At 45.8% G+C, this 70894-nt stretch overlaps 2 protein-coding genes and 2 long non-coding RNA genes across 6 annotated transcripts in view; 3 read left to right on the top strand and 1 right to left on the bottom strand.

Moving 5' to 3' along the window:
• Positions 1-7624: 7624 nt before the first annotated feature.
• On the top strand, positions 7625-9349 carry LOC129631120 (uncharacterized). Its single transcript, XR_008703905.1, has 2 exons — positions 7625-8134; positions 8755-9349. It is a non-coding gene; the product is annotated as an uncharacterized LOC129631120 (long non-coding RNA).
• An 11103-nt stretch (positions 9350-20452) lies between these two features.
• On the top strand, positions 20453-21952 carry LOC129631637 (uncharacterized). Its single transcript, XR_008704142.1, has 3 exons — positions 20453-20519; positions 20721-20867; positions 21728-21952. It is a non-coding gene; the product is annotated as an uncharacterized LOC129631637 (long non-coding RNA).
• A 139-nt stretch (positions 21953-22091) lies between these two features.
• NLRP12 (NLR family pyrin domain containing 12) lies at positions 22092-43313 on the bottom strand. The gene is made up of 10 exons (XM_055552779.1): positions 43025-43313; positions 42085-42165; positions 39042-40725; positions 35220-35390; positions 33802-33972; positions 31145-31315; positions 29467-29637; positions 28143-28310; positions 25001-25171; positions 22092-24519 (listed from the first exon to the last, which is right to left on the bottom strand). Exons 1-10 carry the CDS (start codon positions 43311-43313, stop codon positions 24432-24434), a joined length of 3165 nt encoding a protein of 1054 aa, XP_055408754.1. The 3' UTR covers positions 22092-24431.
• Positions 43314-60691: 17378 nt separating this feature from the next.
• Positions 60692-70894, top strand: part of LOC129631774 (cationic amino acid transporter 3-like) — an 11912-nt gene continuing 1709 nt past the window's right edge. The window contains exons 1-9 of one of the 3 annotated variants that reach the window (XM_055553025.1): positions 60718-60854; positions 67127-67523; positions 68111-68269; positions 69116-69299; positions 69501-69613; positions 69767-69989; positions 70144-70283; positions 70377-70479; positions 70669-70868. In XM_055553025.1, the coding sequence (XP_055409000.1) occupies positions 67145-67523; positions 68111-68269; positions 69116-69299; positions 69501-69613; positions 69767-69989; positions 70144-70283; positions 70377-70479; positions 70669-70868 (1501 nt within the window). In that variant the 5' untranslated portion in view covers positions 60718-60854; positions 67127-67144. Of the gene's footprint in view, positions 60855-67123; positions 67524-68110; positions 68270-69115; positions 69300-69500; positions 69614-69766; positions 69990-70143; positions 70284-70376; positions 70480-70668; positions 70869-70894 lie in introns of all 3 variants that reach the window. The other 2 variants (XM_055553026.1, XM_055553028.1) reach the window with 2 other exon arrangements.

Genomic DNA, 70894 nt, shown 5'->3' on the forward strand with positions numbered 1-70894 from the left:
AATGAGCCACCAGCGAAGCCCCTGAAACATCTCAGATTCTTCTATGGATAATCTCACCTGGACTACAAATGATACACTGAAGCTGAGTAATCACTTACCTCTACGTCTATCTCCATAGAGATTGTTAAATCTAGCCTAATTGTTGGGTACAAACCATGCATGTCTAAATCATTGCATTTTTTTCTGAGCCAAAAAAAAAAAAAAGCAGAATTGCCCTTCAGTTAACAACATTATTGGAATCTGGAGTTATATTCCAAGAACTGCTCATCCTGGGAACCAAGGGAGGTAAAATATTCCCTTTAGGGATTTCCTGGTGGCCCAGTGGCTAAGACTCCATGTTCCCAATGTGGACGGCCTGGGTTCAGTCTCTGGTTGGGGAACGAGATGCCACATGTCACAAGTGCAGGTCCTGCATGTCACAGCTAGGACCTGGCTCAGCCAAATAAATAAATTTTTTTAAACTCCTCTATATGGGTCATACTTATTCCATGAAAATTTCCATTTACACTAACACCTTGTTAGTAAAATTGTGTTCCGCTTGAAGATTCATTGATTCCCTTTTCCTTTTAGCTTGTGTTCTAGACCATATCTTAAAAGAGATATCTTCTTCTGCAGCACAGCTATAATCAAGTCTTTTCAAACCCTTATGCTATGAATCGGCAACCCTAAAAAAGTTGGGTTCATTTTTGTTTTACTCATTTACAGCATTAAATGAAAGAGCTCCCAGTTCCGGTGTAGCTTATTAGCATGTGTGTGCATGCTCAGTTGTGTCTGACTCTTTGTGACTCCCATGGACTGTAGCCCACCAGGCTCCTCCGTCCATGGGATTCTCCAGGCAAGAATAATGGAGTGGGTTGCCATTTCCTCCTCCAGGGGATCTTCCCATCCCAGGGGTCGAACCCAAGTCTCTTACATCTCCTGCGTTGGCAGGTAGGTTCTTTATCACCAGTACCACCTGGGTAGCTCCCATCAGCATGTAGTCAGGTATACATGGTTTGTCTGGTGATGAGTACCATGAAAATTCACCCAGGCACAGAGGAAACTGGGATGGGTGTGGGAGCAGCTGTCCTGGCTGGGTTGGTCCGGATGTCCTGTCAGCGTTGGAGCTGAGCCCTTGATAAAGTAAGACGTGTAACCATGGTAAGGAAATACCTGAAGATTCATTGGAAGGACTGATGTTGAAGCCAAAGCTCCAATAATTCGGCCACCTGATGCTAAGAGCCAACTCATTGGAAAAGACCCTGAAGCTGAGAAAGATTGAGAGCAGGAAGAGAAGGGTGGCGGCAGAGAATGAGATGGTTGGATAACATCACCAGCTCGGTGGACACGAGTTTGAGCAAGCTCCAGGAGTTGGTGATGGCAGGGAAGCCTGGCGTTCTGCAGTCCATGAGGTCGATAACAACAATGATGGTAAGGAGGCTGGGGATGAAAGAGACTGATATGGAGTGGGGTGGGGGGAGGTGGATGAAGACGTTTGGTACAGGAGGTCAGAAGCCCAGCAGGAGGCACACTCTGGACAGACTACCTGCCCAAACCCAGCCAGTTCCTCCAGTCCAACCATCCTTCCTGCCCATATTTTAGACCTTGTGGAGAATTCATGGATCTGGCAGGGTTTCTGAAAGTGATGAAGAGCCATGACGATACAATCCCTTCGGTGAGATTTCCACATTCCAAGTTCTTGCTGAAAATACAAACCTTCTGGAGAGATGCCTCACTGAATTCCCCAGACGAGCTTACCCTGATAGCATGCCGGATTGAACAAGTGAACTATAGGATATCCAGTACAATTTGAAATTCAGATAAACAATGGACGATGTTTTAATATAAGTGTCCCATATATTGAATATTTGGGACATGTGAAAATGTTTGAAAGTGTTAGCTCAGTCGTGTCCAACTCTTTGCGGCCCTATGGACTGTATAGCCTGCCAGCCAGGCTCCTCTGTCCGTGAGATTTCCCAGACAAGAATACTGGAGTGGGTTACCATTCCCTTCTCCAGGGGATCTTCCTGACCCAGGGTTTCCTGCATTGCAGGAGGATTCTTTACCATCTGAGCCACCAGGGACGCCCTCATTTGGGACATTCTTATAGGGAAAAAAAATGAGTTGCTATTGAAGTGAGGAAATTATCTGTTATTTAAGCCTGTAATATATGAGAATACTTCTTTGAATAGCAGACAATTCATTGTTTACTTGAAATCCAAATGTCACTGAGCATCCTGTATTTATTTATTTATTTTTTTTGCTATTTATTTTTATTTATGTGGCTGCACCAGGTCTTAGTGGAAGCATGTGGGATCTAGTTCCCTGACCAGGAATCGAAACCGGGCCCCTCGCATTGGGAGAGCAGAGTCTGAACCACCCGACCACCAGGGAAGTCTTGAGCATCCTGTATTTTTTTTTTTTTTAACATCCTGTATTTTATGTGGTCACCTCTTCTGCCACCCAGAGGTCTGTGAGTGCACTTGCCTCACAGAACCATCTCTGCACCTTTGTTGATGTGGCCAGACGGCTCTAAGTCCCACAGGGGAAGACATCATTTCTGGTTGAGAAACATGTTTAGGGGCAAGAAGCTATATCAAACACTACTACTGTTGGGATGGGTGAACTCAAGAATGGCAACTGTTCTCAAGGAACTTATGGTCCTAGCAGAGCAGAGAAAATCACATCATGAAATAAAATAGAGCTCGATGAACAATCTTCCCTTTTCTGCTGCTTCCCCATCACCCAGACCCTTCCCCATAAATTATATTCCCTTTGTTCTAGTCTATATTGTAGAACTTGAGCGATTTGACCTGTAAGGGTGTCCCATGGTCTGGATTTTTCTGGCCAAATCTTCCTGGTGCAATGACAGTTGGTCTTTATTTCCTGCCAGTTGACAGTAAGATCTGGAATTGGTTCAGATGCTTATACCTGGTATGCTTCCTGTTCATTTTGTAACATTTTATTTCATTTTAAAAAAAAGTTCCCATCTTCAAAAAAAAAATCATTACAATAGAAGCTTCTGAGTATGACCCACCACACCCTGCAAAAAAATGAAAAAATAAAAAATAAATGTGGTCTGTTTTGCAGAGAAAAAGAGAGGGTACTTTGGTCTTGCCAGGAACATATTTTCTGAGGAAATGGCATTTACCTTTAAAAGGATACACAGGGTGGTGATTAGCTAGCTAAAAGCATTCCAGGCAGAGTGGATCAGGCTGACAGCCCTCTTCAGAAAAGCAACAATGCACAGTGAGCGGGGTTGACATCTAATGAGACAGAGAGGGGTAATGATGATTCAGAGCTTGCAGGGATAGTTATTTAAGTCCCTGTAAGGGCTGGTAAGAATTTGCCTTTACAAGGACTTTGGTTCCATTAACGTTTTTTTTTTGAGCTGGGTTTAGGTCAGGATAATTATGTGCGTTTTGAAAAGAACATTGTGGTCTAGCTCCAGAGCAAATCCTGGAGAGGCCAGAGTGGATGCAGGGCAAGTGCAAAAAGGGATACTCACAGAGCATCCTCCTCCGGGTGAGATGCTGCCGCCCAGTGAGACGCAGCAGGAGGAAGGGGCTTGTTTGCAGGCTGGATCCTTCAGCAGCTGGAATCAAGGCCTTTAAGTCTGAGGAATGGGAGTGTGTATGAAAGGAACGGGACTGTATACAATAGGTAATGGATGAAGATTAACAAGCCAAGTTTGACCTCTATCCAAAGTGACCTGTACACGTCTCTGTGTGTGCTCAGTCGCCAAGTTGTGTTCGACTTTTTGCAACCCCGTAGACTGCAGCACGCCAGGCTTCCCTGTCCATCACCATCTCCCGGAGTTTGCTCAAATTCATGTCCATTGAGTCGGTGATGCCATCCAACCATCTCGCCCTCTGTTGTCCCCTTCCCCTCCCACTTTCCATCTTTCCCAGCATCAGGGTCTTTTCCAATAAGTCAGTTCTTTGCATCAGGTGGCCAAAGTATTAGAGCTTCAGCTTCAGCATCAGTGCTTCCAATGAATCTTCAGGGTTGCTTTCCTTTAGGATTGACTGGCTTGATCTGCTTGCAGTCCAAGTGGCTTTCAAGAGTCTTCTCCAGCACCACAGTTCAGAGCCATCAGGGAAGCCAGCAAATGCTTTTTGGATTTAATTGTTGCCATAGGATTTTTCACTTTGAAGTACAGCCTCAATGTTTCAGCAGTTTGGTTTCTCACTGGTTTTTTTCAGCAGAACGAGTTTCACTTCCATGGACTATTTGTTCATATCTTTTGCCCACTTGGGGACACAGATTTCCAAAGATATTTGATCATTTGTTTTGGGATGTACCCCAGTCCTCTCTGTTCACAAGGGCTGATCTGAATGATCTAGCATCCCCTTATTTTATGCCACTCTCACTCACCCTGACTATAACACCATAACATTGGAATTTTTTTTTTTGGTTGTGCTGTGTGGAATGCTGGATCTGAGGTCTCCACCCAGGGATCTAACCCTGCCTTGATAGTGGAAGCAAAGTCTTAACCACAGGACCAGCAGAGAATTCCATTCCTTTCCCCATGCCCCCATCTCCATTTTTTTTTAAATTATTTTTTATTTGAGTATAGTTGATCTACAATGTTGTGTTAGTTTCAGGTGTACAGCAAACTGATTCAGTTATACATGTATCTATTCTTTTTCAGATTCTTTTCCCATATATGTTATGACAGAGTATTGAATAAAATTCCCTGTGCTATACAGTAGGTCTTTGTTGATTATTTAATATACAGTAGTGTGCATATGTTAATCCTAAACCCTAATTTATATACCTTACAGAAAGAAAATGCAATTTTCAATATCATCATTGAAAAAAATGAGATTGGTCATAGTGGGAAATCTATGTAAAGTGACTGACATCTAGGCTTACTTGTGATAATCTTATCACATTAACCTTATCTCATTAATTGTGAGGCAATACTTCAGCCACCTGATGCAAAGAGTGGACTCTTTGGAAAAGACCCTGATGCTGGGAAAGATTGAAGGCAAAAGAGAAGAAGGTAGCACAAGATGAGATGGTTAGATAGCATCACGGACTCAATGGACATGAGTTTGAGCAAACTTGAGATAGTGAAGAACAGAGAAGCTTGGCATGCTGCAGTCTATAGGGTTGCAAGGAGTCAGACAGGACTTAGTGACTGAACGACAATTAACAACCTGAGGCCAAAAAAAAAAAAATCCCAACAAAAACAAAAAAAAAATACCAGAAACTTCCAGTAGATGGGGCTAATAACACAAATTAGATCTGGAGTCTCAGCATGTAAATCCTGGCTTGTAGGAGCTTCTAGATTTTTAAGCAAGGGGCTTGACATCTCTCCATGTCCAGGATAAATAAATGTAAGCACATGCTCTTTACGCACTGGGAATGCAGATTTGCTAAATGGAGCCATAATCTGAGCTACTTGCTAGTGGCTCCTCCACCAGATCTTCTGAACCAGGGCTCAGTGAAATCACTCCCTGGTCCATTTCACCTACTCAGCAAGCTTACTGCAGACCAGGGCCCACGCTGAATCCAGAGACGTGTCTGCCTTGTTCTTGGCTTTGAGGTGCTCCCACTCTGATGAAGAAGACAGTCACAGCCCAGGTGGCACAAACAATGGATTGCTTGTGTTAAGTAGTGAGAGTTGGGAGCCAAGGACGTTTGTGTGTTTGTGATTGTCGCACAGTCATGTCTGACTCTTTGCAACCTCATGGACTGTAGCCGCCAGGCTCCTCTGTCCACAGGGATTCTCCAGGCAAGAATACTGGAGTAGATTGCCATGCCCTCCTCCAGGCGGTCTTCCCCACCCAGGGATCAAACCCAGGTCTCCCACATTGCAGGCAGATTCTTTACCCACTGAGCCACCAGGGAAGCCCCCAAGTAAGTTTATTTGGGGGCAAAATGAGGACCGCTGCTGGAGAGACAGCACCTCAGGCAGCTCTGAGAAACTGCTCGAAAGAGGCAGGGGGAAGGTCAGCTATGTGTGTGATTTTGGGGAAGAGAAGTATAAGCAATCAAGCACTTTCCCCCCCCCCCCCCTGCAGGTTTCTACTAGTCACGAGGAGCAGACATCACCATGTAGGATTTTAGTGCTTTCCTAGATATGGGGAGATACAAGACCTGGGCTCATAAAATCAGCTCCTGGAAATATCTTTCTGAAGACCTGTCCTGCCAGTTTTTCCTGGAGTACAGACTACCTCATTTTGTTACTGAGTCCAAGCTGCTCTGCTTGCCGCACAATAATAGGCCAGTGAATCCGAGAGGCGAGGTGTTGAAGCAAAGAAGAGAGTTTAATCAGGAGCCGGCAGACGGAGAAGAGGCAGGCTAGCACCTCAAAATCACCATCTTATTGGGGTCTGGATGCCAGGTTCTTTTCAAGATCAGAGAGAAAGCAATGAGGGACTAAAGTCAAAAGGCGCGAGAGAGATTCAGAGGCAGTGAGGAAGTAGTGGAAGGGTCTTCAGTCCTGCAAAACATCTCCAAGGGGATGTCCAGCCTTCAGAAAGGGTGTGTTAATCTGTTCTGTTCACAGGTGGGGAGGAGCACATTATCTCTTTGTGAGCTGAACAAAGGCACTTTAGTTTACAGACAAGCAGAAGGGCAGGGTCCTCCAGGCAAGCCATTAAGTATGATTATAATAATAAAGGCTAGCCAAAGAAACAGTTTCCAACATGGAGTCAGAGTTGGCCTCTCTGCAACAGTTTCTGCTCTCTACCCTGAGCTCCTTTCAGGGGGTGTTGAAGGTCAGCAGCTGCAGTAGCATCGGATTTAATCCTTGTAGAGGAGGATGGCAAGTGCCAATTTGTAGCTGAAGCATGTTGAGTCACAGATTTCACTCACTAAATAGAAGTTTTCACTCCAAAATAAAGTCCTGGGATAACTGCAGATATATGTCTTCCTGGGGAGTTACACCTCTTCCTCAAAATTTGTTTCTAGTCTACTCAGCCCCTCTTCTTTCTCCACGTTCACCCCAAATTTGCTTTCCTGTTCAGTTAGCTGATTTGTCAGCTGGGACCACACTTTGCCAGGGTCTCAGTGTGCCCATCTGTGAAATGGGTATCTGCTACATGCTAAGTCACTTCCAGTCATGTCTGACTCTTCGTGAACCCATGGATTGTAGCACTCTAGGCTTCCCTGTCCTTCACCATTTCCCAGAGTTTGCACAAACTTATGTCCATTGAATCAGTGATGCCATCCAATCATCTCATCCTCTGTCACCCCCTTCTTCAGCTCTCATGGGGCTTCTATTTCAGAAATCGGGTTCCTGACTATGAAGCTTCAGCTTTACTCACCAGCCCCACCATTCCAGCCTCATAAAATCTGGAAAAACATTCAAGAGGAAATTTCCTGGTGGTCCAGTAGTTAGGACTCTGGCTTTCACTGCCCAGGGTGTTAGAAGCCACAGGCCTTGGCTCCAAAACAAAGCTTTTCAGATTAAACTTTTTATCCTGTGAATGTGAGTTTTTATAACACCTTTACATACCCCCCCCACCCTACTATGCTTGCCTGTCTTACTTCCCTTTGAAATGGGTGCCCACATGGAATCCCAGAGTTCAGATAAAATAATCTTTAATCCCTAAATTATCCTTATTCCTGTGTGTGTTGTTTGTTTTGACTGTACAGTGAGACAAATGTGATCTGAGTTCCCCAACTAGGGATTTTAACCGCACCCCTGCAGTGGAAGCAGTCTTAATCGCTGGACCACCAGGGAAGTTCCTTTTGTCCCCAAATTATATGTATCCCCCCAAAAAACAATTCAGCTGCTGAAGATGCAGAAAGAAATCTTAGATAAGCTTCATCTGCCTCCCCCCAAAACAGCTGCCTTCAACCACTTCCTCCAAGGGAAGTTTCCTGTAAATTCAGTTGCCAAGGCAGAAGGCCCATAGCCCCAGCATCAAAAAGCCCCATAGAACTTTCCATACCCTCCCACTGAAGCCCTTATGCACCCCCCTTCAGTTAAAGTGTTAATTGCTCTTTGCAACCCGGTGGACTGTAGCCCGCCAGGTTTCTCTGTCCATGGGCTTCTCCAGGCAAGGATACTAGAGTGGATTAGCCATGCCCTCCTCCAGGGGATTTCCCAACCCAGGGGTCAAACCCAGGGGTCAAACCTAGGTCTCCTGCATTGCAGGCGGATTCTACACCATCTGAGCCACCGGGGAAGCCTTTTGTAAGTTTTTCTAGTTTCTCAATACTGGGAGGTCCCTCATGCACTTGTTAATAAGCTTCTTTTCTCCTGCTAATCTTGCTACTGTTAGTTTTCTGGCCTTCAGCTATTAGACCTGATTTGGAAGAGGAATAAGTTTTTCCTCCCAAAGCTTTCTTTGGAATGTCTTTCATAGGATCTCAGACCAGAGGAGTCACCCCTATAACGTCCGCTCCACCCAGTGGCCATAGCTCAGGTTCTGAGCCCTTGAGCATGGACCCCAAGTACTAAGGGATTATATCTCCCTTTCTTACCAGTGAATTAGGACTTGGGAAATAGATTTCAACTAATACCTAATGAACAAATAAATTGCTCAAAAGAAATCTTCGGGAATATTCAGTGAAATTGGATTTTGGAAACTAAAAAAGTGTCGTGCTGCTGCTGCTGCTATAATCCTAAACAGATGAAAAAGAAAATGAGATTAATCCCCACCCCCAAACCTCTTCAGGATTCTAGAGTCATCCAAGAGGAATTCCCTGCTAAGTGAGCTATCTTTGTTCTTTGTGTTAAAAATGTATTTTTGCACCTAGCTCATGAGACTCAGTTCTTTGAAATGAGCTGAACATCTGAAATCTCTTTTCCAGAAGCTGTAATGCCTTGGAATATTTTCTAGACCTCTTCACTGTCAATGAAAAATGAGTCAATCTAAGAAAAAAACGGAAAACTTTATTCCGGCTGAATTTGAGGATCAGCGGGGCTCAGAAAATAAAGAATGCCCCTGCAATGCAGGAGACCCAACTTCGATCCCTGGGTCAGGAAGATCCTCTGGAGAAGGAAATGAGAACCCACTCCAGTATTCTTGCCTGGGAGATCCCATGGACAGAGAAGCCTGGCAAAGAGTTGGACATGACAAAAGCAACTCATACACACGTACAAGACTAACCTTGGCTCCTGTGACCCCTTACAAGATCTCAAAGTAATCCTCTTTTTTTGTTGTTTTGTTTGCCTTGCTGCAAGACTTGCAGGATCTTAGTTCCCCACCAGGAATCAAATTCATGCCCCTCGCAGTGGACGTGTAATCATAGCCACTGGACCCCTGGGGAATTTCCTCAGCTTCAAATTTAACAGTTCATCCTGTATTTCGCCTGGCAACTCCAGACTGAGGAGCTGAATTTTTTTTCCCACCTGTTTCTTTTCTTTTTTTAATTGAAATAAAATTGATTTACAATGTTGTGCTAATTTCTGCTGTACAACAAAATGACTAAGTTATACATATATATAAATTTTTTAAGTATTCTTTTCCCTTATGGTTTATCTCAGGATACTGAATACAATTCCCTGTGCTATTCAGTAGGACCTTGTGAGGAGCTGAATTCTTAATTAATTAAATTTTAAAGAGCTACACATGGCTAATGGTTATTGTGTTGGAAACACAGAGTTGATGGTAAAAATGAGTCCAGAGAGCAGATAACAGGACCTAATTATTGAGATGATTTCCAGGGCTGAGTAGAGAGGTCCTTCATGGCCCATCCCTTCCCTCCCTTATCTCCAAATCTACATCACTGTAGCATGTTCTCTCTCTCTCTCTCTTTTTTTTTTCTTAAAGTACATCATCAGTAAAACCCATCTGAGTGTAGAATCCTAGAATAAATGGTATGGTTCTGAGTGTTTAACCGTGCAGGTTCTGGAACAAGTATTAAAAAAAAAAATCCATTGGACACTTGTTAAAAGTTGGTGAAGACTTGGGAATTCTCAGGTGGTCCAGTGATTAGGACTCCATGCTTTGGTCCTTGCCCCCCACACCGTATCTTCTGCCTGCCTTTTGCCCGTGGAAGACTTTAGTCAAAGAATAAGTGTGATCAGAGAAGGAGAAATGCTGAAACAAACGAAAACAATTAAAGCAGACTAAATAACAATGTAGTCATTCAACATAGTCAAGGACCTTTAGTTCCCTCTCAAGAGCTATGGACAATATTCTGAGCCGTATCTGTGAGCTGTGTATAGATACCAAAGCAGCAGGTGGAGAAGTTAACTACAGGGCGACCGGACTGCACCCTGGACATGAGCTGCCACAATTCAGAGAATTGACTGGAAAGAAATGGGAACAAATGGGCCCTGAAACTGAAGGTTAACTGTACCTAACACAATCAAGTTGATGCTGCTCAGACCACTGATGACCAATTTGAAGATGACTGTTGGAGAGGACTGTGCTGTTTCCACGTGTAGCCCCCCTCCCCCTGTCTATAAAAGCTCTCACCCCCTTCTTGGGGTGGGGTGGAGTCGGCTTTTGGGTCGATGTCCACCACCCTCCCCCAACCTAGTTGCCAGCATCTGAAATAAAGCAAACTTTCCTTTCCACCAACCTGGCCTGATTATTTGCTTTTGAGTGGCAGGCAGCCAGACCCCACACACGCTTTTGGTAACACTTTTTGCTGAGGGCTCAGGTTCAATTCCTGGTCAGGGAACTAAGATCCCACAAGTGGCACAGTGCAGCCAAAAAAGGGTACAGATGATCAACTGCAAGTTGGCACTTGACTCTACGAGGGTTAAATCGTGAGCTGTGGCAGCTGTTGCCCTTCAAAGGAGCTCACAGAAAGGAGGCATGTTGTGCTCAGTGGAAAAACTGGCAGGACAGGTCTTCAGAAATTTAGATATTTTCAAGAACTGATTTTATGAGCCCAATTCTTGTATCTCCTCATATCTAGGAAAGCACTAAAATCCTTTTTGGTGATATCTGCTCCTCCTCGTGATTAGCAGAAACCTTCTGCAGAAGAAAAAAAAAAAAAAGAAGTGCTTGATTGCATAACTTCTCTTCCCAAAAATCACATACAGACTGACCTTCCCCCTGCCTCTCTGGAGCTGTTTCTCAGAGCTATCTGAGGTCTGTCTCTAGACTGCAGTCCTCATTTTGTCCCAAAGAAAACTTAACTCGCAACTCTCACATAGTGCTTTCTTTCTTTCTTTTTTAAGTCGACAAGACTTAACAGAAACAGACTAACAGATTTAGAGAAGGAACTTATGATTTCGGAGTTTAGGATGGACACATACACACTGCTATTCTAAAACAGGTAACCAACAAGGACCTGCTGTATGGCACAAGGACCTCTACTCAAAATTCTATTATAATCTAAATTGGAAAAGAATATGTGCTGTGCCCAGTTGAGTCTGATATTTTGTGAGCCCAGACACTATAGCCCACCAAGCTCCTCTGTCCATGAGGAGAATCCTGGAGGGAGTTGGCATTTCCTCCTCCAAGGGTTTCTTCCCAACCCAGGAATTGAACCTGGGTCTCCTGTATTGCAGGCAGATTCTTTACCATCTGAGCCACCAGGGAAGCCCAGGGGGATTGAGATTGGGCTCAAATTCAGGGAGTCAGAGCCTGAACAGTGGAGAAAAGGTGAGTGAGTGGCTGGAAAATTACCAGGAGGAGATCTCATGGTGGGGGGATACTTACTAACTCGCTTAACAGGATTCTTGCTGAAAGCCAGCCAAGGGTTTAGACATCAGGGGTGTTGGATGAGGAACTTGATCAGAGATCAGAAGTTATCGGTTAACAAGGGTGGGGTGGAGACAGGCATATTTTTTTGCTAAGATTGGACTGGGAGGGCCACGGGCAGGTCAAGGTCAAGGTGTAGTTAAGAGGCTACAGGGGAGCCTGACTCAATCAGGCTTAAGTCAAAGATAGAGTCTTGGTCAGTATTGTCCAGAAGGAAGAAATGTGCCTCTCCTCTTCTAGGTTCTCTTGTTCTAAATTGACATGAGACCAAGAATTCCCTGGTGGACCAGTGACTGGGACCCGGCGCTACCACTGCAGGGGGAAGACTGGGATGCGACTGAGTGACTGAACAATACATGAGGGAGCCTGAGGAAAATGGAGTAAATAGCCAGAATGGCCAACAGCTTTGCCTTAAATGCCACCTTCAGCTAAGACAAAAGAAGATGCTGAGGCTGGTGGAATGGGACTTAGGAGAAGGGCAATTAACATGGAGATGAAAGCAAATGTTTGGGCCGGGCTGGGACCATGGAGCTCAGAGGGGAGTCTGATCTCCAGGCCTCCAGGTTCTCCCCCTTCTTGACACACATACTTGCCACATATTCTTTGTAGACATCGCTGCTGCTGCTGCTGCTAAGTCACTTCAGTCATGTCTGACTCTGTGCGACCCCATGGACGGGAGCCCACCAGGCTCCCCCGTCCCTGGGATTCTCCAGGCAAGAACACTGGAGTGGGTTGCCATTTCCTTCTCCAACGCATGCATGCATGCTAAATCACTTCAGTTCTGTCTGGCTCTGTGAGACCCTATGGACAGCAGCCCACCAGGCTCCTCCGTCCCTGGGATTCTACAGGCAAGAATACTGGAGTGGGTTGCCATTTCCTTCTCCACTTAACCACTGGACTACCAGGAAAGTCCCCAGGCTCTCTATGTAAGCTCTTAAGGCAGTTCACTCATGTCCAACTTTTGCGACCCATGGACTGCAGCCCACCAGGTTCCTAATCTAATTATGAGAAAAACAGGAGACCAATCCCAACAGAGGAAGCTGGCAGACTAGGGTCCCTGGGGTCCCCAAGAGATAGACACGACTGGGCAACTGAGCACATAATCCCAGCTGAAGCACATTCTTTAAGACCTGAGCAGAAGGCCTCAAAACTGTCCCGAAATAAAAGCCTGAGAAACCCTCCCAGCCAAGTGTAACCCCCCCCCACAAAAAAAACTAAGGAAACTGAATTAACCATGGATTGCAGCTGATAATAATATTGGCTTATTAAATGTAACAAGTTTGTTGTACTAATGTTCTAATAGCAAAGCTAAGGAAATGTAAATTAACTATGGACTGCTTGAGAGTCCCTTGGACTGCAAGTAGATCCAACCAGTCCATTCTAAAGGAGATCAGCACTGGGTGTTCCTTGGAAGGAATGATGCTAAAGCTGAAACTCCAGTATTTTGGCCACCTCATGCAAAGAGTTGACTCATTGGAAAAGACTCTGATGCTGGGAGGGATTGGGGGCAGGAGGAGAAGGGGACGACAGAGGATGAGATGGCTGGATGGCATCACCGACTCGATGGACGTGGGTTTGAGTGAACTCCGGGATATGGTGATGGACAGGGAGGCCTTGTGTGCTGCGATTCATGGGGTCTCAAAGAGTCGGACACGACTGAGCTACTGAACTGAACTGAACTGAACTGATGGACTGCAGCTAATAACAGTAATGATATTGGTTTATTCACTGTAACACATGTGTTCTACCAATGTATTAATGATGTATTTTAAAATTTATTTTTATAGGTATCAATTATTTTTCAAATTCTTTTACCATTTAGGTTATTATAGAGTACCCAATTCTCTGTGCTCTGTTACATTTAAAAAGCCAATATATTGCAGGCAGACGCTTTACCGTCTGAGCTACCAGGGAATCCCATTATTAGCTGCAGTCCATGGTTAATTCAACTTTCCCTAGGTTTTGTTTTGTTTTTTTAACCTTAACCTAACGTCATTTTCTGTTCCCGAATTCCACTCAGGACATCGCATTACACACAGTTGTCCTGTTTTCTTAGGCTCCACTTCTGCCTTTGGCTGAGAGGGTTTCTCAGTCCTTGTTGGAGTTATAATGTATTCATGTATAGGGGAAACTGGGGGTAGGCATAGTGGAAACTCTACATGTTGCAGTTTCTCTGTAAATCTAAACTTGTTCCAAAAGGAAAAGTTTCATTATTTTATTTTCTTTAAGTTTCTTTTTTAAAAAAAGAAGAAAGAAAAAAAGCCGTAAATTAAAAAACTGTTCTGGCTCAGTCATTTCTTAGAAATCCAAAGAATGAGAGTAAGTCCCACCCAGTCAAGTCCCCACCCCTAGGGCTTTCATAGTAAATTTGCCTTTATTAAACAGATATTTGCCTACTCTTTGTGTGCTGGTGATATTCAAAATACTCTCTGAAACAGCTATCAAATCTCATTCTTTTTTTTTTTTTTTCTCTTTTTAGTTTTTTTTTTTTAAACTTTACATAATTGTATTAGTTTTGCCAAATAACAAAACAAATCTCATTCTTTGTGCTGAATGAGGGTCTGAACCTCTTTCCTGAGGAGAAGGAAGGAATTTCTGCCCTCAAGTCCCCTTTTCCCTTTCAGATTCCCACCCCCATCCATCGCCATTAGCTTTTGCATCAATTTCCGCAGCCTGGCTCCACGAAATCTGTCCTTCTGCCCCACAGGTAGAATTTGCAATTGAGGGAACAATGAGTTTGACCTTGACCCTGAGCCTGCCTTCCAGGTCTTAGCAAAGAATCCTGCTAAATCTTTTCCCTGACCCTTGAGAGCTAATCACCTCTCATGCCAGATCAAGTTCCTCTCCCTCCATTTAACTTCTGAGTCCTTGACCTGCCTTAATGAGAATCCTATTAGACTCACTTAGTAAGACCCCTCCTCACTTTGGTATCTCTTCTCAAGGATTTTGCATCCACTGACCCCCTCACTCAACACTCTGGCTGCAAATCCCCATTTCATCTTGAGAAAGACCCTGATTCTGGGAAAGACTGAAAGCCAAAGGAGAAAGGGACGGCTGAGGATGAGATGGTTAGATACCATCACCGACTTAATGGACATAAATTTGAGCAAACTCCAGAAGATAGTGAAGGACAGGGAAGCCTGGAGTGCTGCAGTCCACAGGGTCACAAAGACACGACTTAAAAACTGAACATGTAATCAGATAGTCTCTCAATCCATCTCCCCTATTGAGAAAATTTTTACCCTGAAAGAATTCAGAACAGGCCACCCCAAACTATGTAGCTGTGTGTCTACTGGATAAATTGATTAGTGAAGTGGTTTGCAAGATCTTACAAGATTCGCTTTCAGAATCCCCTGAATTAAAACTCCTGGAACTTCCCTGGTGGTGGTCCAGTGTTTAAGATTCCACACTTCCACTGCTCTGGGCATGGGTTCCATCCCTGGTTAGGAACTAAGATCCTGCATGCCACGTGGGTGGCCAAAAAAGAAAAAAACTTAAAACTCGTGACTTTGCTTCCATCTAAAGCTGAGGCAAACTCATGTCTTCTCGGTGTTAATCAACAACAGTATCAGACACATTCGAACACCTCTGACACTTGGAAGCTCATGACTCATACCTTCCTTTCTCTTATCAATTACATTCATTCCATCACCAATATTAGTTAGAATGGCCATCCTCACAGGCTTCCCTGGTGGCTCAAGATGGTAAAGAATCTGCCTGCAATGAGTCAGACCCAGGTTCAATCCCCAGGTCAGGAAGATCCCCTGGAGAAGGGCATGGCAACCCACTCCAGTACTCTTGCCTGGAGAATCCCAAGGACAGGAGCCTGGTGGGCTACAGTCCATGAGGTTGCAAAGACAGACGTGACTGAGAGACTAACACTTTCATCCTCACAAAGCTTGAATATAGATGGTTAAATTAGGCAAAAGTCATAAAAACATATACTCTTTAAATGAATTTCTTATCCACACAATGTAAAGAACCCTGAAGGAAATGCGAAATAAGGTGAAAACCAGGACATAACTCTTAAGATGTCTGACAAATATTCTCAATGAGGGCTATGTGACTCCAAGCACACCCCATCCTAAGTGACTGTGATCAACATTTGAAATGCCTCCCTAAGGTTTCCTCTCGGTTCTCTGCTACTACTGCTAAATCACTTCAGTCCGACTCTGTGCGACCCCAAAGATTGCAGCCTACGAGGTTCCCCTGTCCTTGGGATTCTCCAGGCAAGAACACTGGAGTGGGTTTGCCATTTCCTTCTCCAATGCATGAAAGTGAAAAGAGAAAGTGAAGATGCTCAGTCTTGTCCGACTCTTAACGACCCCATGGACTGCAGCCTACCAGGCTCCTCCATCCATGGGATTTTCCAGGCAAGAGTACTGGAGTGGGGTGCCATTGCCGTCTCCCTTAGTTCTCAGTGGGTGTTACTAAAAGTAGAGGTTTGCTTTTTGTTTTGCAAACAAAGACATGTAAAATGTAAAAAAAATGCTTTTTGTTTTTGCAAACAAAAAAATGTAAAATTATCATTACACAGATTCACATTCACAGGGATTCTCGCATTTTCTAAAGTGTTCTCCCAGACTGTTTTTTTTTTTTTTTTTTTTTCCAGTTGGCAGATTCACTTATTCAGTGAATATTTTCAAAAGTCTGTGATGGACCAAGCACTGGGGACACAGTTCTGAACAAAATAGAAAATGTCCTTCCTTCATCAAGCTTACATTTTCGTTTTGGAAACAGATGACAAGGAAATAAGCAAATGAGTTTTTAATATCAGCTAATTATGCATACCAAGTACTCCAGATACAGCATGGAGGTGAATGTCAAAAATTACAATTATTTTTTTAAATGTGCACTAACTTTGACACTTTCTGAAATATATTCATGTGTTCATGCTCATTTATTTATTTTTTGATTGGATGAAAATTATTTTACAACATTATATTGGTTTCTGCCATACAACAACGTGAATCAGTCATAACTGTACCATTTTATTTATTCCATGTATTTCTTTTGGCCTCATCACATGGCATGTGGGATCTTGGTTTCCTGACCAATAATAAAACCCATGCCCCCTGCATGGGAAGTGTGGAGTCTTAACCACTGGACCATCAGGGAAATTCCATGGAATTGCTATTTTAGAAAAGCTGGTTGGACAAAGTGTCCTTGAAGAGGCATGATTCAATGAAATTAGGACAGAAAGCAATTAAAAGAACTGGAAAATTCTGGACAAGTAGACCTACTATGTTTCGTGTCTGTATCATTACAACTCTCAAAAGTTTGCTCTATTTCTTTCCCATATCCTGTGATGTTCTAGGGCTTCCCTGGTGGCCCAACATGGGGCCTGGTGGCCTGCAACATGGGAGTGGCAGAAGACACAGGTTCGATCCCTGGGTCAGGAAGAGCCCTTTGAGGAGGGCATGGCATCCCACTCTAGTATCTTGTATGGAGAATCACATGGACAGAGGAGCCTGGTGGGCTACCTGTGTCCCAGGTGTCACAGAGCTGGACACGACTGAAGGGATTTAGCACTCACTTGATGTTCTAACATAACTGCTTACTTGATTGGTTTTGAAGGCCATACTGAGTATCGCCTTACTCAGTGGTGTCCAACTCTCTGTGTGACCCTTTGGACACAGTGTAGCCCACCAAGCTTCTCTGTCCATGGGATTCTCCAGGCAAGAATCCTGGAGTGGGTTGCCTTTTCTTTCTCTAGGGGATCTTCCTGACTCAGGAATCAAATCCAAGTCTCCTGCATTGGCAGGCAGATTCTTTATCCTTGAGCCACCAGGGAAGCCCTGATATATTCAGTTCAGTTCAGTTCAGTTCAGTAGCTCAGTTGTGTCTGACTCTTTGCGACCCCATCAATCACAGCACGCCAGGCCTCCCTATCCATCACCAAGTCCCGGAGTTCACTCAGACTCACGTCCATCGAGTCAGTGATGCCATCCAGCCATCTCATCCTCTGTCGTCCCCTTCTCCTGCCCCCAATCCCTCCCAGCATCAGAGTCTTTACCAGTGAGTGAACTCTTCGCATGAGGTGGCCAGATATATTAAGTGATGTCTAATAAATTTCAGCTGTCAGGTAAGGTCTTCTAAAGTGTTTCATCTAGTCTGGAAATAGTCCTCCCTTCCCCCCACTTTTTCTTCTCAACTTCAGCACAAAGCAGTAACTTTACATTAAATTGTAGGAATCCTTTTAAAAAACACGATTATCACCCATTCACCTCCAGGCTGTACCTCATTGTTGAGCAAAGACCTCTGTACACAAAAGGATTTAAAAAACTGTTGAGGATCTTTTTTTTTTTTTTTTTAAGCTATTCTTACTGGTATGCAGACCAGCCAGATAAAGGTACGAATTGGGCGGGGACGGTGGAGAGACCAGGTGATTGTAATGACAACAAGGTCTAGTGATTTGCAAATGAAGAGCTTTCAATTCTGCAGGAAGAATGTTTGATTTAGCAAACTTTTTCCATTTAGTCCTAGTCTCCCCCAGCCACCCCAGGCTATCAAATCTCATTTCTTAAATCTTTGGAATTTTTTAATCCAAAAAAAAAATAAATAAATAAGAAGAAGGAAAAAAAAAAAGTGGCTCAGTAAAAAGGAAAGGTAAAGAATGTTCCTGCAATGTAGGAGACCCAGGTTCAACCCCTGGTTTGGGAAGATCCCCTGGAGAAGGAAATGGGAATCCACTCCAGTATTCTTGCCTGGAGACTCCCCATGGTCAGCAAAGTCTAGCAGGCTACATTCCATGGGGTTGTAGTGTCGGACTGGAATGAGTGACTAATACCTTCAAAGAGGAAAGATATTAACTTGAGACTTAAGATTCATTAACAGTTAATAAATCAAGTATACATCAATAAAACTTGAATAGTTAACAAATCAATTGTACATCAATAAAGCTGGGGGAAAATTGGAAAAAAGCAGCTAATAAACATATTAACTTGAGATTTTAATGGGCACGTTGGTCGTTGTTTAGTTGCTAAGTCATGTCTGATTCTTGCAACCGGGTTTCTCTGTCCATGGCATTTCCCAGGCTAGAATACCAGAGCGGGTTGCCATTTCCTTCTCCACGGGATTTACTTAAAATCAACTTTGAATGGAAGTCTTTGTTTCACATTTCTTAAAGTCAATTGCATTAATAGTTTGTCACCCTTAAGAACAGATGCTTCTTGCATTTTTACTAAGTGCAGGCCCCAGGGCTGATTTGGGGGTGGGGGGATATAGGTGAGTAAGACAAACCACTGTCCCCTGGGAGCTGAGCTCAAAGGACAACTGTGACAAGTAATTGAACTGGTGGCTAGTGATTAGACAAAGAGAAATGCTAAGCCCTTGAAATGTGAGAGACACATAGGGGTCGGCCCTGAACGTGCTCCATGAGGGTGAAGGGCAGGAAGAAAAAGCTGTCAGTGGCTGAGAAAATAAGGTGATGAAAAGGACCTTGCTGGGTTTGGGGACAGAGCAGAGGGTCCAGGTGGAGAGGAGTGGCGAGGTTAGATCTGGGTGGAAACCAATGTCTCCATTTTTACCAAAGCTGCTCTCAAATATTCACATTTTAGGGAATTCCCTGATGTTCCAATGGTTAGGACTCAATGCTTTCACTGCCACGGGCCCAGGTTTGATGCCTGGTTGTGAAACTAAGATCCCACAAGCCTCTCAGGGTGGCCGAAAAAAAAAAAAAAAAAGCTCATTGTAAAAAAAAAAAAAATTATTTAAAGAAAAAACAGAAAAGGAAATATTTTAAAATAATCATTCTAACACAACATTGCCAATCAACTATTTGCCAATAAAATTTTTAAATAAAAATATTAATTAAAAATGCTCATTATAGCACTATTAATAAATTATCCTAAATTTGTAAAAATTGAAAATGTCTAACAGGGGCCTAATGAAATTAGGCTAAAGATATACTCTGTATTGCCATTAAGCATTAAGGCACATGTATTTATTGGTTTTACCATTTTATTTATATAGTTTCTGAAATTCATCCAACAATCTTTAGCAAATCCCATGGACTTGTTATCTTTGTCCAGAATTTCTTACAGGGAGAATACTCAGATCTCAATAATACGCATAAATTTAGTAAAACTGCACATTTTTAAAAGATACTGAAAATATTTTGAGAAATTGTAATATTCATAGTTGTTAAAAAGAAACATTTAAAATACCTTTTAATGGGGTGCTGGATTTAAAGAACTCAGAAGTGATCCCTACACCAATGCTTTGTATGAATACGCAGAGATTCAGAGATAATATGAACAGAATTAGATGTGTTCTTGATTGTTTTTTTCCATCACCCTTCCTCTAGGTTTCAGTCTCTCAGCTTCCACACTATTCACATTGTAAAGCGCTGTACAGTTTAGAATGTTTGCCAAGACCCCTGGCATTATCCACAAAAGGTTGAAGGTGCTCCATTGCCTTCCCCAGTTGTGACAACCAAATGTGTCTCCAAACTTTGCCAGATGTCCCCTGGGGAGGGAAAAAAAACACCCTCAGTCGAAAAACAGTATTCTAGACTATAAAATCCGTGGTTTTATTCACCCCAAACACCCCAGACACTAACAAGCATGCCTTGGCGTGTCTTCTGTGTTCAACAAATATTGCTAAATAATAGTTGAATGAATAACTGAGTCCCCAGAAGGTACAGTTATGTTCTTTGGGGGTACTTCTATGCATTTTCCTAATTTGTTTATAATTTGTTTGTTTTGATGGTATAAACAATGAAGGAGTGGACGGTTTTAAAAAAAATATTGGAGGATGGGTCTCACTCAGAATGGGGCAGGGTGGGTCTGGGTGGAGACCTGTGGAGGGGAGTGGTCTTCCCCGCAAAGGCTGGGTCTTTGGCTTATATAAGAGGTCGGCAGGTCTGAGACCTCACTTCCTGGCTAGAGAAGCGATGAAATCCTGCATCTTGTGAGTATCACCTGCACATTCTTCTCCTTAAATTGTTCACCATTTTCTCTTTCCAGCTGCTCTTCTAGTTTCAGTAAGTTTTATTGCTTTCAGGCTTCTGAAATTGCACTGGGTTGCTACCTCTTAGTTTGACTCGAAGCTACTTTTTCTCATTTAAACTGCACTTATCTATTCTAATAGTTTTTTCATTTTTTTTTTCAGCCAGGAGGCATGCAGGATATTCCCAACTTGGGATCGAACCCACATCTCCTGCATTGAAAGTACAGAGGCGTAACCACCGAGAATCCCACCGCGACTCGCCCAGCCCAGTGTATTCTCTTCTGGTGGTTGATCTTTTGTGTCCCCAAAGTTGGTATAGTGTTTAGCCAGCGACATGTAGGGAGGGGAATTGTCTTGCCTCATTTCAGCGTAAATTGAGGCAGCCCTGAACTTTTCACTACTACTGCGCGACGTGGCATGAGGGGTCCTAGTTCCCAGCCAGGGATTGTACCTTCCCCGCCTCCGGGCTTCAAATGCAGAGGACTTGGTTGGGAAGTCCAAGGCAAGGTTTAGTCGAATAACCTCATGCATTTAACTCTGCTTAACCGAAGCTCTACTATGGTAATAGTGGAGGGGCGGGGGGTAAACACGAGCTTCATAATCGGACTTCCCTGTTAGCTTTTCTCTCTTGCTCTTGAGGTTTGGTTTAGTGGTAATCCTTTGAAGCGTTCTGTCTTGTAATTCCTTCACTTGGTGATCTTGGCCGGCAACTTCTCAGCCTGTGGTACTCAAACTGTGGGGGCACTTCCGTTTTACGAAGGGAAGTGCCGCCATGTTTTGAGTGTTACCGGTTGAGAGAGTAGCTTCCACTTGGTGAAAACATTAACTGGGGGCCTGGTATGAAAGTTGTCTATAAAGTTTCCTTAGCGTCTCCTTACACCAATGACTTTTACAGAGATCACTAAGCTTAGCTTTCTCCTGGGATAAGGGTCAGAACAGGTTCCAGTAACCCAGACCGGGATGCTCAAAATGGGGGTGCTTGCCGATTTGTGACTGGAAAGTGCTCCCATTTCGAGCGTCCCTGCTCGGGAAAACCATCTCAGGATTGGAATCTGCCATATCTGCTCGCGTTTACCGATCCTGCTCTGCATTACTGACTCAAGTCGGAGATTCTGTTAGCAATCAAGGACTTCTGTTTAATCAATCGTGGGTTTTACTTCCAATTCCAGGGTTTTTATCTGTAATTTGCCGTGTTCAATATGCTGCTGCTAAATCGCTTCAGTGGTGTGCTACTCTGCTGCCCCACCAGCCTCCCCCGTCCCTTGCTCAATTAAAAGCTCTGCGTATTATTTTATTTCGATTATCATAAATTGTTATGGCATGTAAATGTTATACATGTTAATAAATCATAAATATTAATAAATGTCATAAATGTTAATAAAGCAGTACACCTATATTGTGTGCTGTTGCTTATTTTTCCAGTCATTTATTTCCAAAGTTGGTCCTTGAACACTATGAGGAGTTTCTGGGGGATTGCTGGAAAGTGGGACTCTCAGTGGGTGCCTCCAGGGGCCTCTATGAATTGTATGAATTGGGTAAGGCCATTCTTAAGGGTGCAGCTAAGATCCCTAGTGGGGAAAACATGTTGCTCAGGATTAAGTCCTGGAGGTGGTTTCTAGCCCTCTAGCAATCTCCCTGGGTTGGGGACTAAGGTCACACAAGGTATGTCCAGAAACTTCCTCGTTCCCAAACTAGGGACCAGGGACTAGTTTTGTGGGTGCACTTTTACCACGGGGATGGGGACATGGCTCATTGAATCAGAAATTGTGAGCCGCAGATAAAGCTCTTTGCTTGCTTCTCACCTCCTGTGTGACCCTCCATCCCTCTGCAGCTGGGGTGGAGCATCTCGATAGTGTTTTAGGGATGGCTGCCGTGGTCTCAACATATTTTTCCCAAGTTTTGGCTAGTAGCACCTGGGACATAAAATACCCAGTTATTTTTTAAAAAGGTCAGTTAAAAAGGGGATTTAGCTTTCTGACAAGCTCAAAACAGATTGGTAGAGAGTTAAACAAGTGCATGCTGCTGCTGCTAAGTCACTTCAGTCCTGTCCTGGTAGGCTGCATAGGCGGCAGCCTACCAGGCTCCCCCATCCATGGGATTTTCCAGGCGAGAGTACTGGACTGGGTTGCCATTGCCTTCTCCGAAACAAGTGCATGAATGGTGTTAATTTAGGGTTTCCCTGGTGTTCAGAGGGGTAAAGAATCTGCCTACAGTAGCAGTTTGTATCTGATGTGGCTTCCCAGGTGGCTCAGGTAAAGAACCCAACTGCTAATGCAGGAGACAAAAGATTTGAGTTTAGTCCTAGAGGTCAGTAAGGTCCCCTGGAGAAGGGAATGGTAACGCACTCCAGTAATCTTCCCTGGAAAATGTGGACAGAGGTGTCTGGCAGGCTACAGTCCATGGGGTTCCAAAAGAGCCAGACACGACTTAGCAACTAAACAGTCTGGCTATTTAACATTCAATGTTAAGAAGTTCAAGCGGCTGAACTATGATCTTAGAATCAATGGGCTAGCAGTTTGCCAAGATGCTTAACCTATAGGTAAATATGGAAAGTCGGTTGCCAGGACTCTTGTGCTTAGAATTGAATTTAGAGATACAGCTTCATGTAAAGTTTTTTTTATTGGTAATAATTGGGTAATTCTGAAATCTACTAAAATGCAGTTGATACAGTTACAGGTGTGTCATAATGGTGACTTACAATTTCTAAATGTTACACCTCATTCGTAGTGGGAAATCCTGGCCATTATAATCGGGACATCCCATCTCTGAGAAGTTGTGCCCTGTAGTCCTCCCCAAACCACTCCAGCCACAGAACCTTGAGTGTCCAGTAATTAAGTCCTGGAGTCCTGTGTTGCTAGTTTTAAACTAAGGCGGCTCATCAGTAAAGAATCCGCCTGCAATGCTGGAGACACAGTTCTGACTACAAAGCCAGAAAACTCATACCTTCACCTTAAGGTGTACTCTCAACTTTTATGCCCACAAGTTTCCTTAGCCTTCAGCTTTATGACAGCCTGTGCATGTGCTAAGTCCCTTCAGTCTCACTCTTTGTGACCCTATGGGCTGTAACCTGCCAAGCTCCTCTGTCCATGGGATTCTCCGGGCAAGAATACTGTTGCCATGTCCTCCTCCAGGGGATCTCCCTGACCCAGGGATCAAACCTGTGTCTTTTACATCTTCTCCATTGGCAGGTGGATTCTTTACCACTAGCGCCACCTGGGAAGCCCTTATGACAGCCTAGGGATTGCTTTAAGTGGGTCAGATTACCCTTAGTTCAGCTTGCTCATGAATTTAGGGCTGCCAGAAGGGAAGGATGGGGGGAAGGGGTAGTTTGGGATGGATAATATACTGCTATATTTAAGATGGATAACCAATAAGCAGCACCAAGTTCCTTATCGGGACCTCCTGTTGTGAGAAAACTCAGGCAAGCAGACCTGGCCAAGGAGGGTGATTACGGTCAACAGTTCCCTAACACTTTGTCGTGGGGACTGTTGGTGTATTTTTATTTTCTAGGATATTTATAGCAGGACTTCACAAGATACTAACAACTCTCCCAGCCCAGTGTCCTCTGACAATGCTGGGTGTCCTGGGAAGGGGGAGGCTGGAGGGGGGCTGACAAAAATCACCCTCAGTTGAGAGTCTGTGTTCTAGAATCATCTGGGACCCTGCCCTGAATTCTCTCCATGGCACCAACTCTCCAAACTAAAATTCCACCCTCTTGCTCAGCAATCGCACAAACCCCAAGCAGCAAAGATTATCCTGCAGAGGATCTTGTCTCTTGAGGAAGTAAAGAGACAGAGATCATTGTTGATTCATGGGTCCTGGGATGGTCCTCTTCTGTCCTGACTTCAAGAGAAGAACCAGCAGCCCAGCCACTCAGCAGCCAATGTCCAAGTAAGGTTTTGTCACTCGAAGTGCTGCCAAACTTCGGTGGGTCATTTTATTCAGGTCCATTCCAAACAACCTGAGGACACAAGAAGGGAAATATTCCAGGCCACTGTGGTGGCATTCAGTCCTTACAGCAAATCTCTCATACATCCTGCTTGGTTACAATATGTTAATTCCATTAAGTAGTTCATCATTGTAAATCAAATCTTATTGGGAGATAAACTTGCCCTAAGCTACACCCCATTTTTAAGACCCTAGCCTGTCTTAACAAATTTAATTTGTAATCATCTTACGGAAGGGCTTCTCCTGGTAGCTCAAACAGTAAAGAATCTTCCCACAATGCAGGAGACCCAGGTTTGATCCCTGGCTGGGAAAGATACCCTGGAGGAGGAAATGGCAACCCACTCCAGTATTCTTGCCTGGAGAAGCCCACGGACAGAGGAGCCTGGCGGGCTATAGTCCATGAGGTCACAAAGAGTCGGACACGACTGAGCACACTGACTCCTGACCTCAAGCCCTGGGTCCCGTCTCCTCCAGAGGCAGGGACCATCTCTCACCAGAGGACTCGGAGTTTGCAGCCCGGGTGGCTCAGCCTCTCGCACAGCAGCCTGACACCTGTGTTCCCCAGGGCGTTGTTGGTCAGATAAAGGTCTGTGAGGGTCTGGTTGACGCCCAGGGCAGAAGAAATGTCCTCACAAGCTTTGCCTGTGAGGCTGCAGCTGTCGAGCCTGTAGAAGACGAGAAGTGGTTGAAGCAACGTCAGCAGTTCGTGTTGGAAAGTGTCAGCTTCATAGGGAATCAGGGTGATGTTTTTAGGGATCAGTTTAAGAAAGAAGCAGACTAGAATCAGATCAGTCCAGGTTAAGGCCGATGTGGTGAGGGAAAGCATTTCATAAAGGCATTTAAAGACACTCCCCTTTGCTGTACAGTAGAAACTAACACAACATTGTAAAGCAACTATACTCCGATAAAAATTAAAGCTTTTAATTTTATTTATTTTTATTTATTTTAATTTTTATTTATTTTTGGTTGTGCTGAGTCTTTGTTGCTGTGTGGGCTCTGGTTGTGGTGAGTGGGGGCTACTCCCTAGCTGTGGTGCTCGGGCTTCTCATTGCGGTGGCTTCTCTTGTTGCAGAGCTTGGGTTTCAGCTGGTTCAGCTCATGGTCTCAGTAGTTGTGGCTCACAGGCTCTCGAGCTGAGGATCAGTAGCTGTGGCACTCAGGCTTAGTTGCTCCCTGACATGTGAGGACTTCCTGGACCAGGGTTTGAACCCGTGTCTCCTGCATTGGCAGGCAGACTCTTTACCACTGAGCCACCAGTGAAGCCCCAAAATTAATTTTTTTAAATAAAAGAAGAAAGAAAGAAAGAAAAAAGATTTCTCAATTCATAGCTCCATCTGTAATGGATATCCTGGTTCTGCAGCCAAGAATTTCTCCCTCTGGTAATTCTATCCCAATTTCTCATTGAAACCCCCATCTCAGGGATTAATGTCTACAAGCTCTAGCAGTAGATATAGGGTCAAGGGCTAAGCTGGTTGGTTTCCTTGTCCCCAGCCACCATGAGAGGTTCCCTCTGGGCACAGGATCCATCCAAAACAGTGAATCAGAATCATGCTTTCCCTAGAGATTTTTTTGTTCAGAATTTGCACCTGAAAAGAAGTCATCTAAAGAGCTGTAGGCATTTTGCCACCATGTATTGGATCAAGGCTAACCTTAACTCCTAATGGAGCCAAGACAGCAATAAGTAGAGAAGATAATGGAGATCAAGTATCCGAACGCCTAGATCAAGCCATACCTGAAACCTACACTTCCAGTTACACAACTTGATCAATGCTCTCCCCCATCTTCTTCTTCTTCTTTTTTTTTTTTTTTTTAAAGAAGTCAGCATGATTTGGGCTGCTTCCTGCCCCACCCAACACTATGCCATCTGATTTTCTCTGGTTTCTATTCTGTCCAATTGTGTTTCTTTCCTGTAGTCCATGCTGTTACAGTAAAAACAGGTAGCATTGAAGTGTTGTTGTAGCTGGGATGTTAGATGGAAATGTTTTCATCTTTGGCTGAGGCTGTGAAGCAATATGTGCCTCCAAACAATGTATAAGGCAACAGTTCAAGACTTGAAATGGAAGAGAAAGACCCAGGTGGGTGATGTATAATCACCCACCTCACAGGCACAGAAGGGTCACGAGTAGGACATATGGTGAGAGCTGGGGAGGGGACTGTGGAAAGCTTGACCCAGATCATTCCATGTCAGGAGCACCTCCTCTGGGGTCCCCATGAGAACACACATATGATCCCCATGAGACAGGTATCATTTGGACACCTGCCAGACTGGGAGGGGGTGGAACTGACATCCCAGAGGGAACCTAGCCACACCAATGAAGGGAGAGATGGGGCTTCCTTGGTCCAGTGGTTAAGAATCCACCTGCCAGTGCAAGAGACGTGGGTTAGACTCCTGGTCCGGGAAGACCCCGCATGCTGAGGAGCAGCTAAGCCCATGAGCCACAACCACTGAGTCCGTGCTCTAGAGCCTGTGCTCCACAAAAAGAGAAGCCACCACAGTGAGAAGCCTGTGTACTTCAACTAGGGAAAGCCCTCTCGCAGGAAGCAAGACCCAAGTGTGGCCAAAAATAAATAAATAAAAGGGAGACATTGCTATCCCTAAGCTCTCATCTTCATTTCCAGTTACCCAGGGCCCCAGATAAGCAAGAGATTCACGAAGGGAAGAAAATTAAAAATAGATAAGCCTGGGCTTCCCTGGTCGTCCTGTGGTTAAGAATCTGCTTGCCCATGGAGGGAGTAGGGGTTCGATCCCTGGTCCAGGAAGATCACACATGCCAGGGAGCAACCACAACTACTGAGTCAGAGCTCTAGAGCCGGTGAGTCACAGCTACTGAAGCCTGCCTGCCTAGAGCCTCTAAGAGATTCTTGACCATCTGAGCCACCAGCATAGACTCCCAGGAAGAGAAGCCAAGGCAATGAGAAGCCCTTGCCCCGCAACAAAGAGTAGCCCCTGCTCTTTGCAACTAGAGAAAAGCAGTGAAGACCCAGCACAGCCAAAAATAATTAATTAACACAATTAATTAAAAAAAATAGACACAGCCTCCTCTCATTCTAAGTCTTTTGGGAGGAAGGGATGGGCTGGTATTGGGAGAAAGGGGAAGGAAGAAAGGTTCATTAACATTTGACTGAAGTTTATTCTGGACCAGACTGAATTTAAAAAAATATATTTATTTATTTATTATTTATTTGACTGCATCAGGTCTTAGTTGAGGCATGTGGGTTCTAGTTCCCTGACCAGGCATTGAACTCAGGCCCCCTGCATTGGGAGCGAGGAGCCTTATTAGCCACTGGACCACCTGGGAAGCCCCAGATTGAACTTTTATTACATAAAGGTTACCAGAAAGCTATAAATCTGCCCAAGTAAATGCCCAGAGAACAGGGGAGTTTTACAGAACATGTTTAGAGGCAATGACTGGATGGAAAAATTTAGCCTCTCTATTTGTATTCCAGAGGATGAATTACTCTGCGACTCATTCACACAGCTTTTCTTTCCACCTCTGAGCATCTCGTATCTTCCAGAGAGATGGAGGCATGGAAGGATAACCGTCCAATAGAAAAAAAGATAAGGACAGATCCCCTCCCACCCCTGCCAGGGACCAGCATCACACCCAGCAGTCCTGCCTCCCAGCCACTCACCACAGTTTCTGGAGTCTGCAGGTGGGGTGTCGCAGCCCCTCACACAGCAAGGACATGCCACGGTCTCCCAGGTCATTAAAGCTCAGGTCCAGCTCCCGAAGGTGGGAGCTGACCCCAAGCACAGCAGAGAGACCCTCACAGGCCACAGAGCTGAGCCGACAAATGCGGAGCCTGGGAAGACATTAAGCACAGGAGAGAGCTGTCTCATTTCTTCTGAAGTTTTTTGGGGGAATGAGAGGGGTTGGATCTTACTTCTTCCTCCAGGGATTGAATCCCGGTCCTCAGCAGTGAAAGCAGGAAGTCCTAACCACTGGACCACAAGGGAATTCCCAGATGTCTTCAGCTTAATGGGGTCGAAAATGCTACCGTATTAACTAGAGAATATTATGCAAAAGAAGCAGACTCAAAGATAAGAACAAACTAGTGTTTACAGGTGGGGAGAGGGAATGGGGGAGGGGCAAGATGAAATTGACAGTCCTGCTGCTTTTTTTTTTTTTTTGCCCCATCCAGCAGCTTCTGGGGTCTTAGTCCCCCAACTAGGGATTGAACCCCAGCCCCCAGCAGTGAAAGTGTAGAGTCTTAACCACTGGACTGCCAGGGAATTCCTTATTTTCTTTTTTTTAAATTTGCTTTTTCATCTGTTCCATCATTTAAAAATATAATCTCTGAGCCAGATCTTATGCTAGTCACTGGAACACGTTGTTGCCACAGTGTGTTGTTCCTGTACTTCTGGAATACAACAACACACTCACAAATTTTGATAAGTGACACTGAGGAGAAAAATAAGGTCAAATAGGATCCTAAAAGTAATCTTATCTAGGGGTTGGAGAAGGTGTGCATGAAGAAGAAGCATTTGCTTTGGATCCTAACAGATGAAACGGGTATTATCAGGGTGAAAAAAAGGAGAAATCAGAGCAGAAGTGCATCTCAGGGAGACTTCCCTGGTGGTCCAGTGGCTAAGACTCCAGGCTACCAATGAAGGGGGCCTGGGCTTGATCCCTAGTCAGGAAACTAGATCCCACATGCTACAACTAACAGTTTGCATGCCACAACTAAAAATCCTGCATGCTGCAAGTAAGACCCTGGGGGCGGCTAAATAAATAAATAATAAATAAAATAAATGTTAAAAGAGAGAAAAAAAAAGGAGTGCATTCCAGGAAGCAGGAACTGCTTGTGCAAAGGCCCTGTGGCAGAAAAACCTTTGACAGGAGGCCGAGGGAGCTAGAGGTTAGGAGAGGAGGGAGGGAGACAGCCCCCCTGAGCCCAGGCAGGAGGGCAGGAATTGTGACTTTGGACTCCTAGGAAAGTGAGGAAAGCGGGGACTCACCGGAGGGTCTGGAGTTTGCACTGGGGGTGCCTGAGGCCTTCACACAGCAGCAGCACCCCGGGATCCCCCAGGTCATTCAGGCTTAGGTCCAGCTCCACCAGGCTCTGGTTCACGTGGAGGGTGGACGCCAAGTCTTCACAGGCAGCACCAGTGAGGAGGCAGATCTTCAACCTGCAGAAAATCCAGTTTGGCGTATGTTTGGGAGTGTTTCCTGTACAATGCTGATGCTATCCTCCCTTCCCCCAATCTTTTTAAAAAGTTTTATTACAGTAGACTTGATTTACAATGTTCTGTTAGTACCTGCTGGGTAGCAAAATGACTCAGTTATACGTATGTGTTCTTTTTCATATTCTTTTCCATTATGGTTTATCACAGGATGTGGAATATAGTTCCCTGTGCTGTACAGTAAGACCTTGTTTATCCATGCAGTTTATAATAGCATCTGCTAACCCCAAACTCCCGGTCCTTCCCTCCTCCACCCCGCCTTCCCCTTTGCAACCACAAGTCTGTTCTCTGCAACAGTGACTCTCTTTGTTTCATAGATAAGTTTATTTGTGTCATATTTTAGATTCCACATATAAGTGATAGCATTTTAGATCCCACCTGTAAGTGATATTATTTGACTTTCTCTTTCTGAGTTGTTAGGAAGCACAGTACAAACTAGCCGGTTGGAGGAAGTCCTTGGGAAAATGGCAAAGGGCCAGAAATATCCCGGCTTGGTGTGCTGCGGGCAGAAAAACATTTCCTGCCTTTGGTTATGCCCGGCGCCAAGATATAATAATAAATATTAAGGATGTTATTTGAGAAAATGAGTTATGGGATAAGCACATGGGTCATTTAGAGTGCGTTGTCCTTGAAATATTTTTACTGATTAGATGTTAACCCTGTATGCATTCTGTTGGCTGTATATTCTAAGCTCTTTGTTCCCGCTTCTATAAAAAGGCTTGACTGCAGAAATAAACTTGTCAGTCCTTGCAAGAGACTGTCCGAGTGTCATTCTTTCAGGTTCGTCGTTTCCAAGTCCCGGGGAAAAAATCCCCAACACTGAGTGACTGCTTAGTATAATAATCTCTAGGTCCATCCATGTTGCTGCAAATGGCTGCCCCCAATCTTAAAAGTAATGTTTTCAAATAAACAACTTGTTTGAAATATGGCCGAAGGCCTAAATAGACATTTCTCCAAAGAAGACATATAAATGGCCACAAATCACACGAAAAAAAATGTTCAACATTATTAATCATTAGGAAAACACAAGTCAAAAGCACAGTGAGATATCACTTCATACCCGTTCGGATAGACATTATCCAAAAAACAGAAAACAACAGGTGTTAGTGAGGATATGGAGAAATTGGAACCTCTTTGCACTGTTGGTGGAAATGTAAAATGGTCCAGTGGCTACGGAAAATAGTATGATGGTTCCTCAAAAAATTAAAAATAACTGTGTGTGTGTGTTCAGTTGTGATTGACTCTTTGCAAACCCATGAACTGTAGCCTGCCAGGCTCCTCTGTCCATGGGATTTCTCAGACAAGAATACTGGAGTAGGTTGCCATTCCCTTCTCCTGAGGATATTTCCCACTCAGGGTTTGAACCTGGGTCTCCTTCTACTCTCTGAGCCACAGTGAAGCCCATATGAGGTCCTAGAGGAGTCAGATTCACAGAGACACCGGTAGAACTCACCACAAAATCCGTAGCCTACAGACTGGGTGCCTCAAACCTTGACACAGGAGCCTCAGGCCTGAGTCTTCGAGTGCATTTCCTGTCAGGTCCAGCTCCAGCAGATGGTGACTGGTGCTGAGAACAGATGCGAGCTCCTGGCAGGCCCCGGCCTCCAGCTGGCACTTCCTCAACCTTGGGAGGAAAGAGAAGAGTTGAAGAGGGAACCATCTTGCTTTTCCACATCCTGATGGTTTCTGCCCTGGCCCATCGAATCAGCCGATATACTTCCCTGGTTGCTCAATGGAAAAGAACCTGCCTGCCAATGCAAGAGACATGGGTTCGATCCCTGGGTCAGGAAGAACCCCTGGAGGAGGAAATGGTAACCCACTCCAGTATTCTTTCTTGGGTCCTGGGAAACTCCATGACAGAGGAACCTGGTGGGCTACAGTCCATGGGGTTTCAAAAGAGCTGGACATGAACCTACAACTGTCCCTAAAATTACAGAGACAAACAGGATTTTGTCACTTCCAGATAGAGAATCCTGTCTAATAAGATAAATGAGTGAGTAATTATGATCCAGTATAGGTGGTCTCTGGAGAAGGAAATGGCAACCCACTCCAGTACTCTTACTTGGAAAATTCCATGGATGGGGGAGCCTGGTAGGCTATAGTCCATGGGGTCGCAAAGAATCAGACATGACTAAGTGACTTCACTTTCTTTCTTTCTACAGTTCCTGTTGGAGAAGGAAATGGCAACCCACTCCACTGTTCTTGCCTGCAGAATCCCATGGACGGAGGGGCCTGGTGGGCTGCGGTCTATGGGGTTGCAGAGAGTCGGACACAACTAAGCAACACACACACACACACACATAGGTGGTCTCATGGAGGCAGTACACAGAGTAATAGTTCAGAGCAGGGTCTCTAGGGTTCAACAACCTGTTCCCCACCCCCCATACTTTGACCTCAAGGGAGCATTTTGTTGTGCTTTTTGGGGTTTTTGTTTGTTTAGCTGCACCCCATAGTGGCTTGTGGGACCTTAGTTCTCAGACCAGGGATTGAACCCTGACCCTCAGCAGCGAAAGGACAGAGTCCTAACCACTGAACCACCAGGGAATTCCCTCAGGAGCGTTTTCATCAGGTCTCAGCTTTCTGTTACATGTGCCACCAGGTCTCAAGTCACAGACTAAAATAAGGATAATAATTATGCCGGCCTCAGGGTTGTTGTGAGGATTACATAATTTATTAAAGGCAGTGGGTGTAGAACCAGCCTGACACATGGTCAGTGCTCCATCTACGTGAGTTACTGTTTGTTGAACATCCTGGTGGAGGGGCCTCCTCACCCAGCTTTGGCAAATGGTGTGCAGTGAGGGAAGACTCTCTGGGAGGATTTGAGCTGGTACTTGAAGGGTAAATAGAAGTTGATTTGGAAGAATAAGATGAGGGGCAGTGAGATAATAGAAAACACACACACACACACACACACACACAGGTCTCTGCTCTGGCTCCTGGCACAGAGTTCCTAAATCTCTAATTTCCTAAGTGATAAAACAAAAGCAAAAACATGGGACTTCCCTGGTGGTCCAGTGGTTAAAATCTGCCTTGCAATGCAGGGGACACAGGTTCCAGGCAATGAAGCCTTACTCTGACGCCATCTCCAGGTAGATAGTGTTAGAACCAAGTTAAACTCCAGGACACCCAGTTGGCGTCACATGCCTTCGTGTGGGGATAACTCCACACATAAGTGTCAGAAGTAGAGTGTTGGGGGACTTCCCTGGAGGTCCAACGGTTAAGAGTTTACCTTCCCACTGGGGGGGTCTGGGTTTGATCCCTGGTCGGGGAACTAAGATCCCACATGCCTTGTGGCCAAAAAAACAAAAATACAAAACAGAAGCAATATTGTAACTAATTCAATAAAGAGTTTAAAAGTTGTCCATATCAAAAAAAAGAAAAAGTCTTAAAAAATGGGGAAAAAATGGAGCGTTCTTATGAGTAGTAGTAATGAAGTAGTTACGAAGACACAGAGGGGGAAGGCAGGGTGTTTTTTGGAAAACAGTGGCACTGAAGAAAAAGGAAGTTGCACAAGAAAAGGATCTTTGCATGGAGACCTCTGGGGTTCTGAGTACTCAGGATGTGGTCAATAAATAGGGTGTGGGTTCTGGGTGGGCAGGTGGCCCCAGGGACTCCTCACCATGTGGAAATGACTGGGGTCAGAAGAGGCCAGAAACAGGTTCTGCAAAATGCAGAGTCCAGAGCAGGGGTCTCAGGTCAAGGGTCTAAGGGCAGCTCTAATTCGAGCTCAGTGGTAAAGAATATGCCTGCCAAGCAGGAGATTTGGGTTCGAACCCAGGGTTGGGGGGATGCCCTGGAGGAGGAAATGGCAGCCCACTCCAGTATTCTTGCCTGGAGCATCCCATGGACAGAGGAACATGGTGGGCTACAGTCCATGGGGTGGCAAAAGAGTCAGACATGACTGAAGTGACTCAGCACACTCACACAAAGTGCAGAGTCCAGGAGAGGTGGCATCTCAGGTCACGGGTCTAAGGGCAGCTGTGATGAGAGGTAGGGGTTTGGGGATTGGCATTTGGGGAGATGCTTCAGGCCCCGGGACACAACCAGCTTGTCCCAGGAGGTCACAGAGGTGAAGGATGTGTTCCCAGGGAGGGGGGGCGGGACACTCACTGCACCACTTGCAGCCTGCACTTGGGGTGCTGGAGGCCCTGACAAAGCAGCTGCACACCCAGCAGCCCCAGGGCATTGCCACTGAGGTCCATCCTCAGTAAGTGCTTGTTGGCGATCAGTGCGGTCGTCAGGTCCTGGCAGACGGAGCTGGAAACTTGGCATCTCTTCAACCTGAGACGCAAAGAAGAAAAGAGCCAGGTGATTTCGTTTGGGGTTGTTTTGTAAAGGGGCTTCCCAGGTGGCACTAGTGGTAAAGAACCCGCCTGCCAACGTAGGAGATGTAAGAGATGCAGATTCGATCCCTGGGTTGGGAAGATCCCCTGGAGGAGGGAATGGCAACCACTCCAATATTCTTGCCTGGAGAATCCCATGGACAGAGGAGCCTGGTGGGCTGTAGTCCACAGGGTCACAAAGAGTCAGACACAACTGAGCGATTAAGCACGCATAGTTGGTTTACAAAGTTCTGTTAGTTTCAGGTATACAGCAAGGCAAGGTGGTTCAGCTATACCAAATATATACATATATAAAAATTTTATGAATACATATATGAATATATATATATATATATCAGATTCTTTTCCTTTGTAGGTTATTATAAGATACTGAGTAGAGTTCCTTGTTCTCTAGAGTAGATCCTTGTTGGTTATCTATTTTATATGTGAGCTTTCCTGGTGGCTCAGAGGTAAAGAACCCACCTGCCAATGCAGGAAATGTGGGTTCAATCCCCGGGTTGGGAAGATCCCCTGGAGAAGGCAATGGCAACCCACTGTAGTATTCTTGCCAAGACTACAGTCCATGGGATCGCAAAGAGTGGGACCTGAATCAGCAACTAAACAACAACAGAGTGTGTATATTTTAATCTCCACCCCCTAATTTATTCCTCCTCTCCCCATTCTCTCTTCTTTTCTCCATCACTACAAGAAGGTAATTAAGTTAAAGTGAGGTCATGAGGGTGGACCCTGGTGCAATATGACTGGTGTCCTTCTATGGAAAGGAGATTAGGACAGAGACACACACAGAAGAAAGACCCTGAGAGAACACAGGGAGAAGGTGGCTGTCTGCAAGGCAAGGAGAGGGGCCCGGAGGAAACCAAGCCTGCCGACACGCTGAGCCGGAGCTTCCAGCCTCCACAGCTTTGAGAAAATCAAAGTCCATCACTTAAGTCATCCAGCCTGTGGTGCTTTCTTATGGGAGCCCAAGCAAACATCATCCTATGATTTTTTGTTTTTTGGCTACACCACGCTGCTTGCAGGATTTTAGCTCCCCAACCAGGGTTTAAACCCGTGCCCCTGGCAGTAGAAGCTGGACGTCTTAACCACTGGACCACCAGGGAAGTTCCGTCCTATGCTGTTTCTGATGGAGCCCCTTGAGATGGAACAGTAGGGCCCCCAGAAGCTCACAGACCAGCCTGGACTCACCTCAGGTTCTGCAGTCTGCAGTTGGGGTGACTGAGTCCCTGACATAGCAGCTTCACCCCCCGGCTTCCCAGGGCGTTGCTGTGCAAAGCCAGCTCCACCAGGCTGGGGTTGGTGCTGAGGGCAGCAGCCAGCTGCTCGCTGTAGATGTCGGGTAAAACGTGCCTCTCGGGGCTGCGGGAAGGACAGACAGGATGGTCGGTTTACGAAGATGTTTGGTCCTTGCACATGTGCTCAGTCCCTCAGTCATCTCCCACTCTTTGCCCGCCAGGCTCCTCTGTCTGTGGAATTTCCCAGTAAGAAGACTGGAGTGGGTTAGCATTTCCTTCTCCCAGGTATTTTCCCAACCCAGGGATCAAACCCACATCTCCTGTGTCTCCTGCATTGGCAGGTGGGTTCTTTACCACTGAGCCTGAGGGCTTCCCAGGCCGCGCTAGTGGTAAAGAACCTGCTTGTCAATACAGGAGATGTAAGTGACAGAGGTTCGATCCCTGGGTCGGGAAGATCCCCTGGAGGAGGGCATGGCATCCCATTCCAGTATTCTTGCCTGGAGAATCCCATGGACAGAGGAGCCTGGTGGGCTACAGTCCACGGGGCTGCAAAGAGTTGGACACAACTGAAGCAACCTAGCACACACGCATGCACCAGGGAAGCTCTATATTTGAATATAGACTGAGTATTAGACGATATTAAGAAATTGTGTTTTTTGGTTGTTGCTTTTGTTTTTTGCTATGCTGATAGATTCCTGGGTTCAATCCGGTACTGAACCCAGGCCCTTCGCAGTGACAGCAGGAAGCCCTAACCATTGGAAAGTGAAAATGAAATTGCTTAATCGTGTCCAGCTCTTTGCCACCCCATGGACTGTAGCCTACCAGGTTCCTCCGTCCATGGGATTTTCCAGGCAGAATACTGGAGTGGGTTGCCGTTTCCTTCTCCAGGGGATCTTCCCGACCCAGGGATTGAACCTGGGTCTCCCACATTGTAGGCAGATGCTTTACTGTCTGAGCCATCAGGGAAGTCCCCTAACCACTGGACCACCAGGAAATTCCCAGGAATTGTTCATTTTTTAGGAATGATGATGCCATGGTGAGGGAAGCGGGCACAGGTTCAATCCTTGGTTGAGGAAATAGGATTCCACAAGCCCAGCAGGAACAATCCCCCCCAAAATTTTTTTTTGAGGAAAAATAAAAAGCAAGACAGGGAAAAATATATGAAGCACATTTGGCAAAATGTTGCTAACTGGTCAAATAAATGATGAATATATATATTCATCTATCTATCTCTATATAAATACTCTGTGTATATTTGAAATATTCCATTGTAATTTTTTTTTTTCCAAAAGCATTAGCAAGCAACTCAGAGAGGGCAGAAAACCATAGAGCTCCACTACTTGATTGAGTTACTATCAGGGAGCTCTTTAAATTTATTGGTTTATTTATTTTGGCAGTGCATGCAGCTTGGGGGATCTAAGTTCAAAACAAGGATTAAACCCGCACCCCCTGCAGCAGAAGCATGGAGTCTTAACTACTGGATCACCAGGGAAAGCCCCAGGGAGCTCTTTGAAGCCTTTCATCTGTACTTGTGGTTCCCAAGTGTGGTCCCCAGGCCAGCAGCATCACCTGCTCTTCGGTCTTCATTCTCTTTCAATAAAGTTTGGGTGTTTCCCCTGTTATGCTGTCTTATGTCAATTTAATTCTTAGGCCCAGTCAGAGACCCTAAGAAGGAAGAGGATTCTTCTTCCCCCGCAGTTCCAAAGCTGATGAAATCATTGTGAGACTGCACAAACGATTATTCCATCAGTTTTCCCACATATATGCCTTTCCACAGCTTGCCACACTGGAAACTCAAGTCTTGTCATAGCCCTAAAAATGTATTGTTCTTTTGTTAAAACTGTACATAAGTCCAAATTCTTTTTGTTTAAAATTTATTTTTAATTGGAGGATAATTGCTTACAACATTATGTTACTTTCTGCCATACAGCAACATGAATCAGCCATAGGTATATATATGTCCCCTCCCTCTTGAACCTCCCTCCCATCTCCCACCCCATCCCACCCCTCTAGGTTGTCACAGAGCACCAGGTTGAGCTCCCGAGTCAGACAGCAGATTCCCACCGGCTGTCTAATTTACATATGGCAATGTATGTTTCCATGCTCCTCTCTCAACTCCTCTCACCCTCTCCTTCCCGCACTGTGCCCACAAGTCTGTTCCCTTTGTCGGCCTGTGTCTCCATTGCTGCTCTGCAAATAGGTTCATCAGTGCCATCTCTCTAGGTTCCATATATATATGCCTAAGCCCAAATTCTATGGATCCCTTTGGATTACTCATTTCTGGGTTCATTCACGTGTAAGTGGTAATGGACGTGCCACTATACTTCTATTTTTTTCTTTTTTTAGCTTATGAATCTCTGTCTTTTGTAAGTCTAATTTATAAGTCCCCAGTTTCACAACCTAAGAGAGGAGAGGGAACAAGAATGTTTCCTTTCCACTCCACTTATGTTGAAATCTTTGCTTCTAAGGTGATTCCTCAGGGAACCCAAACCAAAACAAAGTCCTAGCCAAACAAACACACAGAAAATGTCACTTGCTCAGAGTTTCCTTCACTGACCACCTCCTTTCATGTTGCCCTTCCCCCTCCAAGTCACTGTCTGTTATATAATATTACCCGGTTTTACTTTCTTCCTAAGAGATAACTGTTTGCAACTACCTTAATCAATTTCATTTCATTTGCCTATTGATTTATTTACTATTCTTTGTCTATCTTCCATCTCCATTGAATGTTTGCTCTGTTAGGGGCACTGGCTGGCTTATTGATACTGTCTTCAATCTATAAAAAAAAAAAAAAGCCCAGCAACAAGGACTTACTGTATAGCACAGGGAACTATACTCAATATCTTGTAATAACTTATAATGGAAAATAATCTGAAAAAGTATATATATATATACATATTATATATCTGAGTCACTTTGCTGTACACCTGAAACTAACACAGCATTGTCAATCAACTACACCTCAACGTGAAAAAACTTTTAAGGAAAAAAAAAAAAAAAAAGACCATATAGTAAGTTTAGAAAAATCACTGGGAATTCCCTGGAGGTCTAGTGCTTAGGACTGTGTGCTATCACTGCCAGGGGCCCAGGTTCCATCCCTGGTCAGGGAACTAAGACCTCCTAAGCCCAGCAGGGCAAGGACAAGGAAAAAAAAAAAAAAACTGAAAAAAAAGGATAGCCCAGCCCACAGATATAAGGCCCTGGATAATATATGTTGACTGGATACATTCTCCTTGACATGGGCCACTATTTAGTCCCCATAAGTATTGCTTAGGGCTTCCCTGGTGGCTCAGTGGTAAAGAATCCACCTGCCAATGCATGAGACCTGGGTTCCATCCCTGGGTCAGGAAGATCCCCTGGAGCAGGGCATGGCAACCCACTCCAGTATTCTTGCCTGGAAAATCCCATGGACAGAGAAGCCTGGCAGGCTACAGTCCACGGGGTCTCAAAGAGCTGGACACACTGAGCAACTGTTAGTGTTTTTGTTCTTGTTGTTTAAGAACTAGAAAATGACCTGGGCACTGTTGACACTTCGGAGCCAAATAGTTGTTAGTGATGGAGGCTGTCCTGTGCATCGTAGGATATTTTTGCAGCATCCCTGACCTCCACCCACTAGACCCCTAGCATCTGTCTGATCTCCCCTAACTGTGACAGCAAAATCCTTCTCCACATATTGCCAAATATCTCCTAGGATGGAGGGAAAAATCACCCACTTTGAGAACATGAACTTGGCTAAGGGCATGAACTCGGGGAGCGAGCCCCAGCAAATACTTACGACGTTGCCAGGGGCCATCTCAGCCCATCTTCTCCATCGGCTTGGTAGGCAGCCCCGAACAGCTGCAGCACCTCGGCGTTCCTGCAGCTCTTCACACAAAAGGAGGACACCATGTGTTCCATCTTGGTGGTGATGTTGTTGACCACGACCACCTGGAAGTGGCTGAGGGCTTGTTGGATGAATTCCTCCTCCTGGAGCTCGTACAGGCAGCCGAAGACCTCCAGGGCGCCCTGCTTCAGGGTGGACCCCTCGCTCCGAGCCTTGCTGCGGATCCACTCGAGCAGCTCGGTCTTGAGGCCAGGCGAGACCTTCCAGCCCAGCGTTTTCTCCAGGTAGCTCCTGGTCTCCTCGTTCAGGAGTCCAAACAGGAAACGGACTGTGAGGGCTAAGAAGCTCCTCTCGGAGAAGGCGTACTCGGTCAGCAACCTGCTGAGGTTCCGCTCGGGGCCGGACCCGCTCGCTCCATCATCCAAGACGTAGTGCATGGCCGCGAAAAATTCCTGGAAACTCAGGTGGATGAAACTGTAGAGCGTCTCACAGATGATGTCCTTCTGGAAGATGTTCATGTTGAGGAAGGAAGAGACGTCCGCCGCGTCCAGGCCGTGCTCCCGGAGATCGCGCTCCGCAAAGAGGATCTTCTGTTCCCAGAGGCCGTGAGCCGCCAAGGCGCACAGCCCCCTCCGGTTGGGCGGGGACGGCAGGGTAGGGGTCCCTGGCTTGGGTTGCATCAGACTCAGGAGGTAGAGCAGGTACACGGCCGTCGTGGTTCTCGACCTCCGTCTTAAGAGCCCCCCTCCCTCCAGCTGCTGCTTGAGGCAAGTGCAGACCACCCAGCACACCATGGGGACAAAACACAGAGTGAAGAGGGGCTCGTCGTCCCTCACGAAGCTGAAGACCTGGCTGGCCTGCTCCCTGTCGTGGAAATACCTGTGGAAGTACTCCTTGCGCTCGGCCTCGGAGAAGCCCAGGATCGCCACATGCCTGGGATGCTCGAGCGAGCGCTGGAGCTTGGCCAGAGCGGTGGGCCGCGTGGTGATGAGCAGAGACAGCTCGGGCAGGAGCTTTTTACGAATCAGGCTGCCCAGGAGGACCTCCGCGGGCGCTTTCTTCTCCCAGCAGAGGCACCAGGGGCCCTGCGGGTCGTGGAAGGATGGTCTGAGTTCGTCAAAGCCATCCATGATGACGAGGAGACGCTCAGGCACGCGGACGAGCTCCTGGAGAGGAGCGCAGGGCTCCGGCCAGCAGCCGGCCAGGAGGTCTCGTACGCTGAGCTCTGTGGTGCCCCGGTTCATCTCCCGGCAGTTGATGTAGCAGACGTAGTCGAACCTGTTTTGGAAGAGCTTCCCGTCGGCCCAGTCGAGCATCACTTTGTGGGCCAGCATGGATTTGCCCATGCCCGCCGCGCCCTGCAGGACCACGGTGCGCGGGGGCTCAGGACGCTCTTCATCTGGCTCGAAGAGGGCCTCGATCTGGATGAGGCTGGCCGGTTGGCCAGCGGTCCCCACGTGTCCCCGGCCCGTGTCCAAGAGCTTCTGCTGGGCCCACCTGGGGCTGGAGTGTTCCTTCGCCAGGAGGAGCCGCGTATACCGGTGGCTGAGGTTGACGAACTCCCCCAGGCGCGCGTTGCGGTCTTCCATTAGCCGGAATTTCCTGCGGACGTAGTCCCTGTAGGTTTCCTGGGGATCTAACAGAGAGGAATGAAGGACCGTGAAAGATATATGGTCAGCAGCCTTTAATGAATGCATGCATTAATGCAAACTGTGGTCTAGAGAACTATTTGCTTTACGATGACCTTGGAAGTCTTTTCTAGATGGAGCCTGGGAACTTTGGTACTTTGGTACAACACCACAGATCTTGCCTCCTTGTGGGAAGCAGAAGCATCAACATAGGAACTGTTCTTTTTTTGTTGTTTTTTTAATTTCCCAGGTGGCTCAGATGGTAAAGAATCCTCCTGCAATGCGGGAGACCTGTGGTCCATCCTTGGGTTGGGGAGATCCCCTGGAGAAGGGGACAGCTACCCACTCCATTATTCTGGCCTGGAGAATTCCATGGACAGAGGAACCTGGTGGGCTACAGTTCACAGGGTCACAAAGAGTCAGACACAACTGAGCGATTTTCACACTTCACGTTAATAGGCGACCCAGTGATAGAGTCTGCCTGCCAGTGAAGGAGATGTGGGTTCAGTCTCTGGCTTGGGAAGATTCCCTGGAAAAGGAAATGTTAACCCACTCCAGTATTCTTGCCCGGGAAATACTATGGACAGGGGAGCCTCGTGGGCTACAGTCCATGGGGTCTCGAAAGAGTCAAACATGACTGAGCACACCGGCAGGGATAGTTGATTTATTTACAGTGTGGTACCAATCTCTGTTGTACAGCAAACCGGCTCACTTATACACATATAGACATTCTTTTTCTAAATATTCTTTTCCATTATGATTTATCACAGGATACTGAATATACTTCACTGTGATACTGTAAGACCTTGTTTATCCATCCTACATAGACTAGTTTGGATCCGCTAATCCAAAACTAGTTCTTCCCTCCCCTACCCACCTCCCCCTTGGCAATTAGGAGTCTGTTCTCTAGGTCTGTGAGTCTGTTTTGTGGATAGGTTCATTTGCACCATATTTTAGATTCTACACATAAATGATATCATATGGTATTTGTCTTTCTGACTTCACCTAGTGCGATAATCTCTAGTTGCATCTATGTTGCTGCAAATGGCCTGATTTCATTCTTTCTCATGGCTGAATAGCATTCCAGCTTCTTCAGGCTGGAATGGATAAAGAAGATGTGATATATATATTTATCTTTATCCATTCAACTGCCGATGGACATTTAGGTCATTCCCATGTCTTGGCTACTGTGACGAGTGCTGCTGTGAGCAAAGGGGTGCGTGTATCTTTTTGAATTAGAGTTTGTTCGGGTATATGCCCAAGAGTGGGATTGCTGGGTCATATGGTAATTCTAGTTTTAGTTTTCTGAGGAACCTCCATGCTGTTTTCCATAGTGGCTGCACCAGCTTACATGGCTCGTGGCTCACCTTTTCTCGGAGCGGCAGCCAAGACGTCCAGAGAACATGCTGACTCGCTGCCCACTGAGGGTGGGCCACCAGGTGGAGCGTCTGGAAGAGGAATTTTGCCAGATCAGCTGGCACGTATCTAACTAGCCCTTCACAACAGTAACTTCCATTACATCAAACTGTCTACATGGTAATAACTCACTGCCCGTAGGTGTCGATCATAGTGATTGGCACCTCCATCCATCTGATTAATCCCTCAGCCAGGGCATTCTGAGTTGGCTTGGAGTCCTCCTCCCCTTCAGCCCCACACCAGAAACTAGCATTTTTGAAATGTCTTTTATAATATGTACCTGGCATATTTTTTATTTGATACTTATTTATTGAGCATCTTCTTTCATGGACTCCAAAATATATATTTATTAAGCACTTAGTATAAAAAGTGGGGTTTCCAAGACAGCCAGGGTGATTGAGTGGGGGTGGGGGGGGCAGAAAATGAGTAAAGGAATCACAGAGAAAGTAGTGCCTTCAGGGTTCTGATGGATGAATAGGAGTTTTCCAGGTGAAGAAGATAGAGGGAGATACTCCAGGCAGCTCGAACAAAGGCCAGGGGGATGGGTTAGAGGTGGCTCTTAGGAGCCCACCAATCATCAAAGGAGAAGGGGTGATCTTCTCCAGTGATCCTGTGATTAAGAACCTGCCTTCCAATGCAAGGGGCACAAGTTCAATCCCCAGTGGGGGAACTAAGGTTTCACATGCCTGCAGGCAACTACAGAGAGAAACTGGCATGCTACAACGAGGACCCCGCATGGCACAAGTAAGACCAGGTGCAGACAAATTAATTAATTAATTTTTAAAACAGGAAGCAGGAGAAAAATCTTGAAAAAAACACAGCAAAATAAAAACACAGAAGAAGGGAATCAGTGGGTGGCAGCCTCAGCCCGGGCCACCACCACCTCCTTACCCTTCCCTTGATCCTCTCTGTGGCCTCTCTCCCACAGGTCCTTCCTGTTGATCTGATGAAAGACGCTGAGGGCCAGCAGCCAGGCCTCCCGTGGCCCGAAATGAGCCGCCAGCAGCTGGGCCATTTCCAGGGGACCCGCCGGCTCCATCCGCCCCCAGGGGATCTTGCCCTCCCCCATTTCTGTCGCAGTCCCCAGGTATAACTTGAACTTCTTCAGCTCCACGGCCTCCAGTTCCTCCAAGTAGGTGCAGAGGCGACCCAGGTCACTCCTGAGCCGGGCTGGGGACATGGGGGCGCTGTGGGCCCTCCAGGAGAGAGGCTGGAGGGGTGTTTCTATACCCGGGAGGAGTGAGTCCACATGCCCAGCTCTGATCACCACAGGCAGTGTTGTGAACGCCCAGACAGCCCTTCTGTTGAAATAGTGCCTCCTCCCGCTTCTATTCCTTCCCACCCCTCCCCACCACACCCTCACCTCACCAACAGGTCCATTTTGAAGAGGAGGAAGTGGAGACAGATTGGGAAATCGCAGGAGGTCTTGAGTGGTAGTGAGGAAGACTTTCACTTCTCTCCTTCTTCCCCGCTCCCTGGACCAAACACTCTTTGTCCTGCCTGCTGTCTTCCTTGCCTCACTGGGTCCGAGGTAGATCTAACGATCAAAGTAGTTACTGCCCTTGGGGGTGAGGGGACGTTTCCCTGGTGGTGCTAGTGGTAAAGAGCCCGCCTGCCAATGCAGGAGACATAAGAGAGGTGGGTTCAATCCCTGGGTGGGGAAGATCCCCTGGGGGAGGGCATGGCAACCCACCGTAGTATTCTTGTCTGGAGAATCCCATGAACAGAGGAGCCTGGTGGGCTACAGTCCAAGGGGTTGCACAGAGTCAGACATGACTGAGACAACTTAGCATGCACGCTTCCTCGTGGGAGAATTAGACCTCCTTTCCGATGATATCGGACTTGGCTGTGTCGCTTGCATTAACCAATGTCATGGGAGCAAATGTGAACATGAGATGTGGGTGAAGGGGAGCAAATTTTTCTTCCAGGTATTGATGAGGGAGACGGAAGCTCAGAGGGGTACATGGATTCTCCACCATCACACAGCTAAACAAGGGCAGAGGTAGACATCTCATCTCCTTCAGACCAGGAAGCTGCCCTCAGATGAATGAAAAGGGCATAGTCAGGACTTCCCTGGTGATCCTGGAGTTCAGAATCCCTCTTCCAGGGCAGGGAGTGTGGGTATGATCCCTGCTGGGGGAATTAAGCCCACAGACTCTGGAGCCAGCCTGCCACAATTAAGACCCCACGCAGTGCACCCCCCCCCACCCCCAACCCCCAAGAAGATGCAGTCTGGAGAAGGATGTAGCTCAAATAGCTATCAGGTGTTTATGCTGGGGAAAGATTTAGGTTGGATGGGGAGAAAGGAGGGATCTTATAATTGGATATTCTTTTTTTTCTTAAAGGTTTATTTATTTATTTTTGGCTGTGCTGATTTTTCATTGCTATATGTGGGCTTTCTCTAGTTGTGGCGAGTGGGGACTATTCTTCCTTGTGGTTCTCAGGCTTCTCATTGTGGTGGCTTCTTGTCGTGGAGCAGAGGCTCTAGGGAGATGGTCAGTAGTTCTGGCACACGGGCTTAGTTATTCCATGGTACATGGAACCTTCACTGACCAGGGATCAAACTCACGTCCCCTGCATTGGCAAGCAGATTCTTATCCACTGTGCATGCCTGCATGCTAAGTCACTTCAGTCATGTCTGACTCTTTGCGACCCTATGGACTGTAGTCTGTCAGACTCTTCTGTCTGTGGGATTCTCCAGGCAAGAATGCTGGAGGGGTTTACCATGCCTTCTTCCAAGGAATCATCCCAACCAAGGGAATCGAACCCACGTCTCTTGTATCTCCAGCATCGGAAGGCAGGTTCTTTACTACTAGAGCCACCCAGGAAGCCCCTTATCCACTGTTCCACCAAGGATGTCCAGGGAGCCAGTGAATGGTTTTGAACACAGCAACAAGGTGAAGAAGGGGTTTGGGGGAAATGCTTTGGTTTCTAGGTCTTTCTAGGGACAGTGATGCAATGTGGACACCCTCTATGGTCTTCACATTCCTCTCCACCCACCCCTTGCCCTGAGGCTTTTCTGGTCAAGTGAGAGCCTGGAAGAGCTTTATAAGCTTCACCCAAAACTTTTACAGGCTTGGTGAGGAAATGAAGAAGTAGGACACAGCATAAGTCCTTCCATAGTCTATGTAAACTGGGAATTTCAGAGATGAGCTGTTCGGCTCTGACGCTTACTTGTGACATGCTTTAATCATCCTGTTCTCACTTCCCTCTTTCCTCAACCACCATCCACACTGGAAGTCTGCCTCTTCAACTGCTGGTGCTTCTAGAAGGAAAGACAGGAGCCCTGTGCTTAGCAGAAAGGGGAGGCATTCGTGAGGGCCAGTCAAGTTTTCTGGACTCAGAATAGAGCTGGATTCATATATAAACAATATGGCTTTTCATGTAATAAACTATAGTGAAATAGAATAATATACATATATATATATTATATGACTGAATCACATTGCTGTATACCTAAAATTAACACAATACTGTAAATCAACAATGCTTCAAAAAATTTTTTTAGTGGTTAAGGAATGAAACTGGGGTTAGTGAACATTTCTGGGTACAATTGCAAAATCATGTTTCCAGGCAGGGATTCTCAAACCCTGATGTGCATCACCAGGAGACCTTATTGAAATAAAAATTCTATTTTAGTGGGTGTGAGGGTCTACATTTCTTTCTATCTTTTTATTAATTTCACTGGAGTAAAATTCTTTACAGTGTTGTGTTAGCTTTTGCTATACAGCAAAATAGATCAGCCATACATGTACACAGACCCGCTCTTTCCTGGATTCCCTTCCCGTGTAGATCACCGCGGAGCTCTGAGCGGAGTCCCCTGTGCTATACAGCAGGTTCTCACTGTTCTCTACTGGGCATAGATGTCAATCCCAATCTCCCAATTCATCCCTACTTTCCCCTTGGCATTTGTACATTTGTTCTCTACATCTGTTTCTGCTTTGCAAATAAGTTCATCTGTACCATTTTTCTAAATTCCACACATGGGCAATATTATATATTTGTTTTCAAGGTTCAGCATGTAATAGTATATATCTGTACTTCATTCCTTTTTTGGCGGAGGGGCTTCCCTGGCGGCTCAGATGGCAAAGAATCTGCCCACAATGCGGGAGACCTTTCTATCCCTGGGTCAGGAAGATCCCTTAGAGAAGGAAATGGTGACTGACTCCAGTATTCCTGCCTGGAGAATCCCATAGACAGAGGAGCCTGGTGGGCTACATTCCATGGGATTGCAGAGTTGGACATGACTGAGCGACTAACACTTCATTCCTTTTTATGGCTGAATAATATTCTTTTGTGGGACTTCCCTGGGGACTCGGTGGTGAAAAATCCCATGGACAGAGGAGCCTGGTAGACTGTGGTCCATGGGGTTGCAATGGAGTTGGATATGAGTTGTCGACTAAACAGCAACAATATTCCTCCGTTCGATATGGAATGGTTTTGAGTATGGGAGGGATGCAGTCAGACCTGCATCAGGGAAGATATCTCAGGGTGATCATGGACAATGAACCAAAGGAGGCAGCCTGGAGCCGTGGTGCAGGCTCTGACCTGGGACAGGGAATGCGTTCGAGGAATTCAGGGGTGAGTCACACGAGTTCTCAGGCAGGGGGTGAGAAAGAAGGTGGTGCTAGCCTGCACCCTCTAAGGGTTAGATCTGGGCTTCCCCGATGACGCTCTCATTACCTTACCTCTTCCCCTCCTTTCCCAGGAGGGAAATACATAGTTCTAGGAATTCAGAGGGGAGGGAAGCTGAATCGCTAACCTGTTTCCTAACACTCTTTCAAGAAAACCCTTCTTTCTCATGGGAAGGAAGAGACTTGGCAATTTTTGGGCCTTCTGGGGCTCAGCACTGTTTCTGGAAACACAGGAAAGGAGCCATTCCAGTGCATGACTTCAACTTCTACTTCTATAGATAAGGAGGGACATTTTTTTTTTTTTAAAGCCAATTCAGGAAACACATAAAATACTTCTTGAGACTTTTCCCTCTCACCAAGAAGATGTGATTTTCTGATTGTAGACAATGACATCTCTGTATCTCTCTCTCTTTTTTGGCATGTGAGATTTTAGTTCCCTGCCCAGGCATGGAACCTGTGCCCCAAGCAGCTCAGTCTTAACCTCTGAACCTCCAGGGAAGTCCCAGCAATGCCATATCTTTATTTATAAGTATTCTAGTGTGTTAATAAGTGGAAAGAAATGTAAGGAGGTTAAGAAATTTGGGGGCTTCCCAGGTGGCTCAGCAGTAAAGAATCCGCCTGACAATCCTGGAGACACAGGTTTGATCCCGGGGTCAGGAAGATCCCCTGGAGGAGGAAATGGCAACCCACTCGAGTATTCTTGCCTGGAGAAGCCCACAGACAGAGGAGCCTGGTGAGTGACAGTCCACAGGTTCGCAAAGAGTCAGACAGGACTGAGCTTCTGAGCATAACCTGGATAAAGTATGCTGAAGAATCTCTGGCAGAAGTCTGAGACACAGTTTTCATGTTGACTGTAAATCTAAATTCCCTCATGTAGAGGAGACATATCCTAGTTTTTTTAGACATATCCTTGCTTTTTCTTTAAGACTTTTTTTTTTTTTTAATTTGGCTGTGTTGGGTCTTAGTTGGGGCACATAGGATCTTCATTTCATTGTGATGTACAGACTCACTAGTTGTGGTACTCAGGCTATTTTTGGCATGAGGGTTTAGTTGCTCCTCGGCATGTGGGATCTTCAATTCCCAGGGATTGAACCCATGTCCCCTGCATTGTAAGGCAGATTCTTAACCACTGGACCAGCAGGTAAGTCCCAGTGATTAAAGGGAATTTTTAATTGTCTTACTCTATGCGAATATGATGAAAACTCTCTCTGCCCGCGTTCAGCTCCATCATCGGTATCATCTACGTTACTCACTAACGCATTGTAAGCTGGACTTGCTTTTACATGAGATGTGACACAATGCTGAGTTCTTAGCAACTGAATGAGACTACAGGCTGCCCCATGGGCTATCACAATGGTGGCCTACATACACCCTCGTTGTTGTTCTGTTGCTAAGTCACATCCAACTCTTTTTGAGCCCATGGACTGTGGCAAGCCAGGCTTCCCTGTCCTTCACTATCTCCCAGAGTTTGCTCAAATCATGTCCATTGAGTCAATGATGCCATCCAGCCATCTCATCCTCTGTCACCCCCTTTGTTGTCATATAAAACATCAAGCTCTAACCCCCTCCCCCGAAACATGCTCATCACCACCAGCATCCCCAGCTCATAACCAACTGACCAAAAAGAGAAACCATCAATCCCAGCTTACAGATGGGGAAACTGAGGCTCCGAGGGAGGCCCAGAGAGTGTGACCTGTACAGCAGGGCTAGAAGATAGATGACCTTCAAATTCAAGTCAGTCTGGTTCCAAAGTTCAAGCTTTTAAACGCTTAGAGCTGGAAGGGCACTTATCAACCCGGCAGACTACTGCTCCGATTTGAAAGAGGCCAAAGCAGTGAAGTGACCCGCAGACATCACACAGCTCCCCAAAGCTGTCACAGTGTCAGTCCTCCCACTGCCCAGGGCCCCGCTGTTGACAGGTCCCAGTCACGCCTCCTGTGCCCCGCGAGGTTGTGCAACTTCCTCAGCCCTGTCCTCATTTTCTGACCACAGACCCCAGCAGGAAGCTCCCAGCCTGACTGGTCCCTCCCCCAGTGGCTTTGAGGTACAGTCAGATATTAACAGATCATTGTCCCAGAGGCTCCCACTGTTCCTGCCCAGGACCACCACTTGCTGATAATATTGAAAATGAACATTGAGGGGGCTTCCCTAGTGGCTCAGTGGTAAGGAATCTGCCTGCCAGTGCTGGAGACATGGGTTCAATCCCTGGTCTGGGAAGAGCCCACATGTGGAGAAGTACATAAGCCCGTGGGCCACAACTACTGAGTCTGTGCTCGAGAGCCCGGGAGTTGCAACTCCTGAGCCCACAGGCCGTTGCTACTGAAGCCCGCACTCCCTAGAGCCCGTGCTCTGCAACAAGAGAAGCTACTGCAATGAGAAGCCACATACCACAACTAGAGAGTAGCCCCCAAAGCAATGAAGACCCAGCACAGCCAAAAATAAATTTAAAAATAAATGTATTTAAAAAATTAACATAGAGCAAAAATGGGTGGTACTTAAAGAAAATTTGTCAGGTTCTTAATATCACAGACCAGCTCATGTCTCTCTTTAGAAGATCTCCTAGGATCTCAGACTTAGCCTTCAGGGCACACAGAGTGCTTTGCAGCTATTGATATGTATTGCTCTTGCCCAATTAGCCTACGACCACCAGGAACAGACCTGTAAGACCGACAAAGCTAAGTTTATTTCAGAGGAAACAGGTGAGACCTGAGAGGGGACAGGGAGGGAGGCAATGGAGAACTCTCACCTCCTCTCTGGTTTCTGGATTCCTGAACAAGTGTGGTCCCTGGAGCCCAGCCTGATTTGTACTGGAACACCCTCTCCACACCAGTGCACACCTTTTTTACTTCCACAGCAGTTCTCTCTCCCACATTTTTCTTCCTTCCTTTCTTTTTTTTTCCCTTGGCTGTGCAGCCTGTGGGATCTTAGTCCCATGCCCAGGGGTTGAACCCACACCCACCAGTGGTGAAAGCAGAGTCCTAACCACCGGACGGCCAGGGAATGCCAGGTTCTGTCCCTTTATCTTGGCTTCTCCAGCCCGGGTTTTACTCTGAGAATTTTCTTTTATAGCTGTATTACCAGGGAAGTTTATGGTAAGCTGATGTAACCAAGAATCCTAGTGGTGAGATAAGATAGACTTTCCTTTTTTCTTACAGAGGATGTCTGCGGTTGATGCAAGGCCAGCAGGCGGCGCTGTTCCGCACGCTCGTATAGGGACCCAGAGTGATGCGGTGTGTGGTGTTTGGTGGCTAAATTGTTTCCGACTCTGCAATCCTCTGGGCTATGGCCCACCAGGTTCCTCTGTCCATGGGATTTTCCAGGCAAGAATACTGGAGCGGGTAGCCATTTCCTCCTCCACGGCATCTTCCCAACCTAGGGATCGAACCCATGTCTCCTGCTTTGGCAGCTGGATTCTTTACCATCCAGCCATCTGGGGAGCTCGATGGGGTCTCTGCTCTCAACAGTTGCTTCCACCTTTTGTCCTTCCACAGAGATCACATTCCCCAGGCAGCAGGAAGATGGGAGGGGAAAAAAATGGAGAGAAGGCAATTTTCTTATGAAATCACAGTTCATGAAATACACAAATCATTCCATGTACACCCCATCCTCTAAGACTCAGTCATGAGAGCAAAGGAGCTGCAGGAAGGATGGGAAATGTTACTGGACATTATGTGTCTGGATAAAATTCAAAGTCTTCTGTTACTAACCTGGAGACTGGATAAGCAGAATGACTAGCAGTCTCCATCAGTTCAGTTCAGAAGCTCAGTCGTGTCCAACTCTTTGCGACGCCATGGACTGCAGCACCCCAGGCTTCCCTGTCCATCACAAACTCCTGCAGCTAACTCAAACTCATGTCCAGTCTCCATGGTTACCGTCAAATGACTGTGCTTTCTGAGCAGAGGAGCAATCCATTTCATCTTCTATTCTGCTAGAATGCAGAAATAACCACCATCAGCTTTCCCACTAGGAAACTTTTTCTCCAAGGCCTTCACTGAAAAAAAAAGAAATGGATTAAATACCAAACCGCCCCTCTGGAAGCCTTAGGCTCTGAGTTTCTTGGGAGAAAACCTCAGCCTCCTTGATCAGCAAATTCCTGCTAACTTTCTGGACCAGCTCATTCCTCAGGCAGCAGATGACGGGGTTCACCAGGGTCGACATGATCGCGTGGCAGAAAGTCCCTCCTTTTTATAGCTCAAGCCACGTGGTCTGCCTGGGGCTCAGGTACACAGAGAAGGGGCCGGGCGGGGGAGGCTGAGCAGATGGAGGTGAGGGAGACCACCAGGATGTGGGAAGAGTGGGTGGAGAAGGTGGCCCCTCGAGGAAGGCAGGTGCAGGCCTGAGCCAATGATGCAGAGCCGTAGGACAGACCGGGCCCTGCCGCGGGGCCTGCCAGGGTGCACACAGCCTCCAGGACAGACGCCAGCAGTAGGGGCCGGGTGGCCGCTCACACCCGCTCCAGCAAGGGCGTGCTGTTGCAGAGGGAGTGGTCCAGGATGCTGGGGCCACAGACGGGGAGAGGACATCCAAGTGAGGGGCCCAGTGAAGAAGAGGAGGCAGCCCGCCCAGCCGCCGGGTCCGAGGACCGGGCAGACGGGCATGCGTGCGGGGCGCTGGGTACCACCCAGGCGGTGTGGCCAGGCAGCGGTCAGCGGACATCCCAGCCACAGCAGGGTCTCTGTAGGGCCCAGGGTGAAGTCGAGCCCTTCTGGGCGAAGCATCCTGCTCCGGGGACAGTCCCACGTCCCGTGAGGCAGTGGGCCAGCAGCTGCGGGGTCACGGCTGAGGTGAAGCCCACCTCCAGCAGCGAGAAGGGCCGCAGGAAGGAGTGCCTGGCGGATGGCCCGGCTGCGGTCGGCCAGGGTCAAGGTGATGATGAGCAGGTTTTCCAGAAGGGTCAGCGCCTAAGTGACAAGGAGCACCGCGAATGGGAGGAGCTAGTGACCCCCAGGAGCATGAACCAGCCCCACCCCCGGCCCCGCCCGGGGGGGGGGGGGTCCACTCTGCTGGTTCCGTGTGTAGCCTGCGGGCCGAGCTCCTGGTTTGGTTCTGACTCTCTAGGGCTTAGCCTCTTTGGGGTCTCCTCAGTAATGCAGGGATGGGAAGAGTACCCATCCCATAGGGGAGTCGTGAAGAGGAAATGAAGGAAAACTTAGAACAGGGCTCGGCTGGTCATAAACACCCTCCTGGATGCTCGCTATTATCTGTATGTAGTGGAAGAAATATTTCATCAGAATTTTCCAGGACTTCCCTGGTGACCCAGTGAATAAGAATCCACCTGCCAATGCTGGAGAGGCAGGTTCCATCCCTGGTCCGAGAAGAACCCACGTGCCTGGGAGCAACTAAGCCCTTGTCCCACAACTACTGAACCTGAGTACCCTAGAGGCCATGCTTGGCAATAAAAGAAGCCACCACAATGAAAAGCCTGGGCACGCAACAAACAGTAGCACCTGCTCTCCACAACTAGAGAAAGCCTGCATGCAGGAACAGAGACCCACGGCAGCCAAATAAATAAATACAACTATAAGAAATTTTTTCCTCTTGCCTCCCACAAACCCTGTTATTTACTTCTTTATTTGACTGCCGTGTCTGTTGCTGCAGGCCTGTGAAGTCTAGTTCCCTATCTAGGGATTGAACCCAGACCCCCTGCATTGGGAGCGGGGGTCTTAGCCACTGGACCACCAGGGACGTCCCCAAACCTGTTATTTACTGATTAAATACTTTGTTAATCCATTGAGGGGCGAGACCTGTTATTTGAAGGGCTTTTATTGTCTACTGAGTGAGTTCATATAGATTGGAATCAGAAAAAATAATATAGAGGACTGGGGTTTTGCATTTCACAGCTATTTATTTATCTGTTTGCTTATGTTTCTGAATGGTAATGTCATATACTTTTTCAGAAGTGCATGTGTCATTACCGTTTTTTTTTGCATTGCTGCGTTTTCTCAAATAGAGCATACAGTTTCAACGAGCACTCAGATCAAGATGCAGAGTAGGAACAGCACCTTGTGTCCCTTATAGTCACAACCCCCCTCCCAAAAGGTCTTTCCTGGTGGCTCGGTGGTAAAGAACCTGCCTGCCAATGCAGGAGACCTGGGTTCCATCCCTGAGTTGGGAAGATCCCCTGGAGGAGGAAATGGCAACTCATTCCAGTATTCTTGTCTGGAAATCCCATGGACAGAAGAGCCTGGTAGGCTATAGTCCATGGGGGTGCAAAGCATTGGACAGGACTTAGCCCCTGCTCATCACAACTAGAGAAAGCCCGTGTGCAGCAATGAGACCCCACTGCCCTCAAAAATAAATAAATAAGTAAATTAAATTTTAAAAAGAGGTTTCTACTGTTAAAAAATAAATAAAAAAAGAAAACTGCATCTGAATGATTTAGGACATCTATATAAAGTTAAACTTCATATATATATATATATATATGTTTAACCCATGCCCCCTGCAGTGGAAGCATACAGTTTTAACCACAGGACTGCCAGGGAGGTCCTGAGCCAAAGTAAATTTTTGCTCCCATTATCATTGATCTACTGTGGCAACCAGTTTAGGGTAGCCAAGGAAAATGCAGGGGGGCAAGGTAAATCTGAAGTTCCAATAGACAATGAATGAGCTTCATTTATTAAATGTGCATGTGTCATGTAATTTAGGATACATTTGCTGGGGACATGGTTGTGCCTAGTGTAGTGAAGTAGTCATCCTTACCCCTTACCTCCTTTCTCTTCTGCCTCTGTACTCATCTCTCCCAGCAAACAGAGCTGCTTGAAGAAGAGGACTAAGTCACATTCCACTTCATCTTCTTCCATCCCTTTGTGCAAGGCTAAACACAAGCATGATGCTTGTTAGCTGCTTTTGTTGCTGTAGCAGAAGTGATGAAAAAAAATGCTTTTGTTGCTAGAATTAACATCAGAGATTTTAAACTCCCCTCTCTTATTCAGGCACAGCTAGGCTTGGGGTCCCCCACACTGGGGTGTGTCAGGTCACATGCAGACTGTGGGGACTCGAGTCGCCGAAGAGGACTAGGAGGGAGCAGGGTGAAGTGGGGTCCTGAGTCTCACAGCCCACACTTCTTGCGGTCCTTGATGGTCAAATGAATTCAAGTGTCCCCAGAAATAATCAATAAACTGTCTGTAATAGGAAATGGAAAGAGTTTTATCTGAGCCAAACTGAGGACTACAGCTAGGGAGACAGTGTCCGTATAGCTCTGGGAAGCTGCTCCATTGAAGCACGGTTTCCAGCACAGTCTTACATCTCATCCAAACAAAGCGCACACATCAACACGACAGGGTGTATTCCTTCAAGGTTTCAAAAGAGACAGACTTAGTGCATAGACAGTGAGGCAACAGCTCCCTGGTGTCTGGGAAGGGAGCCTTATCTTTCAGGGAGTGTTAACATGCACGCCATGAGAAGGGAGTTACTCATCCTTATCTTCAAAACAGACGCTCTTTACCTCAGTGGTTAAAGCAGATGAGCTGCGAGGGTTGGACAAGCTGTCTTAGCTCACACATAGTTCACGCTGAACCATGGATGAGCCAAAATGACTTCCACATTCCTCAATATGTGAACATTTTCTCCATCATGAACATATAAAAATCTTAGAACCCCATGATCCAGAAATTCTACTTCTGAGAATATATCCAAAAGAATTGAAAGCACATTCTGGAAGATATATTTGTAAACACCTGTTCACTGCAGCATTATTCACAGTAACTAAAGCATGAAAGCAAGCCAAATGCCCATTGACCAAGAAAGGGTAAGTCAAATGTGATATGTGCCAATAATAGAGTATTATTTATCATTACAAAGGAAGGGAATTCTAACACATGCTACAACATGGAGGAACCTTGTGGACACTTTACTAAGTGATATAAGCCTGACAGGAAACACTAACAAATATTCTGTGATTCCACTTAAGTAAATATTCTATGATTCCACTGGAGCGGTCAGTTTCACAGAGACAGAGAGCAGAAGGGTGATTGCCAGAAACTGGGAAAGGAGAAAGGGGGAATTGTTGATGAATGGGTGTAGAGTTTAAGTTTTGCCAGATGAAAAAAAGTCCTGGAATTTGGTTGGACAAAATGTGAATGTACTTAACGCAATTGAACTGGACACTTAAAGATGGTTAAAATAGTAAATTTTACTTTATGAATATTATACTGCAACAAAAATCATCTTGGAACTAGTCCCTGAGGGTAACCACAGAAGAGTCAGGGCTGATAGCAACACAGCAGATGCTCCCCGCCCGCCTAGCCCCATCTCCACCCCAACAACCCAGGGGTGAGGACTGTCTTCTGTGCTCAGGACTCCCTGCTTTGGTTCTTGGAGATGTCTCAGCTCTAGCCCCACACGGCTTAACTGCAGCCTCCCTGACTGACCCAGTGCTCCAGGCTCTGCTCCAAGGATCCAGTAAGTCTCGGGTCACCCTCTTCTGTAGGAGACTGGGTGCTGAGTTCACGTCCTCCCAAAGAGACCTCTACAACCCCAGAGTGCAGAGGGTCAGCCCGGCTCCAACTTGAGGGTGGAGAGACCTGTTTTCTAGATGAAATTGTTCTCCTCCACCTTAAGTTCTCCTGATGCTCATCCTGAGCCTGAGCCTGGCCCAGTGGCCCAGCCAGGTGTTCTCTGGAGACCCCGGGCTCACAACAGTGGCTGTGCTGCTGCTGCTGCTCATCACTGGGGTCACGGTCATCATCTGGAGGCAGCCCCAGGACCTCAGTCCTCTTATGTTCAGGGTAAGGTGACTTTATGTGCCCAAAGTGTCCACCTTGAGTGAATGAAGTCTGCATGCTTTGAGATCTAAACATTCTTTTCTGGACCAGAGAAGGGGAATTTCTAAAACAAATGGATCTTTTGCTGATCCATGCTAAGTGTTTTAGATACTCAATCTGAGTAGGCACTGAACACACAGCTGGAATCAGACTTCTCACCCATGTTGGGTATGGGTCATGTTTCAGACATCCAGGGTGTGTTCAGGGATGGACTGACTTTGCCCACAGGTCCCTGCTGTGCCTGTCCTCCCACTGGTGAGCATCTTTATGAATGTCTACTTGATGACAAAGATAAACACTTGGACCTGGACTCAATTTGGCATCTCAAATGCCATTGGTAAGTGGTTTTCTGGGATAAAAACTACTATTGAGTGACTGAACCCAACCCTCTTCCTACTATGTCTGCCCCAAACTTTGTCAGAAGCCATAATAGGAGGTCTACTGGGCATTAGTAAGTGAGGAGAGTGCCTACTTTCCCTTCTCATCATCTCATTTCTTTACTGGGACTTGTCATATACTTTGGATATGGGATCTGATACAGCTCAGGGTAGAACTGTGATCAACAGCCACCAGCTTCCATCTCCCAGACTCTTGATGACGATATCCCTAGTGCTTATTCACAATAGCCAAGACATGGAAGCAACTTAAATGTCCATCAGCAGAGGAATGGGTAAAGAAGATGTGGTACATATATACAATTGAATATTGCTCAGCCATTAAAAACAATGAAACAATGCCATTGGCAGCAATGCGTATAGACCTAGAGATTGTCATACTGAGTGAAATAAATCAGCCAGAGAAAGACAAATATGATATGATATTGCTTATATGAAGAGCCTAAAAAAATGGTACAAATGAAATTATTTACAAAATAGAAATAGAGTCACAGATGTGGAAAACTAATTCATGGTTACTAGAGGTGGAAGGGGTGAAAGGATAAGCTAGGAGATTGGGATGAATATATACATACAGTAGTACATATACATACAAAAATAGATAACTAATAAGGACCTACTGTAGAACACAGGAAACTCTTGTCAATACTCTGTAATGGACGAAATGGAAAAGAATCTTTAAAAAATGTGGATATATGTATATATATAACTGATTCACTTTGCTGTACAGCAGAAACTAGCACAATATTATACATCAACTATACTCCAATAAAAATTTTTTTAAAATAAATATGACCAAGCATGGTAATGGCACCCCTCTCCAGTACTCTTGCCTGGAAAATCCCATGGACGGAGGAGCCTGGTGGGCTGCAGTCCATGGGGTCGCGAAGAGTCGGACACAACTGAGCGACTTCACTTTCACTTTTCACTTTCATGCATTGGAGAAGGAACTGGCAACCCACACCAGTGTTCTTGCCTGGAGAATCCCAGGGACGGGGGAGCCTGGTAGGCCGCTGTCTATGGGGTCGCACAGAGTCAGACACAACTGAAGTGACTTAGCAGCAGCAGCAGCAAGCATGGTAAAAAGAAAGAAAATATTCCTAGCGGTGAATCATCTTAACCACAGGACATAGAGGCTGTTTGGAATCTCTCTGTGTACTTGAGGATCTTCTGGTTCAAGGGGCAGTCTGAGTCTCTATGGATTGTGAAGGTGGGATGAACTTAGAGCCCCAGCAGAGGACAAAATATCTTTAATATTGTATAACTTCAGGTAAACTTCTCAGAGCATAATATGCGTACAAAAAGTGCAGGCTTCATTAAGTGTGCAGCATGATGAATTTTCACAAAGACAGTACAACAATCTAACCAGCAACTAGAAGATGAAATAAAATATTAAACCTGCACATAAGGTTGATCGTATCTTATGGCACATTTTCTTTATGCCTGCTTCCAGCAAGAACACAGAGACTGCCCCATATGAAGGAAACTCAGATAACCATTAATATGTGTTGTGTGTGTTACACTTTAAATATTAGGGCACAAATAGTTCAGTTCAGTTCAGTCACTCAGTCGTGTCTGACTCTTTGTGACCCCATGAATCACAGCATGCCAGGACTCCCTGTCCATCACCACCTCCCGGAGTCTACCCAAACTCATGTCCGTTGAGTCAGTGATGCCATCCAACCATCTCATCCTCTGTTGTCCCCTTCTCCTCCTGCCTTCAATCCTTCCCAGCATTAGGGTCTTTTCCAATGAGTCAATTCTTTGCATGAGATGGCCAAAGTATTGGAGTTTCAGCTTCAGCACCAGTCCTTCCAATGAACACCCAGGACTGATCTCTTTTAGAATGGACTGGTTGGATCTCCAAGGGACTCTCAAGAGTCTTCTCCAGAACCACAGTTCAAAAGCATCAATTCTTCGGCGCTCAGCCTTCTTCACAGTCCAACTCTTACATCCATACATGACCACTGGAAAAACCATAGTCATGACTAGATGCATCTTTGTTGGCAAAGTAACATCTCTGCTTATAAGTATGCTGTCTAGGTAGGTCATAACTTTCCTTCCAAGGAATAAGCGTCTTTTAATTTCATGGCTGCAATCATCATCTGTAGTGATTTTGGAGCCCCCAAAAATAAAGTCTGACACTGTTTCTACTGTTCCCCCATCTATTTCCCATGAAGTGATGGGACCAGATGCCATGATCTTAGTTTTCTGAATGATGAGCTTTAAGCCAACTTTTTCATTCTCCTCTTTCACTTTCATCAAGATGCTTTTTAGTTCCTCTTCACTTTCTGCCATAAGGGTGGTGTCATCTGCATATCTGAGGTTATTGATATTTCTCCTGGCAATCTTGATTCCAGCTTGTGATTCTTCCAGCCCAGCATTGCATGAATAGGCTGGAAGTAAAAGGAAAGAACTGGAGAAGGAAATGGCAACCCACTCCAGTGTTCTTGCCTGGAGAATCCCATGGACAGAGAAGCCTGGTAGGCTGCAGTCCATGGGGTCGCACAGAGTCGGACATGACTGAAGCGACTTGGCAAAAAGGAAAGAACAGATACCTTGTGCAAACAGTTAACATAAGAAAGTAGGGTAGCTATATTACTGTCAAAGTAGACTTTGAAAAAAAGAGAATGATAAAAGATAAAGTAGATCCTTTCATCATGATGAAGAGAAATAATTATTTTTTTTTTGTTTTCCTCTAATTGATCATAATTGGGTAAAACAAAAAGAAAGTGAAACCAGGAAAACAAGATAAAAACTGTTGCTGCAGAACAGGATGCTTTAAACTGAGATTATGGACATTCAAGACATTGGTAATAATGAAACATAGGACTGTCAAACAACTGAAGTAGAGTGAAGGAGGGGTGGAGGTCAAGAAACTGAGTGCAAGTTATTAGATGAATCCTAGATGTCCATCAGCAGATGAATGGATAAGAAAGCTGTGGTACATATACACAATGGAGTATTACTCAGCCATTAAAAAGAATACATTTGAATCAGTTCTAATGAGGTGGATGAAACTGGAGCCTATTATACAGAGTGAAGTAAGCCAGAAACAAAAATACCAATACAGTATACTAATGCATATATATGGAATTTAGAAAGATGGTAATGATAACCCTGTATGCAAGACAGCAAAAGAGACACAGATGGATAGAACAGTCTTTTGGACTCTGTGGGAGAGGGAGAGGGGGGATGATTGGGGAGAATGGCATTGAAACAGGTATAATATCATATAAGAAATGAATCACCAGTCCAGGTTCAATGCAGGATACAGGATGCTTGGCGCTGATGCACTGGGATGACCCAGAGGGATGGTATGGGGGAGGGATGTGGGAGGGGGGTTCAAGATGGGGAGCATGTGTACACCGTGGCAGATTCGTGTTGATGTATGGCAAAACCAATACAATATTGTAAAGTAACTAGCCTCCAATTAAAATAAATAAATTTAAATTAAAAAATAAAATAAAAATAAAAGTAGATGGAGGAGGGGCTTCTCTGATGACTTAATCCACTGCCAATGCAGGAGACAGGAGTTCAATGCCCGGTCCGGGAAGATCCCACATGCCACGGGGTAGCTAAGCCCCTGGACCACAGCTGTTGAGCCTGTCCTCTAGAGTTGCAGCTACTGAAGCTCGAGTGCCCTAGAGTCCTTGCTCCACAACAAGAGAAGCCACCACAGTGAGAAGCCCGTGCACTGCAACAAAGACCAAGTGCAGCCGAAAATAAAGAAACAAAGAAATAGCATTTCTAAAGAAGAAGGTTCTGCCGTTAAAAAATAAATCAATAAAATAAAAGTGCATCTGATTGATTTAGGAAGTCTGTATATAGCCAAAGTAAAAGATTTTTCTTTTTGGCCTTGGGATAAGTGGGATCTTAGTATCTGACCAGGGATGGAACTTGTGCATCTGCAGTGGAAGCACATAGTTTTAACCACTGGACCACCAGTGAAGTCCCGAGCCAAAGTAAATTTTTGCTCCCCTTATCATTGAACTTCTTTGGCAATCAGTTTAGGGTAGCTAGACAAAATGCAGGGTGGCAAGGTAAATGTGGATTTCCAGTAGACAATGAAGAGGCTTTATTTGTTTATTAAATATAGATGTGTCACATAATTTAGGATAAATTTATGGTGGATATAATTGTGCCTAGTGTAGTGAAGTATTCATCCTTACCCCTTACCTCCTGTTTATCTTCTGCCTTTCTACTCATTTCTCCCAGCAAACAAAGCTGCTTGAAGAAGAGGACTAAGTCGCATTCCACTTCATCCTCTTCCATCCCTTTGGGCAAGGCTGGACACACATGCAATGCTTGTTATTAATAGATGCTTTCGTTGCTAGAATTAACATCAGAGATTTTAAACTCCCCTCTCTTGATTCAGGCACAGCTAGGCTTGGGGTCCCCCACACTGGGGTTTGTCAGGTCACATGCAGACTGTGGGGACTCGAGTCGCCGAAGAGGACTGGGAGGGAGCAGGGTGAAGTGGGGTCCTGAGTCTCACAGCCCAGACTTCTCGCGGTCCTTGATGGTCAAATGAATTCAAGTGTCCCTAGAAATAATCAATAAACTATCTGTAATAGGAATAGGAAAGAGTTTTATCTGAGCCAAACTGAGGACTACAGCAAGGGAGACAGTGTCCGTATAGCTCTGGGAAGCTGCTCCATTGAAGCACGGTTTCCAGCACAGTCTTACATCTCATCCAAACAAAGCACACACATCAACACGACAGGGTGTATTCCTTCAAGGTTTCAAAAGAGACAGACTTGGGGAGGAGCCAAGATGGCGGAGGAGTAGGACGGGGAGAACACTTTCTCCCCCACAAATTCATCAAAAGAGCATTTAAACGTCGAGTAAATTCCACAAAACAACTTCTGAATGCCGGCAGAGGACATCAGGCACCCAGAAAAGCAGCCCAACTCTTCGAAAGGAGGTAGGAAAAAATATAAAAGACAAAAAAAGAGACAAAAGAGGGAGGGACGGAGTTCCGTCCCGGGAAGGGAGTCTTAAAAAGAGAGAAGTTTCCGAACACCAGGAAACCCTCTCACTGCCGAATCTGTGCTGAGCTTTGGAAGCACAGAGGGCAACATAAAAGGGAGGGGAAAAAAATAAACAATTAAAAATCGCGGATTGTGAGCCCTACGGTAACTCCCCCAGCGGAGAAGCAGTGCAGACGCCTGCACACGGCATTAGCAAGCGGGGGCTGGGCAGGGAAGCGCGGCGCGGGCTGTGTCCCTTAGAGTAAGAATCCGCCGAATGTCCTGAGCGCTATCTGAGCGAAATAATTTGGGCTAGCAAACCAGACTGTGGGATATCTACCACGCGAAAAGCCAGCCCTAACCTAAGACACCGCCAGGCCCGCGCACGGAACAAAGGACTGAACAGAGATAGCCGGCTGCAGACCTCCCCCTCCGGTGACAGGCAGCCAGAGCCGGAAGGGGGCAATCGCAGCCCCAGAGAGACATTATCTATAAAACTGTAAGCAGGCTTCTTTGCTAACTAAAACTTCTTGGGGGTCTGGACGGTCAACAGTTGCCTGAGAAGGTGCGCCGGTTTTACACCCAGATAACCGAGTGGCGGGGAGGCGATAGGTCGCAGCATTGGCGCCCGCCAAACACCTCATCACCTGAGCTGCTCGGATCTGGGAAGAACACAAAACGCAGGCCCAACCGAGTCTGCGCCTCTGAGGACTACCCGAGTGCCTGAACCTGAGCGGCTTGGACCTGGGAGCTCAGCCCAGGGCCGGCCTCTGATTGTTCCCGGCGGAACAACCTAGAGCCCGAGCAGTGTGGGCAGGGAGGCTACACGCGCCGTGAGCGGGGGCAGACCCAGTGTGGCTGAGGCACTGCGAGCGCCCGCCAGTGTTATCTGTTTGCAGCATCCCTCCCTCCCTCCCCACAGCGCGGCTGAACAAGTGAGCCTAAATTAAAAAAAAAAAAAAAATAGTGTCCTCCACCGTCCCCTTTGTGTCAGGGCGGGAACCAGACACTGAAGAGACCAGCAAACAGAAGAAGCTATAACAGAGGGAAATGCCTTGGAAGCTACAGGCCATAGATTAAAACCCTGTGGTTACTACGGATTACATAGGAAGGGGCCTATAGATCTTGAGAAATAGAAGTCGGACTAAGGAACTGCCAAAAATGAACTGAACCCACAATACTCACAACAAAACCAGAGAAAGACCTAGATATATTTTTACTATTTTTACGATCAATCTTTCTTTCTTTTTTTTTTTAATTAAAAAAAAAATTTTTTTAAGTCCTCTATTGCCCTTTAATTTTCACTTTTATAACTATTACTTTGCAAAAAAAAAAAAAAGACCCTATTTTTTTTTTCTTCTTCAGCAAACTTCATATATATATTTTATAATTCTTTGACCGTGTTTTTTTTTTTTTTCTTTTTTCTTTTTCTTCTTTTCTTTAACATTGTATTTTTGAAATTCCAAACTCTACTCTAGATTTTTAATTTTAGCCTTTTGATATATGTTATCAATTTTGTACCTATAGTTTTTTTCATAATTTCTGTGACTTTTTTTTTCCTCTGTTTCTTTCTCTTCTTCTTTTATATAACATCGTATATCTGCAATTCCAAACTCTACTCAAGATTTTTAATTTATGCTTTTTGGTATTTGATATCAATTTTGTACCTGTATTTTCTTTACAATTTTTGCGACATTGTTTTTGTTGGTTTGTTTGTTTTCTCTCTTTATTTTTCTTCTTCTTCTTCTTCTTTTTTTTTTTTTTTAACGTTGTATTTTTGAAATTCCAAACTCTACTCTAGATTTTTAATTTTTGCTTTTTGGTATTAGTTATCAATTTTGTACCTGTAGTTTCTTTATTACTTTCACGACCTTGTTTGTTTTTCTTTGTTCGTTTTTTCTCTCTTTCTTTTCCTTCTTCTTTTCATTAACATCGCATTTTTGAAATTCCAAACCCTACTCTAGATTTCTAATTTTTGTTTTTATGTATTTGTTACCAATTTTATACCTTTAAGAACCCAATCTTCAGGACCCATTTTTCACTAGTGTACGAGATTACTGGCTTGACTGCTCTCTCTCCCTTTGGACTCTCCATTTTCTCCACCAGGTCACCTGTATCTCCTCCCTAACCCCTCTCTACTCTACCCAACTCTGTGAATTTCTGTGTGTTCCAGACAGTGGAGAACACTTAAGGAACTGATTACTGGCTGGATCTGTCTCCCTCCTTTTCATTTCCCCCTTTTATCCTTCTGGCCACCTCTGTCTCCTGCCTCCTCCTTCTCTTCCCTGTATAACTCCGTGAACATCTCTGAGCGGTCCAGTTGTGGAGTGCACATAAGGAAGTGACTACTGGCTAGCCCACTCTCTCCACTATTGATTCCACCTCATCTCATTTGGGTCACCTCTAACTCCCTCCTCCCTCTTCTCTTCTCCATGTAACGCTGTGAGCCTCTCTGAGTGACCCTCACAGTAGAGAAACTTTTCATCTTTAACGTAGATGTTTTATCAGTGGTGCTGTATAGAAGGAGAAGTTTTGAAACTACTGTAAAATTAAGACCGATAACTGGAAGTAGGAAGCTTAAGTCCAAACCCTGACTCCAGGGAACTCCTGACTCCAAGGAACATTAATTGACAGGAGCTCATCAAACGCCTCCATACCGACACTGAAACCAAGCACCACACAAGGGCCAACAAGTTCCAGGGAAAGACATAACAAGCAAATTCTCCAGCAACAAAGGAACACAGCCCTGAGCTTCAAGATACAGGCTGCCCAAAGTCACCCCAAAACCATAGACATCTCATAACTCATTACTGGACATTTCATTACACTCCAGAGAGAAGAAATACAGCTCCATCCACCAGAACATCGACACAAGCTTCCCTAACCAGGAAACCTTGACAAGCCACCTGTACAAACCCACACACAGCGAGGAAACACCACAATAAAGAGAACTCCACAAACTGCCAGAATACAGAAAGGACACCCCAAACTCAGCAATTTAAACAAGATGAAGAGACAGAGGAATACCCAGCAGATAAAGGAACAGGATAAATGCCCACCAAACCAAACAAAAGAGGAAGAGATAGGGAATCTACCTGATAAAGAATTCCGAATAATGATAGTGAAATTGATCCAAAAGAGACAGACTTAGTACAGAGACAGTGAGGCAATAGCACCCCAGTGTCAGGGAAAGAAACTTGATCTCCCAGGGATTGTTAACATGGGCATAATGAGAAGGGAGTTATTCATCCTTATCTTCAAAACAGATGCTCTTTACCTCAATGGTTAAAGCAGATGAGCTGTGAGGGTTGGACAGGCTGTCTTAGTTCATACACAGTTCAGGCTGAACCTGAACATGGGTGAGCCAAAATGACTTCCACATTCCTCAATATGTGAATATTTTCTCCATCACAGGCATATAAAAATCTTAGAACCATATGATCTAGCAATTCTACTTCTGAGAATATATCCAAAAGAATTGAAAGCACACTCTGAAAGAGCTATTTGTAAACTCCTATTCATAGCATTTGATATCAAATGCAAAATTCATAGCATTATTCACAGTAACTAAAGCATGAGAGCAAGCCAAATGCCATTGACCAAGAAAGGGTAAGTCAAATGTGATATGTGTCAATAATAGAGTATTATTTATCATTACAAAGGAAGGGAATTCTAAACAAGCTACAACATGGAGGAACCTTGTGGACACTTTACTAAGTGATATAAGCCTGACAGGAAACAACTAATAAATATTCTATGATTCCACTTAAGTAAAGGACCTGGAGTGGTCAGTTTCACAGAGACAGAGAGCAAAATGGTGATTGCCAGGAACTGTGAAGGAGAAAGGGGGAATTGATGAATGGGTGCAGAGTTTAGGTTTTGCCAGATGGAAAAAAGTCCTGCAGTTTGGTTGGACAAAATGTGAATGTACTTAACGCGATTGAACTGGACACTTAAAGATGGTTAAAATGGTCAATTTTATTTTATGAATATTATACTGGAACAAAAATCATCTTGGAACTATTCCCCAAGGGTAACCACAGAAGAGTCAGGGCTGATAGCAACACGGCAGATGCTCCCCGCCCACCCAGCCCCATCCCCACCCCAACAACCCAGGGGTGAGGACTATCTTCTGTGCTCAGGACTCCCCACTCCAGTTCTTGGAGATGTCTCAGCCCCAGCCCCACACGGCTTAACCTCAGCCTCCCTGACTGACCCAGTGCTCCAGGCTCTGCTCCAAGGGTCCAGTAAGTCTCGGGTCACCCTGTTCTGTGGGAGACTGGGCACTGAGTTCACATCCTCCCAAAGAGACCTCTGCAACCTCAGAGTGCAGGGGGAGTCAGCCTGGCTCCAGCCTGAGGGTGGAGAGACCCATTTTCTACAAGAAAGCAGGAGCTGGGAGTGTGTGGGAAAAAAAGGTGTGTGGGGGAGGAGGGGGTGTGATTGGACCAGTGTCCTGACGATATGTGAATATTTTTGTCTCATATAATAGCAATAATTACCCTTATACAGTGAGTATGACACGTGGACCACTGATTTCCGTCTTCACTATACTCTCTGCCCTCCGTGTCTGTGGGTTCCTCATCTGAAGATACGGGAGTAACTGCAAGGAACTTGGGCATCTATGGATTTGGGTATTCATGAGGGGTGACAGTTTGATGATTTATATTCAATTACTTTTGGGTTTGCTACACCCAGCCCTGGTGGCTCAGATGGTAAAGAATCTGCTTGTAATGCAGGAGACCTGGTTTTGATCCCTGAGTCTCAAAGATTCCCTAGAGAAAGAAATGGCAACCCACTCCAGCATTTTTGTCTGGAGAAGCCCATGGACAGAGGAGCCTGGCAGGCCATAGTCCAAGGGGTCACAAAGAGTCGGACAAGACTGAATGACTAATACACACACACCCAGCAACTCGGTGAAGCCAGTTCTATTATTTACAATTGGTAGCAATGTAAACAATGGAGGTATAATACGAGTTACATGAAATTACCATCTTAGCCATTTTTAAGTGTTGTTGTTCAGTCACTAAGCTGTGTCTGACTCTTTGAGACCCCATGGAGTGTAGCCTGCCAGGCTTCCCTGTGCTGCACTATATCCTGGAGTTTGCTCAAATTCATATCCATTGAGTCGACAATGCCATCCAACCATCTCATCCCCTGTCACCCCCTTCTCTTCCTGCCCTCCATCTTTCCTAGCATCAGGGTTAACAAATTCAAATTGCTTCATATGGTGGGCCCATAAAAATTCTGAGGCACAATCAGGTAATTGAGGGTTATACACTCCCCTGAGCTGAGGAGAAGGAAGTAGGGATCTGGGGCTTCAAAAGGGAGGAAGACAACTTACAGGAAAATGGGGAGAACAAATGCTTGGGAAAAAATATTTGTGGCTCCAGGCAGGAGAGTCTTTCTGAGATAAAAAGTTATCCCTGCTAATAGGTCCTGGCATAGGTTACCTAATCGAAATGATTTTGAGCCATAAAGTGAGAGGAAAAAAGATTTTTTTGAGTCTGCAGCATCTTAATTGTGTTCAGCTCAAAACAACCCACAAGCCAAAGTGACACATTTTAGGGTGATGTTTTCTGGTCCCCCAACTTCTCTTCAGCCACCCTTCCAGTAACTTTGAAACATATTAAAAGGTATATTTATGCTTAAGGGACCAAAGCTCAGAGATGGAGAACTTTCCCAGTGAGTCCTTTTACCACCTGCTCCACGTCACTCTCCTGGTGGTTCAGATGGTAAAGAATCTGCCTGCAACTCAGGAGACATAAGAGACCCGGGTTCAATCCCTGGGTCAGGAAGATCCCCTGGAGAAGGAAATGGCAACCCACTCCAGTATTCTTGCCTGGAGAATCCCATGGACAGAGGGGCCTGGCCCTGGTGGGCTACAGCCCATGGGGTCGCAAAGAGTTAGACACGACGGAGTGACTCACTATTCACTCACTTCCCCATCACTCCATTGCTTTGTGGAATTGGACTCCCAGGGCCAAGGGCAGATGGACATTCTTTCTTCTAACATTTGTTTTGTTGAAGTAAAGTTGATTTATAATGTATTAACTTTGGCTGTACGGCAAAGGGATTCAGTTATATATATGTATTTTGGTGCTTTTTGATATTCTTTTCCATTATGGTTTATCACAGGATATTGAACAGAGTTTCCTGGGTTACACAGTAGGACCTTGTGTAGGATGGACATTCTTGATGGCTCTGTGTCTTGTTTTCTCAGCAGATCGTGGTCTCCTCAACTATGTCTAGGATGCTGTGTCAGTATGTTCGCCAGTTTGGTCAGAAGCTGGTCCGCAGGCGGCCGCTGGAGCCCATAGAAGAATCTGAGAGTCCCATGACTCATCTGAACATCCTAGATCTGGTTGTCTTGGGTGTGGGCAGAAGCCTGGGAGCCGGAGTATACGTCTTGATTGGCTTCATTGCCAAGCTAATAGCTGGACCATCAGTTATCATCTGCTTCTTGGTGGACTCCCTGTCTTCTGTGTTGTTTGGGCTCTGCTATGCTGAGCTGGGGGCCCGGATACCACACGTTGGTTCTATGTATCTCCATAGCTATGTCATCATGGGACAACTGTGTGCCTTTGTCATTGGCTGGAACCTCATTTTGTCCTTATTTGTTGGTGAGATGATGGGTAGGGGGAAGATGTGGGCTAAAGATCCAGAAACAGGGAGGTGATATTGGGGTCATACTCATTTATAAACCCCTTGCTATTGACCTTGCAGCAGGAAGTTGGTAATAGTGGCCAAAACCCCTTCAACTTCTTTCTACTCAGCTCTATCCTGTTTTGCTTAAATGATGGACCAAGAACTCAGAAGAAAGGGAACTGTAGAGGGTAGATGAGAGGGGGACATGGCCCACAGGCTCACCCCCTCATCATATTGAAGTCTCTGCTCAGTTGTTGTCTTTGTGGGATTTTCCATTATCTCTAGATTTTACATTTCACCCTCATCTCCCTGCCCTCCTGGTCCCACTTCCCTGTCTTCTTTTCTTATATAGCATTGATCTCCTCTCAGTGTATTAACCAGTTGATGTATTTTGTGAATCATTTGGGTCTGCTTTCCCCTTCCCTCTCTCCCCTCCCCCCGTGAAGAGAAACTTTGAGATTAGGGTTTTTGCTTAATTTTTTTTTTTTTAAATACATCCCAAGGCACATAGCAGAGGATGTGTGTTTATGTGTGTTACTGAATATTTCTCTTATCACTTCAGGCACTGCTTGTGTGGCCAAGGCCTGGAGCATCGCCTTTGACAGCCTCACTGGGAACCACATCTCTCAGGCGTTAGAAGGAACCTTCTCTCCGTATATGCCCTCTGCCCTTGGCACTTTCCCTGACTTTGTCATGCTGGGCCCACTGCTGCTGATTACTGGTGAGAAGGGGTCAGTGAGAGAAGAGTGAGGTGTGGAGGGGGAAGTGGGGTGGGAAAGGATTGGAGTGGTGGAATGGTGGGGGGCTTAGAACGGGAAGAAGGGTCTGAGATATGAGAGACAGAAAGGGAGGACATAGCTGGTTGTTTTCTACCCTTGGCAGTAGAGATTCTGGGCTGGATCATTCTTTGGTGTGGGGGTTGTCCTGTGCATTGTAAGGTGGGGTTTTTTTTTTTTTTTTCAAGTCATTATAGAGTTTTGAGCAACAACCCTGGCCTTTACCCACTAGATACCCCTGATGCCCATTCCCCCAAACTGAGGTATTGAGAATGTCCCCGGACAGAGCCAAATGTCCCTTGGAAGGCAAAATTATGCCTGCTCAGAATCATTTCCTTAGACCAAAAAAGTTCCTTCCTCTCTATTGAGACCAAAGATGTTTTTTCAATGGAGATGAAATTCTCATGGTGTAAAATTAACAATTTTAATACTTGCCCACCTTTATTGAGATATATTTGACATAAACAATTGTCTAAACTCAAGGTACACAATGTCATGATTTTTTTAGATCCCCCCTGTTGTGAGATGATTGCCACAGTAAGAAATTAACCATCATAAAGGGCACACTCAGTGACATCTAGTAAATTCACAGTATTGTACAACCATCACCTCCACCTAGTTCCAGAGATTTTCATCACCTGAAAAGGAAACCCAGTACCCATTGAGCAATCACTGCCCATCTGCCACCTCGACCCCGGTCCCCAAACCCCCAGACCCTGGTGACCACTAGTCTGCTTTCTGTCTCTATATATTCATTTATTTTGGATGCTTCCTATTCCATCTTATCCAAGGAGTACTGGTTCTTGGAGTTCCTGTGTCAGCCTGGATTATCAAAGTGTTCACAAGCTTGAATATTTTGATTCCAATCTTCATGATCATCTCTGGCTTCATTAAGGGAGACCTGCACAACTGGCAGCTCATGGAACAGGACTACAAAAACACATCTGGATCAAATGACATCTATAGGACTGGAGGGTATCCTTGACCTTAGTAACACGTGTGAAGGGTGAGGGTGTGCTGGGTTGACAGCATGGTGGGGACTTGAGAGACCTAGGCTGATGGATCCAGGTGATGGCAGTCCTGGAGCCTAGAACTTGTGGTGTTAACAGAGAAGTCCAGTAGAGAAGGCTGAACTCACCTCACCCATGTTTGTCCTCGTTCCTTCTCTCACCACAGCTTGGGCCCTCTGGGTTCTGGAGGGTTTGTGCCTTTTGGCTTTGAAGGGATTCTCTACGGAGCAGCTATATTTTTCAGATCATATTTTGGGTTTGATGTCATTGTCACTAAAGGTAACAAGGTCATTGTATGTCCCGTCGGGGGTTTGGACATGGTTTGGGCTCCCCTTGGGCTTAGGGATGGGTGGAAGGTGAGGTGTGTGAGGGAGGGGGTTTTGTGTTCACCCCAGTGTGTTTCCTGACCCAGTACTTCCACCCATCCTGCAGGGAGAGAAGCTCGAAATCCTCAGCGTTCCGTCCCCTTGAGCATGGTGATCTCCATCTTCATCTGCTTTTTGGCGTACTCGGGTGTCTCGGTGGCACTCACCCTCATGGTGCCCTACTACCAGATTCATCACTACAATCCTTTACCACAGGCTTTTTTCCATGTTGGGTGGGCTCCTGCCGGATACGTCATGGCTGTTGTCTTCCTATGTACCCTTTTATACAGGTCAGTGTCATGAGTTTCTCCCCATCTACTGTCAGATGCTCAGGTATCCTGTCCCTTGGGATTGAGAGACAAGAGGGAAGGACACCTCACATGGACTAGGGAGCAGATGGCCGGTCTGTCCTGCTTCTCCACATGTTCCCATTTTCTTATCCAGCCTCCTTGGAGCCATGTTTGTCTTGTCTCGGTTGATCTGTGCAATGGCAGATGATGGGCTCCTTTTCCGGAGACTTGGATGGATCCATGCCGGTACCCACAGCCCCATCATAGCCATCCTGGCTTCTGGAACTCTTGCAGGTGAATAAGCAAAACCCACTCCTTCTCTAATCAGTTCCCCTCACCTGGACTTTTCCAGTGGTTTCTAATTCCCTTCTTCCACCCTCATTCTAGCAATCGTGGCATTAGCCTTCGAGCTCCGAGATATTGTGGAATTCATGTTAATTGGGATCATGCTTGATTACACCCTTGTGGCTTTTTCTGTGCTTGTCCTCAGGTGAGACTCCACTTCACTTTGATTTCGGGTCTTGGACTTGTGGGAACTGATAGGGAGGTAGTCATCTTTGGCTGATATGCTGCCTTCTAAAATCCTGCTCTGCTTAAGGCAGCACAGATGGGGAATAGATTGTGTGATGATGGATCAGTAGGGGCTACTCTTAATATTGCTTTAATACCTCTAATTCAGGTACCAGGCAGATCAGAATTTCAGCAAGAATAAGAAAACAGAGGAAGAAACTGAGATGGGGCCTGTAACTGAAGAAAGTCCTTCAGGATCTATACCTGAAGCAAGAATGTCAAACTTTCTAAAGAGTCTGTGGTTCCCTGCCAGCAATATCCCCACCCAGAAATCTGGCCAGATTGTCTATGGATGTGCCTTCCTGCTTGGTGAGCAGTGGGATTTCTCTTTGGTC

Source organism: Bubalus kerabau, chromosome 17 (assembly GCF_029407905.1).
Source record: "Bubalus kerabau isolate K-KA32 ecotype Philippines breed swamp buffalo chromosome 17, PCC_UOA_SB_1v2, whole genome shotgun sequence".
NCBI lineage: Eukaryota > Metazoa > Chordata > Mammalia > Artiodactyla > Bovidae > Bubalus > Bubalus kerabau.

What these genes read in the sequence shown, in the direction of transcription:
- NLRP12 (XM_055552779.1), bottom strand. Translation starts at nt 43,313, where the DNA reads ATGTCCCCAGCCCGGCTCAGGAGTGACCTGGGTCGCCTCTGCACCTAC. An exon ending in GGCTGCCGCTCCGAGAAAAG is followed by an intron (nt 40,726 to 42,084) that starts GTGAGCCACGAG and finishes CCTCTCTGTTAG; the next exon opens with ATCCCCAGGAAACCTACAGG. An exon ending in TGTAGGCTACGGATTTTGTG is followed by an intron (nt 29,638 to 31,144) that starts GTGAGTTCTACC and finishes GATTTTCTGCAG; the next exon opens with GTTGAAGATCTGCCTCCTCA.